This window comes from Panthera onca, chromosome A1, assembly GCF_046562875.1.
Source record: "Panthera onca isolate mPanOnc1 chromosome A1, mPanOnc1 haplotype 2, whole genome shotgun sequence".
NCBI classification, from domain to species: domain Eukaryota; kingdom Metazoa; phylum Chordata; class Mammalia; order Carnivora; family Felidae; genus Panthera; species Panthera onca.
In genome coordinates, this window is record NC_138339.1 from 7,569,046 (window position 1) to 7,641,134 (window position 72,089).

The window sequence follows — 72,089 nt, forward strand, 5'->3', positions numbered from 1 at the left end:
TCCCCAGGCATCTTCAAGGGCCATGCACAGAACAAGACAGAAATGCTTATCTAATGGCAATAAGTTCTCCAGCGTTCTCAGCTTCATCCACGGACTTTCTCTCAAGCTTCAAGAAGGTGGAGATTGTCATATCCCTCTTCACAGCTTTCTGCGGTGCCTGCAGGGATGTCCTGCCAGAAGCAGATCTTTAATTAGGGTTTGCTTTGTATAACTCTAATTGAATGATTTGTTAATGAATAGAAAGCGGGAGTCCTTCCATCAACGGGAATCCATGGTAACTTCATGGGTAACTTGGGGCTGCACGTGCCAAGGTCCAATCCAAGAAGAGGCACCATGGGAAGATCCCTGGAGTCACTGACTTAATAGAATGGACTCTTGCATAGAGGAGAAAAGTACCGAAGACTGTAAGGTGGCAAATTAGGTATTCTATGCCTAGGAGATTTCAGTACCAGAAACCTTGGAATAAAGATGGAAGTTTTGATTCTATGGCAAGATAACTATGTTAAGTGAAAGTGATAATAATTAGCAATCAGTAGAAATCTAGGAACCCTTTAAACCACTGATGGGGTGACCTTTATGGAGCCTCAAAATTCCTGCCGTGGGCACAGAGTTGACTGGTCCCTTCGGCAGGCTAAATGAAGACCTCTGTGGTTATAGGAAAATATTTTTTTTTTCAGAAACAGGAATTCTTGAAGTCTACTGAATATAAGAGTCACTTGTTGGGCTTGTTGATATAAATAGAGATTCTCAATTATCCCTCAGAGATTCTGATTAAATAGATCTGGAACAAGGTTGGGATTTGCATTTTTGACAAGTACCATCGGTGGGTTAGATTCAGGTATTTCCAATGTATGTTGAGGAAGGCAGACAGAGGAAAGACTGATGGACACTGGTCTCAAATAGATGTCCACCTCCCCACACTCCTGTGAGCAACAGTGAGTCCCCAGGTTCTGGATGGCTTCGTGTCCGCATCGTTATGATGGGGAAAACATGAACCGCCGTGGAGTTTGGGAACGTAAGGATCCTTGCCTAGTGGATGCTGCGTGGGTCCTCCTTCCATCCAGTTCCCAAAGCCCATTTGCATCATCCCCCTTGTAAAGACCGTGGTTGTAGCAAAGCAAATCGGGGCAAGCACGAAGTTGGCGGCCTCTCCCATGTCAGTGGCTTCATGTCTGGGGACTGGCTGCTTTGGTATTGGACACAAATGGTTTGAACTGGGCACTGGGAAAAAGTGCTCAGCAAAGATGGCCCTGACCATCAGCGAATCAGCACCACCTGCTTCTGCTAACACAGGACCCTTGAAAGCTTGATCTAACAAAGGAGCCCCGAGCAGTGGTTCCGGGACTTCTCTGAATAGACGACTTTGATTCTTGCCCATTAATTGACTTTTATCACCTCTATGGCTCTGCTCTGGCCTGGCTATTCTCTCTCTCTGTCTGTCTCTTGTCTACCATCTATCCGCTTATCCTGTGACCTTTAATGCTCTTTTCCATGTACCCAGCTAATCACTCCTATAAAGATATCCAGTGGGCTCCAAATGCCTGAGCAGTCCTTCCCCAAGCGAGATCCCCAGACCAGCAGCATCAGAATTACCCAGACAGGATGGAAATGCAAATTTGCCGGTTCCACCCAGACCTGCTGAATTCAAAACTCTTTCAGAGTTCCATAAGCCATCCATATGATGCGGATGTGGTTTCAAGATTGAAAACTATTGCCACAGGGAGTTAACATATATAAATGTATATAAGCTTTTTTTTTCCACAGCTGGAACATTTATTTCATTCTTTTTGCTTCTTGGGCTTTCCTCTCACAGTTTTTGTTTTTATCATAATGTAATTCATTTTTTTGGCTTGAGAATCTTTTATTGGTTACGAGAGAGAGAGAGAGAGAGAGAGAGAAAGGGAGAAAGAGAGAGAGGGAGAGACAGAGAGAGAGACTCCCAGCTATCCCTCAGAGTTTTAAATAGATCTGGGAGGTCAAGGTTGAGATTTGCATTTTCAACAAGTACGATGAGTGACTTAGATGTAAGTATTTCCAATGTACACTGAAAAATGTGTGTATATATGTATATAATTATAATACATAATATTATATATAATATATTATATATATAGTATTGTTTGAAAATTTCTTCTAAGTTTCTAAATATTACACATTTCTTCTAGCAAAGTTATTACAACTTCATTGTCACAATAAATAGCTGATAAAAGCAACATGATACAAATTTTGCTGTTTTTCAACAAAACCAAAATATTATTACTAATTTATTAATGAGCTGAATGAGCCTTTTTATTTTCACATGTCCTTTAATGAAGTAATCGTCAAGCTTACAAGAATGAGCTAGGAGTCGTGTTAAATGTTGAAAACTATCTTTGTACAAATAAATAAATAGGAATAGGAGTTTTGTTAAAACGCTTTCACTCAATTCATCAAAATTTGTCTAAATCATGTGATCAAAGTTATATAGTAATATAACATCGAAATTATTTTTAGTAACTTAAAAACATGATTAGACTTTCTTTAACTTTGCAAAAGGCAAAAAAATAGAATCCATCTAACTGGTAAAAGAATGTGTTACCATTATTAAAAACATTTTTGTAATTTCTGGAATATATACTCTAAAAATTTTTTACTAAGAATTATAATATGACTTCCCCGTGGAAGCACTTTGTTTTATTTGATATACTAAGAAACATTTGGGAAAATAAGAGTTTGTGAGTTATATTGTAGTTTAATAGTTTTAAAATAAAATGTCTAGATCTAGGTATATGATTGCACAGGTTGTGCACTGTGCAATTTAAGGGGGTGACATTAGCAGAAACTCTAATATAAATGGCAGCCCTTGGATATACACAATGTGGTGGACCTCAAATGCTTAGGTCTTCTCAGATGCTATAAATATATTCTTATTAAAATTAAAGACGTAACTCAGTTTGTGGAAATAGTCTTTGTATTATCTAGTCATCGAAATGATTTCTCGTCAATCCAAGGAAGACAGCCTTCATTTCTGTCAGGGGAAAAAATGTCTGTCTTCATCTTCAGTCACAAGTGTTGCCATGCATCCCTTGACCAGCCCTCTACTTTTGAATTGTGAATTGGAGACAGAGAGATAAATCAGGCAGAGACATCTGCTGAGGTTGTCAACCGCATGGAATAAGCTACAATTTACTTCGCTTCCAATGCCTTTGCCCCCGTCATTCCGGGTTCATCCCCTGGAGCAAGCCATCCTTTTCCAACAAACAAGGGTTGGAAGGGAAGTCACGAAAAACAAATGACTCTTCTCACCACCCACTCTAGCACGCGTCTGAATCCATATCATCCAAACCCAGGCCAAAGCCCCTCCCTCTAGCACCGCGGCTCGCTGTTTACAGAAGGATGTGCGACCCAGGCAGATAACCCAGTCCTGTGGGGGTTGGTGCACAGCAGAGAGTTGAGTGATGGCTCCCCCCAGAAAGACACAGCCACGTCCTAGTCTCTGGGGCCTGGGAGTGTGACCTCGTTTGGAAAACGGGGTCTTCGCAGATGTAATGAAGCTAAGGATCTCAAGAAGAGATCATCCTGGAATATGCTGGTGGCCCCCAGATCCCATCACAGCGTCTGTATAAGACACAAAGGGAGACGGATACGCAAGAGGCCGAGGAGAAAGGCCACGCGAAGGATCGCCTGGGGCTACCAAAGCTGGAAGAGGCCAGGAAGGATTCTCCACTAGAGACTTTGGAGGGAGTGTGGCCATACTGACACTTTGCATCAGACTTCTGGTCTCCAGAGCCGTGAGAGAATACATTTCTGTCGCTGTAAGCCACCCCGGTGTGGTTCCAACAGCCACTGGAAACGGATGCATGCTCCTAGACTTGAGCGAGGCTTGCCTGGGCCACTCACCCTAACTGTAGAGTGCTTGCTACCTCCGAGCATCTTGGAAGATTCCCGAGGGGTGAACGTGTGCCTTCGGTTTATAGTAGGACAGGGGTAATTATGGCAGGAGAATCGGGATTGTGACACTGGCATGGCTCCTGAGGAGGTAGAGTGGGAGCCAGTGCTGGAGATGACTGGGCTGGGCCAACGATCCGGGGGACGAACAGCTAGGACAGGTGACATGTTGAAATGTTTGTCACGTGGTGAAATGGGATGGGGTATGTGGTGCTTTATCTGAGTCTTAGTTTCTGATCCAGTGAGTAAGAACTGACCCAATTTAAACTTAAATGTCTGTAGAGTCTCCATCCCTTAAATAAGGAAGCTGAGAACCAGGTCGAGGCAGATCAGATGATGCTTTCCAGGGGGACAGACAGGGGCGAGGTGCAGCCTCCCCCCAACCCCACCCTGGATTCCAATGACCCCGCAGCCCCTCTTTTCTTTGTGGTTTCGTTCAGGGGATCCATTCTCAGCAAGTCTGGGCTCTGTTCTCGGTTATTTTCATGAAGGGGAACCGTGGCCTTGGCTCTGGGCTGGTCTGTGTGGCCCCTTAGTTTACATGTCCCACTAAGCCTCGCTCTGGTGATAAACAAAGCTTGTGTTCCTTCCTCTGCTGCTGCCATGGAGCATGTGTGTCTAGTGCCTGTCAGAGCCCCCCTGGAAACTACTACCGGCCACGGGTGAACAACAGGTCAACTCAGAGGGAAAGTACGTACATAGGACTGCCTGGGAGCAGCACACCGCCCTTCCTCCAGATTGATGGTTCTTCAAAACTGGGGTCACATACTGAGCTCAATGAAGTTATGGATCTTCGATGATGCATTACACAGGCACATTTTGGCATACAACTTTATAGAGTTCACAGACAATTCCCCCCAATGGAAGTCCATTCTTGTAAAACCCAGTGGTTCGAGATATTTTTATCCTATTAAAAATTTTTTAACGTTTGTTTATTTTTAAGAATGAGAGAGACAGAGCGTGAGCAGGGGAGGGGCAGAGAGAGAGGGAGACACAGAATCCGAAGCAGGCTCCAGGCTCCGAGCGGGTACCCCAGGTCCCAACGCGGGGCTCGAGCTCAGGAACTGCGAGATCATGACCGGAGCTGAAGTCAGCGCTTAACTGACTGAGCCCCCCAGGCGCTCCTAAATATTTTTATTCTTAAATTAAGCCAGACCATCAAAGATCCTGGTCACATACCTTAGTGGCCTATTAAGATGCTCACACCGAACCTCTCTGAGGTGTTATGCCATGTGCTTCCAGTAACGAATCCGGAACAAAAGTGCTCTGTAATTTCTGGCTGAATTTGTGGTCGAACTGTCGTGGATTCTGTGCACGACACCGCAAGGCTCGGTCCTCACGAGACAATGAGAAGACTTTCTCTCAGGTCCGCGTCCTGGAACGAGCTATGCCTCCCTGGACCAAGTGTTTATGCTGTATGGACACCAAGAATTACATGACAAAACGTGTCCTCCTCCCCGAGTGTCACGGAACAGGCTTGCTTTGCAGCTCACCCCCTGTGGAGAAGCCTCATCCTGGCCCCTTCTTATATTTTCCTTCTTCCTGATTTTCTCCCTTGTTTGTTAAAAACCTTATTTATCAAGAAAGATGTTCACGGAGGACCTGTGAACATAGTGAAGGAAGATTCATTTCTCCCGCCTGTAGGGACTCCTCTTGATGAATTCAGAAGCCCTTTCTCTCCCCTTGTTTCTACGCACCCTGTTCTCCACTCGCTCACCACACCCGCCCCAACCACTTCCACGGGACAAGCGTTCAAGGACTGTCCCCCATGGGTGCAGGCCCGTCTGGAAATGAGCAAAGCACTCACAGAAGGTTTACAGAGAAGCAGAGGTGGCTGTCTGCCCTCAGCCTACCAAATGAAAAATAAACATGCCTCAATATCAGATCCATACATCGTGGATGACTGTTTAAGGCATTTGGCTTTTTACAGGCACTTTTAAATCTTCCTCAAAACTTTTTTTTTTTAATATAGAACCACAATAAAGAGGCAAGTACATTTCTTATATTTCTTCTTTAACTACTTTTCTTACCCAATTATGGCACGACCTCTGGTAGGATGCTTTCTGTTCCCAAACTGAGTTTGCTAGCTACACCGCCTTTTAAAAAAAAGGTTTCATTACACAGTCAGCAGTTAGCCAACGCTTGGCTCCATTTGGAGACCGGTTCGTGTAGAGCGTTCGCTCTTAACACAGCAGTTTAAATAACATGGCCAGTTGTTAACGCTCGGCAACAATTTGGAATGTAATACATTTCACTAGAATTAAAGTCACTATTATAACTCAATAACCCTCACCTCCAAGAATCAGCCATAGTTTATCTTCAGATAAATTACCGGCTTTTTAATTTTTTCCCCTGAGAGGCATCCAATTTTAACAGAGCTGTTCCGGGTCTAGTGGGACTACCCAAGGGAAACCGCTGCTCAGTAATTCATGAGGGAAGAGTTCTAACTAATTAGGTTCCTTTGCCAAAATTAAGACACAAACGAATCACAAAATTGACCCTTTTGAGTGTAGCATCTAAGATGTCTGCAGCTGTTGACAAGAAGAAAGCCGGTGATAAATTATAGCAATTGGAGCAAACAAAATCAAACAAGGTTTTAATTCATAAAAATATGGAAGAGATTAAGATCAGATCAAAGGGAATTTCAGTAGTCGCGAATCAAACGAGAGAAGAACCACAAAGCGACTTCTTCTCGTTAGCTTCAGGGCAGCCAAACCAGGGTCTTGGAAACAACATTTGTTTTCCCCAAATAAAGGTAAAAGAATTTTTAAAAAATGATTCTGTTACTCTACTTGAAAAACAAAGGTTTTCTTCATTTTGGCTGCCAACATTTTAATAGGTGTCATCCTGTGTTTGAAGTATATTGCCTCCTCCTGACACCCGTGAATCGGTAAAAAGAAAATGTTAAAGGCCAATTTCTTTGTAATAGGTTTCTCTTGTTTGATGTCCATTTGCAATCTCTCTTATTCTCTCATTTTCAATCCAGTTTTGCAGGGGTGCCTGGGTGGTGCAGCCGGCTAAACATCTGGCTCTTGGTTTCGTCTCAGTTCATGACCTCACTGTTCCTGAGTTCGAGCCTCAGGTCAGGCTCTGCGCTGACAGCGCGGAGCCTGCTTGGGGTTCTGTCTCTGCCCCCCCCATGAATAAATAAACTTAAAACATTAATAAAATAAAATAAATAAATCCAGTTTTGTAGGTCATCATGTTTGGTGAGAATGTCCCATCAGTTATAACATAAGTGTTCAAGAGGACAGTGTAAGAAAACGGACTTGAAAATCTGTAAAACAATTATTCCTTAACTCGTTCACATATATCGATTACTGAGGTTTATGTCAACCACTAATATCCCAAGGAGGTCATTCCAGGAGTTTTCCCTCTTTTTCCTCACTTTTCTCTAGAATTCACTGTATTGTCGATGTTCCATCATTTTATTTCACCTGTTCACCATTAAAGATCTTTTCTCAAGTCCATGATGTTGTTCAGAGTGTTAATTCTGGAATTCTAGAAGGAGACTAAGTACTTTGTAAAATACTCTCTAGCTCCAGTACATGACTAACAGTGTTGATTCTGGAGTTAAACTGGCTGGGGGATTCGCAGCACCCCGGTGCACCTGCTGTATGACTTAGGGAGGCCACTTCATATTTCCTTAGACACTTTCCTCATCTGGAAAGAGGAGGGAATCATATTATCCATCACACCGAGTGCATTCAAGAAAGCAATTCAGTAATTCATGCCTAGTGCTTAAAACTCGAAAGCTCTTAACAAAATCGCTGCTTTGGGTGCCATTAAAACTATAACCAGTGGTAACGTTATGATTGTTTCTTCGGTTGCCATCTTGCCATAGCCCGGAGAATGCCTCAAACCTTTCTCAGTAAAACAACTTTGATGGTACAGGGGAGCATGAAATCCCATAAACTAGGTCCAGGTCTGACCGAGCTGCACTTCTGTTTCTGGCATTGGGAAGACATTTGCACCAACCTCAAGGCAGGTAGAACTGGATTGAGATCCATTCAGGCCTAAGGAAAAAGTGGATAAACTTTCATATTCTCTGCAGAATTAACAAAGGAGGGTTGGGGCAAGATTGGCCTAGACGCTGGGTATTGAAACTCTGAAGGCCCAAAAATCTGGAGCACCCAAGGGGATGGCGGGTAAGGCCGTGTGGTATACAGAGACTCAAGCTGAGGGAATGGCAGGTCTCCGTGACCATTGGAAGCAAAGACCCTCATGTGCAGCAGGACCTGGGAGAAAGCCCTCAGGGAGAGCAGGGGGAACACCATCTGGAAGACACAGGAGGGGACATACCTCAGTCAAATATTTACCACAACCATTAAAGCATAATTCAGGAAATGGAGTGGGAGGCAGGTAAAATAGGTAGGAAGCTAGAGAAGGTCATCTCTGAGGAACGACAAAGAAAGAAGTGTGAAGAGAAAGTCTTCAGGGAAAGGGACAGTGGATGAAATGAAGACACGTTACATGAAAACAATTTTAAGTGAGGTAAGTTAAAGCACACACTAGAGAAAGTAATAACTCACACTAACAGGTGGAAAGTAAAGTCATTTTATGGTGGATGAACCTAAGGGGGCTACTGGCAGTGCAGAAGAAAATATATGCAAGATTGAAAATAATAATTTAATGACAATAATGTGTTTTGAAAGTCTTGGAAGGTATTACTAAAGGCAGAGAGAGAGAGAGAGAGAGAGAGAGTAAAACATTTGCATTTTTTCCCTATTACCTAGTGCAGTCAAGGTAAAGAAGAAATTTTATTATTACTTTTGAAAATAAAACAACTTTTCCAAACACTTCAAAATTATAAAATATTCTATATAATCATTGGTTAAAAATAGAGTCAAAAGCTTCAGCTACAAATACAATAACAAAATGAGAATAAAACATATAAAACACCAAAGCACAGAGCCAAGTATATAATCAGAGGAAAATTCACCACTTTAAATGTTTTCGTTATGAACAAGATAAAACAAAGGTAAGTGAACTGAGCCGTCAACCAAAGAAGCGCAAAAAGAGAAACAACCTGAAAAAGAAGAAAACAAAGAAGGGAAAGATGACAGGAAAGAGGAGGGAAGAAAATACAGCTGCAATGGAAATACTTGAAATCGAATTAAATCTAAAAGCTGTCTGTAAGAAAACAAGACAATCTCTTGGAAGACAAACAAATAGGAAAGTGAAAAGAGGAAATTGTCCCCCAAGACAAGGAAGATTTTCTTCAAGTTAAAATAATACTAGACTTGGGGGCACTTAGGTGGCTCAGTCATACATCCAACTCTTCCTTTTGGCTCGGGTCATGATCTCACAGGTTGTGGGATCAAGCTCCATGTTGGGCTCTGTGCTGACAATATGGAGCCTGCTTGGGATTCGCTCTCTCCCTCTCTCTCTGCTCCTTCCCTGCTCACTCTCTCTTTATCTCTATCTCTAAAAATAAATAAAATAAACATTAAAAAAATAATACTAGACATTGATGGAAAAATTGAAGAAGAAACCAACAAATGGAAAAATATCTCATGTTTACTTACTGGAAGAATTAACATTGTGAGAACATCTGTATCACCCAAATGCAATTCCTATCAAAATTCCAATGGCATTTTTCACAGAAATGGAAAAAAAACTCCTAAAATTCATATGGAACCACAAAAGATCCCATATAGTGAAGGCAATCTTTAGAAAGAAGAACAAAGCAGGAAGTATCTCACTTCGTGATTACACACTGTACTTCGAAACTATAATGGGACATCTGGGTGGCTCAGTCGGTTGAGCGTCCAACTCGTGATTTTAGCTCAGGTCATGATCCCAGGGTCATGGGATCAAGCCCTGAGTTGGGCTCTGTGCTGAGCATGGAGCTTGCTTAAGATTCTCTCTCTCTCATAAAATAAGGTTGATCCCTCTAGTGCAAAGCAGGCCTAGTACTAGAAAATCTGTTAATATAATTTTGTACGTTAGGAAAAGCAATATGAAAAACTAAGGATCCTACTATTTGCCAAAAACATTCATTGAATTTTATTAAACATAAACTCAGTAAACTACAAATTGAATACTTTCTTAGTATGATTTTTTTTACCATTTAATTTAATTTATTTTTTTTAATTTACATCCAAGTTAGTTAGCATATAGTTAGTTAGCAACAATGATTTCAGTAGATTTCTTAATGTCCCTTACCCATTTAGCCCATCCCCTCTCTCACAACCCCTCCCGTAACCCTCTGTTTCTTCTCCATATTTAAGAGTCTCTTATGTTTCATCCGCCTCCCTGTTTTTATATTATTTTTGCTTCCCTTCCCTTATGTTCATCTGTTTTGTATCTTAAAGTCCTCTTGTAAGTGAAGTCATATGATATTTGTCTTTCCCTGACTGACTAATTTCGCTTAGCATAATACCCTTCAGTTCCATCCACATAGTTGCAAATGGCAAGATTTCTTTCTTTTTGATGGCCGAGTAATACTCCATTGTGTGTGTGTATATGTATATATACATACCACATCTTCTTTATCCATCCATCCATCGATGGACATTTGGGCTCTTTCCATACTTTGGCTATTGTTGATAGTGCTGCTGCAAACGTTGGGGTGCATATGTCCCTTCGAAACAGCATACCTGTATCCCTTGGATAAATACCTAGTATTGCAATTGCTGGGTCGTAAGGTAGTTCTATTTTTAATTTTTTGAGGAACCTCCATACTGTTTTCCAGAGTGCCTGCACCAGTTTGCATTCCCACCAGCAGTGCAAAAGAGATCTTCTCTCTCCCCATCTTTGCCAACATCTGTTGTTGCCTGAGTTGAAATGTTAGCCATTCTGACAGGTGTGAGGTGGTATCTCATTGAGGTTTTGATTTGTATTTCCCTGATGATGAGTGATGTGGAGCATTTTTTCACATGTCGGTTGGCCATCTGGATGTCTTCTTTGGAGAAATGTCTATTCATGTCTTTTGTCCATTTCTTCACTGGATTATTTGATTTTGGGGTGTTGAGTTTGATAAGTTCTTTATAGATTTTGGATACTAACCCTTTATCTGATATGTTGTCTGCAAATATCTTCTCCCATTCTGTCAGTTGACTTTTAGTTTTGCTGATTGTTTCCTTCACTGTGCACAAGCTTTTTATTTTGATGAGGTCCCAATAGTTCATTTTTGCTTTTGTTTCCCTTGCCTCCGGACATGTGCTGAGTAAAAAGTTGCTGCGTCCAAGGTCAAAGAGGTTTTTCCCTGCTTTCTCCTCGAGGATTTTGGTGACTTCTTGTCTTCCATTGAGGTCTTTCATCCATTTTGAGTTTCTTTTTGTGTATGGTTTAAGAAAGTGGTCCAGGTTTATTTTTTAGCATGTCGCCTACCATTTTCCCAGCACCATTTGCTGAAGAGACTGTCTTTATTCCATTGGATATTCTTTCCTACTTTGTCAAAGATTAGCTGGTCATACATTTGTGGGTCCATTTCTGGGTTCTCTATTCTGTTCCATTGATGTGTCTGTTTTTGCGCCAGTATCATACTGTCTTGATGATTATAGTTTTGTAATACAGCTTGAAGTCCGGGATTGTGATGCCTCCTGCTTTGGTATTCTTTTTCAAGATTGCTTTGGCTATTCGGGGTCTTTTCTGTTTCCATACAAATTTTAAGATTGCTCTAGCTCTGTGAAGAATGCTGGTGTTATTTTGATAGGGATTGCATTGAATATGTAGATTGCTTTGGGTAGTATCGACATTTTAACAATATTTGTTCTTCCTATCCAGGAGCATGGAATCTTTTTCCATTTTTTTTGTGTCTCCTTCAATTGCTTTCATAAGCTTTCTATAATTTTCAGTGTATAGATTTTTCACCTCTTTGGTTGTATTTATTCTTAAGTATTTTATGATTTTTGGTGCTATTGTAAATGGGATCGATTCCTTGACTTCTCTTTCTGTTGCTTCATTGTTGGTGTGTAGGAATGCAATCGATTTCTGTACATTGATTTTATATCCTGCAACCTTGCAATTCATGGATCAGTTCTAGTATGATTTTTAAAAAGTTTCAAACCAATAGCTACCACATTTAATTTAATTTATTTTTTAAATTTTTTTTTTTTTGAGAGAGAGAGAGAACACACAAGCAGGAGAGGGTAGAGAAAGAGAGAGAGAAAGAATCTCAAGCAAGCTCCCCACTGTCAGCAAAGAGCCCGATGCAGGGCTCAATTTCATGAGCCATGAAATCATGACCTCAGCCAAAATCAAGAGTTGGATGTTAATGATTTTAAAATGCTACACATGTTCTGGTTAAAATCAGGAACATGATAATCATCACTGTTGTTATTTTATATAATTCTTAAAGTTCTGATTTATGCAATAAAATGTGGAACAAAAATAAAAATATAACCATTAAGAAGGATAAGGCAAAAGTTATTAAAAATTGCAAAAAAAAAGATTTAAAAATCCCCCCCAAAAAATCAATGAGTAAAAAATCGCAGAGAATAAGAAAATTCAGTAAAGTTGAACACTTAATTCTAACTCATGCCCCAGAAACATAAAAATCTAAATAGGTAGATATCTTGTTCTCAGCACATTCATAACACTAAGCATCAAGGAATAACCTCATTAGGGAAAGATAATTTTATTGTGAAAAACAAAATATTTTTAAAAAACTAAAGGAGCACCATGCTATATTCATAGATAAGAACATGATGAATATTTTAATATATGCATTTTCTTCAGTGAATATGTAGTTCTAATGGAATTCTAATCAAAACCTGAATAGATTTTTTTCTTGGGACTTGAAAATATGATTCAAAACCTCCTGAAAATAAGCTCGTACAAATATCTTAGGTATATTCTATGTTAATAGTTTTCAAATGAATTATTTACCTTTGATTGCTCTAGCAATATTATAAAATAATATGCATACCATCCCCAAAGGTTTTCAATATTATATAAAAATTGGAATCCCAAAATTCCGGGTTAATCTTTTAAATGTTTGTATAAAAAAGCACCTTTCTGTAAAAGTGCAGTATTCAATTTTGTTATTAGTAAATTTGAGACAGATTTGTTCATTGACAGTTTAAAAATGTGCTGTCACGGGAAAACATAAAAAGGGGGAAGTAGGTACCTTTACGATATATATAAACACACCTGACAAGTCAGCAAATTTTGTTTTAACAGTCACAACAACACATTTTTTAGTAATAACACCCTATGAAGGCAGAGAATATTCTGGAAATGCCGTGTGCTTGCAGATATGGCCAGACTTCACAGACTTCATGGAAAAATACGATTTAAAATTTTTTTTCAAATAAAAATTAAAAGAAAAAGTTTGCATTTGTTCTTTGTCTTTGTGTTCCAAATTTATTTATCCTATCCCACGATATTTTAGTACATATAGTGAAAATGAAGTGACATCTGACTCTTTTTGCAGGCAAGGAGTTTTACAATACAAAAGACTTGACCACTTAAGAACTCAACTGAAAGAAGGTTCTGGCTTACTTCAGTGTGCATAGCACTAAACTATAAGAATGTCAAGAAAAATTTCAGATGGTACAGTACAAAAAAGTAGATCAAAGTCAGGATCTTGAAGAGATATCTGCACTCCCATGTTAGTGCAGTATTATTCACAATAGGCAAGGTACAGAAACAATCCAAGTGTTCCTCATGAAGGAATGGATAAAGAAAATATACTTACAATGGAATACTACTCAACATTAAAAAAAGGAAATTGTGCCATATGAAACAACATGGATGGACCTGGAGAACATCGTGCTAAGTGAAATAAGACAGACACAGAAAGAAAAATACTGCATGATTCCACTTATATGAGGGAACTAAAATAAACTCTTAGAAGCAAAGAGTAGATTGGTAGTTGCCAGAGGATCGGGGACGGGGAGAATAGGGAATTGTTCAATGGGTATAAACTTTCGGCTACACAAATGAGTAAGTTCTAGAGATCCGCTGTATAAAATAGTTCCTGTAGGGGGTGCGAGATGGCTCAGCCAGTTAAGCATCCAATTCTTGACTTCTGCTCAGGTCATGATCTCACGGTTCATGAGTTTGAACCCCACATTGGGCTCTGCACTGGCGGCGAGGAGACTGCTTCAGATTCTCTCTCTCTCTCTCTCTCTCTCTCTCTCTCTGCCCCTCATCCATTCACGTGCACTCGGTCTCTCTCTCTCTCTCTGTCTCTCAAAATAAATAAATAGAAACATAAAAAAAATAGTGCCCGTAGTTAACGATGCTGTATTACATGCTTAAAATATTTGTATAAAGGGTAGGTCTCATGAGAAGTGTTCCTACCACCAAAAAAAGAGGGAGTGGTCATCAAGAAACTTTTGGAGGTGACAGATATGTTTATTACCTTGACTGTGCTGAGGCTTTCATGGGTGTGTGCATATGTCCAAGCTCATCCAATTGTATACATTAAATATGTGAAATTTTTGTATATCGATTATAGTTCAACAAAGCTCTTTTTTAAAAAAATAACACAGGCAAACTGTAAAGTCAAGGCATATGAAAAAAGACCAAGACATATGAAAAAAAATTTTTGTTCTCACGGTTACCCACAAACTATAGAATAAACACAATGATTAGAAGCACCAAGTTCATGTAAATATCCTAAATGACCTAACGTATCCGTCCAATCAGAGGTGCGATTAACTCTATGGACCCAAATCAAAGTGATGAGGCTGAGAACCCATGGAGTGAGCCAGTTCCCTTCAATGCTTTCATGCTCCCTTTAATATGCAGCTGATATAGCTTCCTGACTTTTAAGGATGGTTTACTTCTCTGGTGAAGATTTATATGAGTTGAATTGATACAATTCTGTTTTATTACTTGTGCCTAATGAATGCCCTTGAACCACTACTCAAAAACAGAGGCTCATACCAAATGCCAAAGTCAGATTCTATTACCAAAACTCACATGGTCTCAAGGATTCTGTTATTTTTTTTCCCCTGGCATCTAAAACTCTATATCCACTCCCCCTGTGGACCTCAATTACTTGTGGGAAAAACAAGTGCTGGGATGTTCAGCCATATTTGTGGGCAGTTGTGATAGGAAATTTGATGTAAGCTGACTGCCCATTGGCCACCTTGCCTTTCTTCTCTCTACAAGCCTGTATTCTTTTTTTTTTTTTAATTTTTTAACATTTATTTATTTTTGACACAGAGAGAGACAGAGCATGAATGGGGGAGGGTCAGAGAGAGGGAGACACAGAATCCGAAACAGGCTCCAGGCTCTGAGCCATCAGCACAGAGCCCAACACGGGGCTTGAACTCACAGACCGTGAGATCATGACCTGAGCCGAAGTCGGCCGCTTAACCGACTGAGCCACCCAGGCGCCCCAAGCCTGTATTCTTTTAATTGCAGCATGCTGCTTCTGGTTCTTGACAGTGCCCTCTACAAAGACATTGTTAGCTAAAGGCCGGTAGCATCTTTGAAGTAATAATTCACTTTTTTCTTATATCGACAAAAGTTTATAAGGGTCTCTGGGGCATCATCAGCCCAAAGAGGAAACACAACTCTGCACCCTTGACAGAAAAGAATCAGATAATTGTTTCAAAGTTCTTCAGAGAAAGAGGTCCCATTATTTCTCAGGTAACCTATTGCCGTGTCTTCTAAACTCTGAAAAAATTCTGGTGTTTAACCTAATCCCAATGTGTGAAAAACAGAGCTTCACTCTGCCTTAAACAAAAAAACGAATCCATAAAGTTCTAAGCACAATGAGATTTCCTCCCAACTTTTTTTTCTTCTTCTTCTCCTTCCCCTCCTCCCCCTCCTCCTCCTCCTCCTTCTTCTTTGAGAGAGAGAGAGAGAGTGCAGGGGAAGGGAAGAGAGAGAGAATCTCAAGGAAGCTCCATAATGTCAGCACAAATCCCAACATGGGTCTTGATCTCACGAACTCTGAGATCATGACCTGAGCCAAAATCAAGAGTCTAATGGTCAACCGACTGAGTCACCCAGGTGCCCCTGCATCATTGTCTTTTTCTTGAGATTCTAGGGATGGTGACATAGTTTGTTCCTGACTGTGTTTCCCCTCACACACACACACACACACAAACAACTAACAACTCTTTAAGAGTATGACACTACTGAGAGAATCCTAGAACACAGGGGTGAGGCCAAAGTAACCACTGCCTGCACCACAGAGACTGAGCCAGACTATTAGAAGGTAGGAGAAATGCCTACATACTGATCACCTTGCCCCTCCCCCCAGTCAGCACACCACCGGGCAGAGAGGTCTCCCCTGAGCCTTCAGTTCTTCTAGGGGGACAAAAGGAACCCCGGCGTGGGGACAACCTGTTTCCCTTACCTGCATTGTGGATCTCTTTCCAGAAGCCCCTACTCTGATCTCCCACCACTGGGGTTGCAGGGGAAGCTGTAGGACTCAGCCACTGGGAACCTGAGTGTGACAGGGAGAGGGAGAGGAGCTCACAACAACCAGCACAATGGCACACAATCACAATTGAGCCAATGGTTCTTTCTCTGTCTCTGTCTCCGTTTGTCTCTCTCTCTTTCACTGCAAGATGGTGGATGATCGTCTCCCATTGGTGTTTGACACAAATCAGTGATTTTTCAGAACTTGGAAGGTGCCCACCACTGGCACTGGTATATGTTTTGTCACTTCAGAACACCTATGGACAGTCCTTTGCTTTTCCATCCAAGAGTAAGCTTAGGAATGCGTTGCTTCGTTCTAGGTCAGTGGATAGGTTCCTCGTTAAAGTTCGCGAAAAGAAAAAGATTCCATTGAGCCAATGGACAGCAGTGATTCCGTTAGTGATGATGAAAGTCATCCTACACAATAACCCGCCTCTCTCTTGTCTCCCTCAGGCCAGCCACGAAGGTTTTCAAAGGTAAGTGCAAGTTGATTTGTTTATTTTTCTTTATATTTTGTATTTCCTTTATTATTTTGTGTTATATTACAGTATTGTAATCACTTTTAGATGAATATTCTTGGGTTGTGGAGTGAATCATCCAAGTTTCCATTATTTCTTATGGGGAAATTCACTTTGATATACAAGTGCTTTGGATTGGAAGCATGTTTCTGGACCGAATTATGCTCACAAACCAAGTTTTTACTGTATATCCAATGGATTTTATCCAGTCATTTAAAAAAAAAAAAAAAGAAAATTCAACCATTTGAAACAACATGGATGGAACTTGAAGGGATTATGTTAAGTGAAATAAGTCAGACAGAGAAAGACAAATACTGTGTGTTCTCACTTACGTGTGGAATCCGAAGAAATAAATAAGCAAACCAAAGAAAAAGAGATCAGACTGTATGTAGTTACCAAAGGTAAAGGGTGTGCGGAGGGAGAGTTGGAGGAAGGGAGTCAAAGGTAAAAATTCAGGTAAAGGATAAATAAGTAGTAGGGATGGACTAAGGATGTACAAAATCATACAACACGATGACTGCAGTTAACAGTGCTATGTGGCTTATCAAAAAGTGGTTAAGCAAGTAAATCCTAAGAGTTCTAATCACAAGAAGAAAATTTGTTCTCTTCTTTTCATTGTATCTATAGGAGACGGTATGTTAGCTGAATTTATTGTGTGATTCTTTCGTAATATCTATAAAACAATTATCCTGTATGCCTTAAACTTATATATGTAAATGTGTGTGTGTGTGTGTGTGTGTGTGTATAGCTTTAAATATATAGATAGATAGATAGATAGATAGATATAGATATATAGTCATATGTCATTATTCTCAATAAAACTGAGGGGGGAGGGCCCAAATTTCAGTCATCTTGTTCTTAAACAAGCAAGTAGTATGAGAATGTTCTAGACTCACTTCAACTCTTCCTGGGTTGTCTCTTGTGGATTTCTCGAAGAGCATTGCGTGAAATTATACAAATGTCTAAAAAGGCACTGAGGAATTTTTTTTCTCTTCCAAATTTTAAATTTTAGACAGATACTTGGAAGAAGAAATAAATCTTGGTATCTTTCATTTCCTGTCTCTGCCTATTTTTCTCTGAAAAAAAAAAAAAAAGGTGGTTTGACCACCATTCTTATTCTACAATTTATTTCTATTTATAGAAAATTGAGGCTTTTAACATCACCAGCCACACTGTCTGCTTCTGAAGAACCGTCGTGGCACCTCCCGCATTACAGATGAAGTGAGCCATGGTGGTGGAACATCTTTTTAAAAAATTCTTGCAATGATTTGAGCTTTTCCCACAAATTGGGTAATAAAGTTAAAAAAAAAAAAACAAGATTCTAAGTGAGTTCATTTTAAAAATGACCCTGATTCAGTATCTAGCTTATGTTTTCTACCATTGAAATGGAATCATTCGTCGCGTTCACAATTTTGAAATAATGAGGTTTCTGGACCAAAAACTATGTGTCCATTCCAGTACCCTTGTAGGCCCAATTTAACAAATGAAAATTGTGATCTCAGGCAAATGTAGAATCCAGCTACAGACCAGCCATAGCTATAAGGATATAGCTATATATGCCTCCTTGGTGATGTCCTTCATTATCTTTGTTCTTATTTTCAATTTGTGTACTTGGCCAGGAAGCAGTAGAAAAGACTGGGAGGGACATTCTAAGAAATTCAAATCTATATCACACAACTGCACAACAGACTTGGAATATAGCTTAGGAGTGGGCCTGAGCTGCCATCATAAAGTACCACAGACTCAATGGTTTCAACAACAGAAATTCATATTCTCACAATTCCAGGGGTGAGAAGTCCAAGAGCAAGGAAGTGGCTTCATGGTCTCTTCCGAGGCCTCCCCTTTTCTTGCAGATGGCCATCTCCTCCCTGTATCTTCTCGTGCCCTTCCCTCTGTACATGTCTGTGTATCGAATCTCCTCTTCTTATAAGGACATCAGTCACACTGGATTAGGACCCACCCAAATGATCTCATTTTTAACCTAGTTTTCTCTGCAAAGATCTTATTTCCAAATACTGTCACATTCTGGGGTGCTGGGGTTAGGGCTTCCACATATGAATTTGGGGCACATGCATAATTCAGTCCATAGAATATAGGAAGCATCAGCATTACAACATTTTTCAGAGGAATGATGAGGCTGCTCAATACTTTTGATATAGGTGAACATTACTGACCGATTAGTCTCTAAAAAGTAGAAATGAGAAAAACGAATTGCATTTCCTCACATGCATGGGTGGCGAGCAATTCTTGCTGAAAGGGGTTACTATTTCATTGGCAATATGGCGGACATATCACATAGGGAGTCCCGTAATGGTATTCATCTGTTTGTTCCCTGAACTTTTCTTTGACTGAAATCCTTCTCTTTATATGTCTGGCAACAAGACGAATGGCAGATTTTCTGGGACTAGGTTGAATAACTTTGAGTTACTGCATGGAATAAACTACTTTTCTGGCAAGAAAAATGAAATGTGACGGAGTGACACTGGGTGTTCCAAAAGTCCTCCTCAATGCCTTATTCATGTTGCATATGAGCACAACGTGGTACAACGACAAGGAAAAAAAGATGCCTGTTTCTCCGAGGAGCAAGAAAACAATGATGATTGGCCACACACGAATGAAAGGAAATTGAAATGCTAGAAATTAGAATCAATGGTGCTTTGACAAATACTAATTTTGAAGCCTATTCGTATGTATATCAACTCCTAATACTTTTGTAAAGTTATGTCTTCCTATATTGGAAAAAATTCTTCCCCAATTTATATTATAATGCGTTTGATCGGTTCCATGTGTTTTGAAAGAGCGGGAGACCTTTCCCAAATAAAACTTACACATCATAGTTGTATTTCCTCTTCTTTCCTGCCATCATATTGCTGCTCTTCATGATAAAACATTTCAGAAAACTTAAAGCTTTTTATAGAACGGACTGTTTCCTTATTATAATTAAAGTCTCTTTTAGAGAGAGATGAATGTGACTTGCAGAGGGCAAAAGTGGCCAAAGGGTTACTTTATGTAGACAACAAAATGAAACGTAGATATCCCGTCTCAAGAAAAACACAGAAGCACAGAATTTACTGTTTGAGCTGTATGTTTTTGGGTGGTCTCATTTCTCCTTGCTAGACATGTGCAAGGCTATTTCCTTCCTCTTTCCTTTAAACCTTGAAATACTCGCCTGATAAGAACCTACTTACTAAAGGTCCAAGAAGTGTCAAAAGCTTCTAAAAGTTTTGCATCTATAAGAGTAATAAAATGCATTCGTTCATTAAATATACATTTGGCTCTCGCTCTTCTGGGTATTGTGCTAGATTAGTGCTTCTCAACCAGGGGCAGTGCTCTCACCCCCATGCCAAGGGACATTTTGCCATGTCTGGAGACAGTTTGGGCTGTCACACTGAGGAGGAGGGTTTTCTACCAGCACCTAACAGGTACAGGTCGGAGATGTTGCGAAACATCCTACAATACACAGGACAGCCCTTCCCACAAAGAGTTATCTGGTCTAAACCTCCCATAGTGTCACAGGTGAACAACCTTGGAAATAAAAGGAAACTCATGATGAGTAGAAATTTATAAGTGCACATAAACTCACCCAGCTCAGTCCAGCCTAAATGGCCAATCAGAAGAACAATGAGTTACATAGTTATTATTTCAAGCCACTAAATTTGGGGGTGATTTGTTATGCAGAAGTAGCTAACTGATACAAATTAGTCATTTAAAATCACCCAGAGGACAGCGCCCGGAATGACCTTGGGAAGCTACAAGAGAGGACGGTGGAAGAAAAGAGTGCCGGAGGAAGGCAGTTTTAAGAGGTAGTGGAAAGACAGACAGAGCAGGCAAAAGTGACGGATCCATCGGACAGAGGAAAAGAAATCAAGGGAGAACAAGCTGGGGGGAGGTCAACAGAGGAGAGAAAGAGAAGGGAAAGGGAAAGGAAAGTTTCAAGAAAGGAGGGAAAAAATAATCCAGTGCAAGAGGGAGGTCAGTAAGGAAGTGAAAGGGTCTACGGAGTACCTCCTTTAACGTTGTCACCTTAATGCAGAAACAAAGCTAGACTCTAGGACTTGGGCTTCAGCCGCATGGACCTGAAGACTTGGTTGGCCTCCTGAGAGAAGATGTCGGTAGAGACTTGGGCCTCTAGTCAATCAGTACCCATGATACCAGAATGAAGGGCACCCCTTCTGCCATCAGTTAGAGGGCAGTTCCTTTGGGACTGGGAGACATCGAAAGGAGGAAATGGTACTGGCATTCTATCAGGTGCTATGGCTTATCTGTGGCATGGAGCTTTGTGATATGATACTATTAGAGTCATCGACTCTGGGACTTCCCCAACCAACATCCTCCAAAGAGAAGGCTGGGAAAAAATGAATGAACAAGTCTACAACAGTGATGAGTGCTTTAGAAATGGAGCTCATCACCACACTGGTCAGATTGTGCCACCAATAGCACAGTCACTTTAGGGGGCCCTCATTTCATACAGCAAGCATTTGGGGGAAGCAACAAGGGCCCCATGGAGACAAGAAGGGAACAACCAGGCAGAAGGGGTCCAACCACGTATCACAAAGGGTCACCCGGCTCAGCCGAAGAAAGCAGACCAATCCTTGGACAGCGAGGATGGCCAGTCAGTGAGTAGAACTAACGTGGCCACCAAGAAACCTTCCTTGGAACATGAAAGAACAAGGTCTTTGGGGAAACTTGGCATTAGTGTCATTCTCCAGGTGAAGGCTCAGAACCTTGCTGACACTGCGTCTGTGCCCCTAACTGCCCTACTTCAGGTTTGAGTGGATGAGGGAGCACGGCTGACCATTAGATTTTGTTCATATTTTTCAAAGATGACGTGTCTTCGCCACTGGATTAAATCCTTGCTCTGAGAACAACTGATATCCCATAAGACCAAGAATTAAGGGCCGGGAGATTCAACTTCACATTAATGGAAATTGATTGCAAAGTGGTCAAAGTTACAAAGCTGATCTGTAGGAAAATCACACAAATACTCATTTTCCCTGAATTCCTAGCCTAGAAATTTTTTGACAGCACTATGCTCCATTTAGATTAAATACAAAATATTAATCGACACTGATGGGTGAGGAAATTAAGAGACAAAACAAATGCCATGATTCCCTAAACCTTCAAAAATCTGGGGGCTGAAAGTTGAATTCAGATCATAAGTGTTGAAGCCCTTGGGCTTAAGAGTGCTTTAGCTTTTTAGGTTATTCTTATACCAATTTTTGCTATTGCTGTTTCTTCCCTCAAAAACTTACCCCTCCCCAGAGTTATCTCCTTTTTTTTTTAAGAAGACCCTTGCTCTTTATCTACTTCCTGCAGCAACAGCTCCACTGGGGAAAAAAAAATTTAGATATTACAAATCTAATTTGGTAATGTGAAATAGATCCCATGAGCTGTAGGCTGGCTGTTCATGAACTGCACTGAGATTTAAATATTTAAATGTAAATAAACCTAAATAACCTAACCTAAATGTAAATAAACCTAAATAACCTAAATAAACGTATAGGTGCTCTTACCAGTGAAACTTCAAAACAGAGTTGCTGCAAAAAAAAAAGGGAAAATTTTAATGCACGCACACCTGTGCATGGAGAGACATCTGTATACGTTGAATACTTGTACACTAACACTGGGAAACCATTGAAAGTGGCTGTCCCTGGCTAGAAGATATAAAACAGGGAAGGTTGGGAACAGAGGCTGATTTCTAACTTTTACAGGTCCTGTTCTGACTTCCTGTGGGCATGCATACATCGCCTTCCTAATAACAAACTATTTAATGAAGAGAAGCCACACTGATTCAGAAATGTAAACTAAAAATGGCATTTGATTCCAACTGGTAGTATCTAAAAGCCCCCCACACCCTCCTAAACATCACTCTGGTCAACTTACTCTTGTGCCCGGGGCAGTCTAGGGGTCTAAGGTGACCAACTGCCCCCTCCCCCGTATGCTGAGACCAAGGGGTTTCCAGGGGACTGGGCTTCCCATGCTAGAAAAGGACAGTCTGGAGGCATGAAGTCCACCCCACTGGGCCCAGTGAGATGCAGGGATGTAGGTGAGTTTCCTTTGGTGAGCTCTGAGGCCACATCCGAGTTGGAGGGAAGGAGCTGGTGAGCCCCTTGGCTCATTCTTAAGCCACGTTCTTCCCAAGTCGACTCTGTTAGAAACACGTGTAGCGTTTTGATCTGTATCAGCACTCAGGCCTAGAAGGGGCGCCTGGGTGCCTCAGTCACTTGAGTGTCTGATGCTTCATTTCGGCTCAGGTCACGACCTCACTGTTCGTGGGTGCGAGCCCCTCTGTGCTGATGGCACACAGCCTGCTTGGGATTCTCTCTCTTTCTCTCTCTCTGCCCCTCCTCCATTCATGCTTGCTCTCTCTCTCTCCCCACCTGTCTATTAAATAAATACCAAAAAAACCCACCCCAACTTAGGCCCCGAAGATGAATGTTTGTCTTTACGTCTTCCCTGAACCACCGGTGTCCCCCCCACCCCCACCCCCCCGCCAGCCAAATAATTCTGGTCCTTTCTGCTACAAACCTCACCTTTTTCCACGTTAACAGTTCGAATGTGGTTACCCCAGCCTGACAGGATACCAAGATGACCCAGGGCCAGAGGGGATAAGGAAGCTGAGCTGTGCTCATACTGGACAACAGGAGAATTGGTGTGGCCTTCAAGACAAGCAACCGGAGCCAGTCAGGCTCCACTGGGCCAAGTCATGCCCAAGAAGGAACCGTCAGGTAGATCTATGGGGGTGCTAAGAAACTCGTGGAGTCACAGATGGCTGGTTCATGGCTCCAAGGGCCATGGTTCTCATTGGCTTTGTTATATTCTGAGCAAAAGCCCAAGCACTGGTGGGGACCAGGCCAGTGACCCTTAGATGTGACGGCCATGTTCCATGCAACCAGGCAAGGCTTCAGGGAGAACCCCTTTTCTCATCAGAGACACGCCTTTGGAAGCAAAGTGTTAGTTGAGCCGGACAGCCGTGCATATCCAGTGCATCTGAGGTCAGAACAGGGCAGCAGGGAGAAGGCAGGTGGGAAAGCAGAGCTTGGGGCCATGTGGGTGCTCTGGACTCACCGTGCACCCAGAGGAGAACGGGAAGGCCAGTCCCAAGCCCTGGCTGTGGTGGGGAGGGGGCTGCAGTCTTGGCAAGACCCGGCTAAAGGACAGCTGGCCCTTCCATTAGGGGCAGATTTTGAGATATTAAACAATGTTGTGTTTCTTGCCTGTGGGTATTTTCTTCACTCAGTTCCCCTCTTTGCCAAGGGTCTCCCCAGGCAAGCGGGTATTTATGAATCACTCTGCCTCGGGGGTGGGACGTGAGAGAGCGAAGGGCAGAACGACCCTAAGACCGTAAAGTTTCTTACCCTTAACAGGAATAGCTGCTCCAAAGCCATGAGAAGAATCCAGAGACAAAATATCCAAGACCTCGAGAGGAGGTCAAAATATCCTAGACCTCAAGCCTAGGGAAGGATTCCTTCCGGCTGGTGGTGGAGTTGGGGGCAGGAGTGAGGACACAGGAGCACAAGGAGAACAGAGGGACTTCCTCCCACCCAAGTGCACCCCAAATCCCAAGCTGAGCTTCCAGACACTGAGAAGAAACCATGATGGGGCATGTCTGGTCCCGTCATGCAGGATCCTAGACAGCCTCAAACATGCCCGTGCCCCAGGCAGGCTAAGGAGACCAGAGAGCCTGCTCACCCGGAGGAACCATGTAGGGCTGAGCGGTGCCGCACAGCCCCTGTGGAGCTCTTGGCCCAGCCCCCCGCCCCCTGAGCTTTTGCACTGTATAACGTTCTGGAACCAGGGCTGACTGTGGAGGGAAGCAATTGCAAACCGACTCAGATTAGCAGCAAAGACCCTGTCTAGACCCCATGGAACTTGCCGGTGCCAACCTCACTATTTGCTCCCAGCCAAACACCGCAGGACGCCGCTGTCTGCCTGGGGCTGCTGGAGGAGCTCCCTCATGGCGTCTCCATCTGAAACCCTATTTCTGGTGTCTGCTGACAATGAGGGACACAAAAGGCTCAACCATAAATATTCCGTCTTTGTGGTGTGGGCCTCTGCTAGGGCGTATTATCATTTGAAGGCAGCCCAGAAGACGGAAATAAACTTCAAAGTCCAAAGGGGAAGAAAGGACCCACGGGGGGACTCTTCAAATGAAAATAACTGGCCGACAGGCACTCCGAGGTTTGCGGGCCACTTGGCTTCAAAGAGCGAGCAGGCAGTATGGACGGCAGGTGCTGCACGGCTACAGATGGGCCCTTTCCTGTGGTTCTCAAGTGAGAATCCTTAACATCCCGTGCCATGTGGCAGGTTCTGTTTTGCTCCCTTGATTTTCTTCTCTCCGACGTCGTCTTCCTCGGCAAAAATGTAGACAGCGGTGTCTTCAAAAGCGATGCACCATACAAAGTAATGTGTACATGGAGGGGAAATGCCCTCATAAAGTGGCGTATGTCTCCCTTTCTGTATCGTTGAACTTCTTTTTTCCAGTCTAGCTTCTAAGTACGTTGATTACATGCTTTACCAGGGTCTGCGACACGCGGTCTACATTGTGGCTCTATCCCCCTACACAGACAACTGGTCTTTTATTCTTAGACCCGTGACGGCTGCCTCTGTGCAGGCCTCATCGTTCCCCCCACCAATCACTTGTTTACTTCCTCGGCACACATTTGTTCGTGGCCTAACGTGTGCTAAGCGTGATGCCAGCGATTTTGGCCTCCTGCCCACAGCCTTGTGAGTAAGGTTGGGTCCTCCCGCCCCAGTCAAGCCCTTGGCTAACACCTTAACCCACACCAATAAGAAATCCCGAGCCAGAACCGTCCACCTAAGCTGCTCCCCAATTTCCCGATCCATAGACACTGGTAATAAATGTGTGTTGTTTTGAGCCACAAGATTTGGGGAATCATTTGCGATGCAGTGACGGATACCGAATTCACTTTGCATGAAAGGGTGCCATCTACAACCTCTAAATGGTCCCCACCACTTGGAGCAGAAGAGCTGGCATGGCAAGCAGATGAGTTTTGGCTACAGAGTCCTTGCAGGTATTTCGAACTGACGTTCCAAAATTGGGAGACGTCACATAAACATCAGAACATCTGGCCACACTAGTTCCACGTGTCTGTAGAGCACCATGAGCTGGGCCGGTGGCTTGGCTGCCCCCTTTACAAAACAGGCACCTTCCTGGGGAGCCTGGGTGGCCCAGGTGGCTAAATGTTTGACTTTGGCTCAGGTCATGATCTCATGGTTCGTGAGTTCTAGCCCTGCGTTGGGCTCTCCACTTTCAGTGCAGACCCTGCTTCAGATCTTCTGTCCACCTCTCTCTCTGCCCCTACCCTGCTTGTGTGTACACTCTCTCTCCCTCTCTCGAAAATAAATATGGTACTCTCCAACGTATCAGGTTTCCTCCTCAACAGTAATAAGGGCATGCGATGGTTGCCGTTTTTATCCTTGCCCGCACCATTATTTGGTTATAACAGAGATATATTCTTGTGTATTCATGTCCCTACCAAAAGTGGGGGGGAAATAGACCAAAAGGGCTCTATTAAAAAAGAAATCGGGAAAACATCTTTCTTTATAAAAAAAAAAAACAACATTCTCATGTGTTTGATATGTGTACAAAGTGTATAAGAAACATAAGCAGGTCTCAGTTCACTCATTTGTCTCACCTGCCTGGCCCCTTCAGACATGTGTGCTTATGACTCCAGACCTATAGGGCAGTGGTGGTTCATTGGCACAGTCTGGCTTTTCTGGAATCCAGCCCCAGACCATTAATTTCTCATGCTCACCCCTCCTTGACTCATCCCACTCAACACACCAGGATGGTTTCATGTGTCAACTTGGCTGGGCTTCGGTGTCCAATTGTTCAGTCAAACACTAATCTAGATGTTGCCGTGAAGGCATTTTTTAGATTTTTAGACTAACATTTAAATTGGTGGGCTTTGGGGGCGCCTGGGTGACCCAGTCAGTTAAGCATCCGACTTCGACTCAGGTCATGATCTCACAGTTCGTGGGTTCGAGCCTTCCATCAGGCTCTGTGCGACAGCTCAGAGCCTGGAGGCTGCTTCACATTCCGTGTCTCCCTCTCTCCGCCCCCCGCCCCCATTCGCACTCTGTCTTTCTCTCAAAAATAAATAAACTTCTTTTAAAATTTTAAATTGGTGGGCTTTGAGTAATACAGATTGTTCTCCGTAATGTGGATGGGCCTCATCCAATCAGTTGCAGGCCTAAAAAGCAAAGATTGAGGCTTTCTGAATAAGAAGGAATTTGGTCTTAAGACCCCAACCTGGAAACCTTGCCTGAGTTTCCAGCCCACCTGGGCAGTCATGTAGAATTCAGATGCAACACTGTAACCTCAGCCCATATCAGCATTTCCTGCCTGCTGGCTTGTCCAATCAATTCATTTTCCAACCCCTACTTTGTGTGAATCAATTCTTTCTCTGTCTCTTTCAATCTCTCTGTCTCTCTGTCTCTCTGTCTCTCTCTCTCTCTCTCTATTCTATTTCAACACTATTTCACACTACTGTCAACTGCATTTTGTCCTGCCAAATTCATATGCTAAAATCTCATGCCCCATTCTGATGGTATTTGGAGATGGACCCTCTGTGAGGTAACTGGGGTTAGGTTATGTCATGAAGATGGGGCCTTCATGATGGGATCAGTGTCCTTATTAAAAGAGGAAGAGAGAGAGTGTGGAGATCTCTCTCTCCCCATAGGAGCACAGAAGAAAGGCCACGTGAGGGCATAGTGAGAGGGTGGCCATCTGAAACCCAAGGAGAGGGGCCTCACCGGACACTGATCCTGCTGGCACCTTGATCTTGGACTTCCAGTCTGCAGGACTGTGAAAACACATATTTCCGTTGTGTAAGCCACCCAGGTTGTGGCATTTGGTCATGGTAGTCCAAGCCAACTAACATACCCACTGGCCACGTTCCTTATGCTTTCGATTCTGTCTTCCGTGTCCTTGGCCATGCCCTCAGTCCTTGGTCATGCCATTCCCTTACTCCCAGGACATCTTGTCCCATCTCACCCTCAACAATGCCGGCGCTTCCTCTAGGACTCGGCCGAGGCATCGCCTCGTCCGGGAGGCTTCTCATGACCATGCAGACTGGGATAGGTGGTCTTCCCCGACGATGCTTGCTCCGCAGCCCCTCTCGATCCACGTGTTAAACTGCAGTATAATGGCCTCCTTTTATGTGGCCCACCAGAGCAGGACTATCTCTTATTCCGTCCAGTGAATGAATGAATAAGCAGATGAATTCGAACATGTTATTACTGAGGAGGACAAACAGACAGAATAATTTTAGACCAAGTAGTTTTATGGAATTATCATGGAAATCACTGCAGAATAGAATAAATGCTTTGTAATTTAGGGGGAAACAGAAGGATTTTCTGGGCTTCTGGCAAAGCTTTTTCCTAACTCAATCACTTCATGCACGGCTTTTGCGAGCCCATCTTCTGCTGGTCATAATTATGCGTCTCCCCCCCCCCCCCCGTTTTGAATTACTTTGTGCTAACACCAAAATTGTTCCACAGAGAGTCGGATTTATTTGCTGAAATGTGATGAGAAGTGGGATAAGAGACATACTTCACATGCGGTGTCCGTCGCTAGCACAGCTGTATTTCTGAGAAATACATTTCAGTCCTTTTGCTCCACTTCTCTTGTAATTTAATAACTGAAGTACAAAGCTTGTGAAAGCTGGGAATGTGTTGGAAGGTCAGTGAGGAAAAATGTGCGTGGTACAGTTAGGAGAGACAAGGGAGTTAAAATAACAGGGGAAATTGATCATTTAGGATCTTTCTGGCCAATGGTTTATGGCTAAATGTCTGTTTCTGCTGAAGACCAGGCACTGGCTTATAGCCACCGAAGGGTGGAACAGATAACACATTCAGGATCTGAATTCCTTTTGTGCCTCTATGGGAAATATAATTACTTGTTTAAAAATTGTTTCATTTAAGACCAGTAGAGGGATGTCTGCTTGCCCACATATCAAAGCAATGATGGTGGCTGCTTCTGCTCCTTGAACGACGGGCCGCCACATTCAGTTTTCTCGCCGAGCACAGAGCCTTTTATGTAGCACATGCCTAATGCCTCTGACAATGTCTTCCTCGTGCGCACAAATAGCTCTGTGTCAAAAATCGACATTCACGGAGGCGCCAGAAACGCAAACAGGTCCCTGGTGGTGGATGGGCTGATTTCCCTCCCGGAGGAGCAGTACCCTGCAATCTTTACTTGGTATCGCGTCTATAAATGGGATGTAAATAGTAGCCCCACGGTTTCCAAGGAATCGACTGTTGTCCACACCAGCGTTCACGACAGCAAACACGACATCACAACTGAACTCTGTAATCCACACTTTCAGGAGAAGGAGGCCTGGTTTAGTTTAACAGATGCCCCTGATGCCTGCCTAATCATCTGATACTGGGATGCAGCACAGAACACGGGTTTCACAAGCAGACAGCGCTCCAGCCCTGTCGGGGTTTGGCCTCACCAGATGTGTGACCTTGGGCACGATGGTCTGCTTCTCTGAACCCCGGGACCCTGCTCTGTCAAAAGGAGCAGATAAAAAACACCCTTGGAGGAAGAGTATGCAATGAGTTCAAGCATTTAGAATAGGAATTGGCACATAAGACATGATCACAAATGGTAAAGAGTGTTTGTAACTGACTAGGGTTGACACCACGGCCCCTGATTCAGGATTCTGGCTAAGACTTCAAACATACAAGGAGAAGTCCCCTCCTGTTCCAGAATAAGGTTCGAAACAATTCCTTCAGGTCTTATTAAAAGACTGAAAAGCCAGGGGCCCCTGGGTGGCTCAGTCAGTGAAGCGCCCGACTTAGGCCCAGGTCATAATTTCACGGTTTGTGGGTTCAAGCCTCGCGTCGGGATCTGTGCCAACAGCTCAGAGCCTGGACCCCGCTTCGGATTCTGTGTCTCCCTCTCTCTCTGCCCGTCCCCCACTCACACTCTGTCTCTATCTCTCAAAAATAAATAAACATTAAAAAATTTAAAAAAAATAAAAACTGAAAAGCCAACCTAACGACCAAATTGTGTATCTAACACAATCTATGCAATTTGTGTGCAAATCCAACTTATATATCTCTATATATGTATATAATACAATATCACATGATTATTATAACAGAATACAATGTACACGTATAGTATAAAATATATAATATTTATATACACAGATGCAAGTGCATGAAGAAATGAGTTTATTGAAGGGAATGGGCCAAAAACAAGACTTGGCAGCCAGGGGCAGATTACTGTAGATTCTCCATCACAAGAAGGAAGTAGGGCGCTTGGCCACCCTCTCCAACTAAGGAAAAGCAGGCTTTGGCGGAGATAACAGAAAAAACTACACACACTTCAAGGGCAGGAGATTGGCGTCCTCCAGCCAAAGCACCTCATGCTGAGCAAACATGAAGGGGAGGCCTGGGAGAGCTAAATGTGTGTTTCTTGGGCTCTGAGGGTGTTGCCTGCTTCTCTCTTGAGACCTCTGAAAATGAGAGCTGGCTGGAGTGGTGCGCTTTTGGAGTGAGGGAGAAGCGACCCATTTGGGATCCCTGTGTGGGACCCCCTTGAGCCCCAAGCATGTAGAGAAGATGGCAAAGCCAGGCAGTTTGGAAGCACCCACCTGGTAGGGCAGCGTATGGGGGTGAGGGGTCCCGTCACCAGGAGGCGGTGGGTGGGTATGCCATCAGAACGAAAGCAATGAGATGATTGCAAACTCCTCTAGAGTCCAGAGGTACGTTTGCAGAGATCTCTGTGGGGCTGCCAGACCACCACGGAGGCACCTCCCAAGGGAGCGCCAGCTTTGGGAGACACGATGAGGCAGACAGGACAGGTGGATCACAACTCTGCCCAGGATGGAAGACGTGGGCTGTTGCCTCCGGTTTGCCCCTCCCCTGTCCTGGGGTCTCGAGGAGAGGCAACCAGCCCTGGGGCTGGGAGCAGCTTTGCACCAGATGGGAGACTGAAGCTTTCAGCCTCACCAGACTTTTATGGCCTTGCGGGAAACCTTCTCCCCCACATGAGCTGAGGCATTGAGAAATCTGTATGGATCTGCCTGAGGTGTCTTCAATGGGTAGGGAAGCGAAGCCCCACAGAGCGATGTTAAAAATAGAAGTAGGAGAAAAATAAAGCCGTTTTCTGCTTCTACACTTTGAGTTCAGAGGCCACGATAAACCGGCCTCCAAATATGCATTATTATCATGGCAGCTCCCAAGTAGGGACAGGCACACCCAATGTCAAAGCTCAGAGACTTCTTTTATTGCCAACAGCCAAGGCGTGGTGGGGGGTGGGGGTGAAGGTTCTCTCTGGTACTTCTGTACCACCTATTTGTAACTATCACATTAAGTTAGACAGAACCTAACTTAGGATGCCTGATTGTTACTAGATAGATTAGATATATATGTTATTTAGATATATACTATCTAAAAATATTAGAGTAAAACAAAACTCCAGGGACTGCAATCAAATTAAGTCAAATCCTGATTTCTACCCAGTCTATGTTTTATAGCTTTTGCTTACACTTCCTTCCTTCTTTTCCTCTTAATCACCGGAATGTGGGTTCCCTGATTTCTGCCCTCAAAATTTCTCCAGACAAACCTCTTTCTTTTAGGGGCACAGAACTTCTTCATCAGTTGAAATTGTACTCCTCTTTATTCCACAGTCTCTGAGCATACTCAGGTCTTTCTGTGACAGCCTCTGATGTGAGTTCTACCTCTAGATTTGCCTAGACAGCAAGCTTGTTAAAACACAACCTTCAGGGTTGGGCGAACAATGGCGGTCTGCTTGGGAACCTTGGCCTCCCTCCCAAAATAACCATGAAATCAATCAGGAAAACAAATGAAACTCAAAGGGACTCATGCCTTTAGCGCTACCAGGAGAGAGAGAAAACAGCAAGCTTTGGGTTACCTCGGGGGAGAGGGAAAAAGCACCAGATTCCCACACAGCTCCCATGCTTACTCGCTGCTACTAAGAGCCTCTGAATGCAGAAGAGCAGAGAGGGGAGGCTGGAAGGATTAGTAAAAAGAGCAGAGAGAACAGAGGGCTTAGGAGAACTACAGACAAAACCGCCCCCCAGGGAGGAAGAGAAACCATCAACACAAAATCACTGAACACCGGTCAGGAGCTGGAGATTCCTAGCTCTGCTGTGGAAAAGACACTTGCAAGTGGGTGGGACCAGAAACGGTGGCCTGGAAGAAGCCTTACTTGTGGGGGAGACACTGATATGTAGAAAAAACATGGTACCCCTTGGAGATGAGGCAGTGAAAGGAAAGAAGCAGATGAGCCTCCTGCAAAATAACTGAACAAACAGAACAACATCTCTTATTCATCGGTGAGAAGCCTCGATGTTATCCAGATGTCAGTTCTCCCCGAGTTAGTTTATAAATGTAATGCAATTCCAATAAAAATTCTAAGGAGCTTTTTGATGGAGCTGGGCAACTTAGAAAAATAAACACACAAGAATAGCCAGGAAAACACTGAGAAGGAAGAACTCAGTGGGTGGGGCAGGGAGGGAGGAGGAATAATTCCTACCACAGAGTAAAACATAATACAAATCCTATACAATTGAAACAGTGTGGTACTGGCACATGAACAGACAGAACAGTGGAGCAGAATACAAAGCAAAGAAAAAGATGCAAAACAGGCATCTCAAATCACTGACACAACCATAATCTCTTCGATAAATGATGTTGGGACAACTGGTTAGTCATTTGGAAGAAGATAAAATTAGATCCATTCCTCAAACCATACATACAAATAAACTCCAAATAGATCAGGGATCTAAATGTGTACACATCTCTGTGTGTGTGTGTGTGTGTGTGTGTATAAAACATATATATGTATATATATATATATATATATATATATATATATATATATTAGAAGCAAACAGGGGTAAATTCTCCCATAATGTGGGTATAGTAGAAAGGCTTGCTAATTATGACTTGAAATTAAATGCAACCAAAGACTGACCCAAATTATGACTTGAAATTAAATGCAAAGATTGACACATTTAACTACACAAAAATAAAATAAAATAAAAATTTGGGAAGGCACAAATACAACATAAGCAAAGTCAAAAAATGACAAACGGAAAGAAAATATTTACAACATACATAGAAGATAAAGGATTCGTGTAACTAGTTTATTAAAAAACATGTGAAGGTGTAAAGTCCTCTATAGATTCAATGCAATCTCTATCAAAATCCTAATGGGAATTGCTACAGAAATAGAAAAAACAATCCTAAAATTTACACGAAACAACAAAAGACCTTGAGTAGCCAAATCAGTTTTGAGGAAAAAGAACAAAGCTGGAGGTATCACACTTCCTGATTTCAAAATATATTACAAATCAACTCAAATAGATTTGGTTTAAACAAAAGACCTGAATTTATCAATTTTTTAGAAGAAAACACAAGGAAAAATTTTTTTGACATTGGCCTTGGCAATGATTTTTTGGATATGGCACCAAGGTGCCAACAACAAAAGCAAAAATAAACAAGTGGGACTACATAAAAAGTTTTTGTCCAGCAAAGGAAATAATCAACAAATGGAAAGGTAACCTACAGAATGGGAGAAAATGTAAAGCGTATGTCTAATAAAGCTTTAATATGCAAAATATATAAGGAACCCTACAACTCAATAGCAAAAAAAAAAAAAAACCCAAGTAACTAAATTTTAAAATTGGGAAAGAAACTAGACATTTCTCCAAAGGAGACATGTCAATGGCCAACACATATGTGCTCAACGTCACTAATAGGGAAATGCAAATCAAAACCACAAGGAGATATTACCTCACGCTTGTCAGAATGGCTAGTATGACAGAGACAAGAGGTCTAAGAAGTGTTGGCGGGGATGTGGAGGAAAGAGAATATACACTGTTGGTGGAGATGTAAATTCATGCAGTCATTACGGGAAATAGTATGGAGAGTCCTCAAAAAATGCAAACTAGAGCCACAGTATGATCTTGCAATCCCACTTCTAGCTATATATCCAGAGGAATTGACATCATAATCTTGAGGAGGTATCTGCTCCCCTATGATCATGGCAGTGTTGTCCACAATAGTCAAGACATGAAAGCAACATAAATGTCTTCAATGGAAGAATGAATTAAAAATGTATTATGGACGGGGCACCCGGGTGGCTCAGTCAGTTAAGCATCCAACTTGCTCAGGTCATGATCTCATGGTTCCTGAGTTTGAGCCCCGCGTAGGGCTTTCTGCTGTCAGGACCGAGTCTGCTTCAGATCTTCTGTCCTCCTCTCTCTCTGCTCCTCCCCACCTTGCACACACTTGCTGTCTCTCAAAAATAAATAAAATGTTCAAAATAAATTAATACAATGTATTATGGACATATAGTGGAATATTACTCAGGGTGTAAAAAGAAGAAAACCCTGTCATTTGTGACAACATCAATAAATGTGGAAGACATTATGCTAAGAGGGCCGGACACAAGAGGGCAGTAGGTTTATTACAGCAGTATAAAAAAAGCAATTCTGAAGTAGTTTAGATACATTATAAGACTGAGCAACTTAGGGGCGCCTGGGTCACTCAGTCGGTTAAGTGTCCCACTTCAGCTCCGGTCATGATCTCAAGGTTCATGAGTTCGAGCCCCGTGTCGGGCTCTGTGCTGACGGCTCAGAGCCTGGAGCCTGCTTCGGATTCTGTGTGTGTGTGTCTCTCTCTCTGCCCTTCCTCCACTCACACTCTGTCTCTCTCTTAAAAGTAAACAGACATTAAAAAAGAAAAAAAAATTTAAAAAGACTGAGCAAGTTAGTAAATATGTTACTATTTTGGGGAGCCAGAATCCTCATTATGGAAGAAGTGACAGGTATATGAAGGAAATGGAGAAGGCAAGAAAGAACCTTATGGGGATGGATTGGAATTGGCAGTATTAGAGTGGACTGGGAACTCATATTTCAAAACTGCGTGTGTGTATGTGTATATACGTGCTTATAGGTGCTTCAATATATGTATATGTATGTATGTGTGTGGGTGTATTTATATGTCTATGTAAGCACTGAAAGAGTCAAGCAGTAAGGACCCTCCACTACCAAAGAGCACATCGAGGGCCCAGAGGTTGGTCTCTAATACCATTTCCCACTAAAAGCCACCAGGACACCTTCGAGAAATGGCTAATTTCAGGTCTGTGGCAGGGTAGGTACAAGATAAGCCCAGAGCATTCTGTTTGTCCAGAAACTAAGGAAGTTAAAAAAAAAAAAAAAAAGATGGGACCTGTCACAAGGACAGAGGAGCCAATTGAAAGAGTTCCCACTGGCCTAATATGGAGTGTCTGAGCACTAAAATAATTAAGTATGGTAATGAATTATAAACCATTAAAAAGCCAGAAAATCATAGCATAATACATACATGAATAAATAATTGAATGAATAAATGAATGAATACGGGAGAACAGAGGTCTCTTGCCGATGTTAGGGTGCTATGGGCTGCCAGTAAAGGGCATGCTGGGCCAGGGAAATCTGCAACCAACATGGTAAATATCTGATTGGACAACAGTCACCGATGGCTGTCTAATCATCAATGGTACTTACTCTAGGAGAAATTTTGTTGAGGAACAAGATAGTTTGGATAGTCTTAAAGTGTCTCCCCACGGACTGGTTATTTGTCGCAAGGGAGAAAGGAGCAGTTTTACAGTGGAAAAATGAGGCAACACCTCGAGCAGGTGACCAACGTTGACATCACCTGTGTGGAACAGACGGGCATACCATGTGCTTTGAGGTGTGATGTCTTAGCAGGACATTTTACCTGCTAAGAAGGTGGCTGAGAAGGCACCTCAGCCTAACCCAAGGACACATCAGGCAAGCATAAAATACGGAACATTCTGTTTAAAAAGTGAAGGGGAGGCCTGTATTCTTAAAAAAATTCAATACCATAGAAGGCGAAGAACTGTGGGACTGTTCCAGAATGCAGAAGTCTAAAGAGCCATGACAACTAAATGCAACACCTGATCCTGAATTGGACCCTGTGCTGGAGAGGGAAAATGTTATCGAGGACGTTAGTATTAGGTCAACCAACAAAATTGGGATACAGGCATTAGATCAGTTAAAAGTATGACATCAGTGTAAATCAATACTATAGAATCAATAATGTCCTGTGGTTATATAAAAAAAATTCCCTATTCTTAGGAAATACACACTGAAGTATTTAGTAGCAAAGGACCACTATATATATATATATATATATATATATATATATATATATAGTGTATATATATACACATTCTTCAAATGGCTCAGAAAAAAATTATGTGTGTGTATGTGTATATATATGGTGAAAGATAGCGTAAATGGATAAAAAACAAGTGAATCTGGGTAAAGAGTATGATTTTTGTTTTTGTAACCTTTGTGAATGTGAAATTATTTGCAAAGAACGTCATGGAAACGATGCCGTTCACTCTTCACTGCCTCGGATTCCTCACCTCGGATCCACCCGGCAATTCACTGTCACTGACCCTTCGTCTTTACTTCACTGAAATCGATTCTGGTGAAAGGTCCCTGTGCATCCCTGAACAGAAAATCCAGCGGGAGTTCTTCAAATCTTTGTCTTGCTTGGGTGTCTGATAGAATTGGCCTCTTCTGGTCCCTTGCTTCTTAAAAATCAATACCTCCTTAACCTCCAACCGCTGTTCCTTCTCATCTTTATGACCACCTGCTTTAGCCTTCCTTTCTTTCCTTTTCCTCCTCTGCTCCTCCCGAGAATGTGTTTCCCAAGATTCTTTACTTGAGTCTCTCTCTCCTCAACATGTTCTCCCTGGGAATATTCTTCTATGTTCATGGCTCCAAATACTGCAAACTGGACAAACGGTTAAATGGCTGATCGTTAAACACCGGTGAACCTGAGTGTATCACTTAGCTCTTGCTGAAGAAAAAATAACTACACGATCTCCGTAGCATTCATCTTAAAGCCTTTCCGCACATAGGTCTGCGTGTTGGCAGAGTTTGGCTCATCTCCATGGAGATTTACCCGACTTGGCCCTAAGCTGTGGGTTAGTTACAGGTCAGCTCTGTGTGCGGCTCATCCTCCGTGGAACAGCGAGGTAGCTGGACACATTCCTACGGCAAAGACAGAGGACAAGAGAGCAAATGGAATTGTGTCATGTCTCCAGAGGCCCGGGCCCCAAACTGGCTCATTGGCATGTCTACTCACATCCCATTTGCCAAAGAAAATCACCAGGTCAAACTCCGAGTCCAGGGGCAGAGAAGGATGCTCTGTGTCCAGTGGGGAGAACTGCAAAGGCTCCCAGGAAAGAGTAGCTACAGGGAAGGGGTGACCCTGGAACCCTCTGGAGTTAAAATGTATGAACTCATTTGGAAAGTGTTTCAAACGGCTCTTGCCCCGGGTACATCACCCCTGAAATGATGCGGGCATGCTGGGCAGGAGCTGCTGGGGACCAGAGTTCCTCACGGCAGGGGTTGGGGGGAACCGGTGAGCACAGGTGTCAGGAAGGGAGCTGAGAGACGTTCCACCTGGAAGAGACATTAAGGGAGGCTTTTAGAAGAGGCTTTCCTGCTTCGGGACCAACAGCCAGAACCTCTGCATCTCTAAGGTTTTCAGATTTCTTCCCTCATCCAAATATTTCTGGGGAGCTTCCTGAGTGTCACATTACACATGGGGGGCTACTGTGCCCACCTCTCCCGACGCTGTCATTCCATGTTCCCTTGGGCAGGGGCAGTTACTGCTGTGATGCCCTGGGACCTGTCGTTGCTCAGCTGGGACCTCCGTGCACCCCTCTTGCCTGCCATAGTTGGTAGGTGGGAACCAGGGGTATGTGAGGTTTTTCTTACCAATGAATCATCTGCTTATTTATATAACGAATTAAGCCTTTTTTTTTTTTTTTTTTTTTTTTTTTTTTTTTTTTTTTTTTTTTTTTTTGGCAGGAATTCTCTGACAGGCTAGGAGCAGAGTCTATGCCAGCAAAGAGCAAAGGAGCTTTTCATAACGTGACTCTTTGGAGGTTCTCGTGGAAACAGCATGTCTGACACCAAGGCTCCATACGTTTTTAAATGCATTTGTTTTTTGAAATGGTCCAGAGGCAAACTGTAGATGAAATCGTACACAAAAGTGGGTTCCAAAACCAGAAGTGTGGAGGGGCTGTAAAGTACAGTGGCTCTGAAGTCAGGCTGGGCTACGATGCCTGTGACACTGCCTACCTTTGTCACCCTAATTCTCCTGAGACTGCATTCTTTCATCTAGAAAATAAGACCCTTCCCAAGTTTGCAGAGTTCTAGAAGGGTGAAACTGAAGACTGTTAAAAGCTCCTACTGTCCGGACTAACCAGTATGCACTGAATAAATAAAATCTTTCAAAAAGTCAAACAAAAGATACCATCATCGGGGCGCCTGGGTGGCTCAGTCGGTTAGGCGGCCGACTTCGGCTCAGGTCATGATTTCACGGTCCGTGAGTTCAAGCCCCGCATCGGGCTCTGTGCTGACTGCTCGGAGCCTGGAGCCTGTTTCAGATTCTGTGTCTCCCTCTCTCTGACCCTCCCCCGTTCATGCTCTGTCTCTCTCTGTCTCAAAAATAAACGTTAAAAAAAAAAAAATTAAAAAAAAAAGATACCATCATCATTATGTTTTGAGTGTTGCTGGATTTTTTCCCCCTTTCTTGCTTATTTTCTACAGATGTGTTACTCAACTTTGACAAATTTAGTTTTGAATATTTTCAGCTCACCCCTATAAAGGATAGTGAATGTTTCTAATTAATGGAGAATTTACACTCACTGGTTAAAGGCCTTCTCTTGCCCTGGGTAATTAGGGAATAGGGAATTGAAGGAGAAAGAACCAGGACATAATTGAAGATTTATCTAATAGGTCCCCAAAAAATGACTTCACAAAAGCTTTATGTATTTTTCAAGGAAAAAAAACCACAAACATTTCTACTGCTCTGCTATGCTGTCTTCAGCTTATACGAAATAGTACCTGGTAAGGAACTGTAATAATCACAGTCAAAGATTGACCAGCTTCTGTGCTAGGAAGCCTCTAAAATGGCTCCCAAGGTCCCCACCTCTCTGCACACTCTTCTCCCCTTGTGGGTGGGCTGGGCAATCACTGGCTTTAAAAAAAAATAATTTATTAATTTTGAGAGAGAGAGAGAAAGCAAGGGAGGGGCAGAGAGAGGGAGAAAGAGAGAATCCCGAGCAGGCTCCTCACTATCAGCACAGAACCCAACGCAGGGCTCAAACTCAGGAACCACGAGATATGACCTGAGCCAAGATCAAGAGTCAGATGCTTCATGGACTGAGCCATCTAGATTTCTTAGATCTTGGGAAGATTTCAACCGTTGGTTCTCCGTTGTTGCCACAAAGATTGTGCGGATTCTTTGTCAAACAACAGCTGAGCTATAGCTCCGAGGCTCTAAGATTTCACCGCTAATCATCATGGGCCTCTAGTCTTTTCCTAAGCGGAGGGTACACTGGTCATCGCAGGCCTTCAGGAGACAAAATCTTATTACCCATCTTCCCATCGTGTCACATAGGCCAAGAGTTCATTTTTATGAACATAGAGCAATCAAATTGAAGAGGTGAGACCAGCCTGAACCCCAGCCATTCTTGTCCCATATGGTCCAGCCACAGATGATTTCTCACACTAACATCACCACTACCATCAAGAGCAACAACAGAATGACCACCACAAAAACCACGAAAATCAACAAGAAAACCACCACCACTCTCACCACCACCACCACCACCACTAATTACTGCCACCAAAACTCAGCACAAAACCATCACCACAGTCTTCATCAGCAACAACAAAGCCACCATGGCCTCTATCAGCAACCCGCAGCCACAACAACAACACAATCACCACCATAACCACCCCAACAGAACGATCACCGTCCAACAACAACAAACCACCACTGACAATGAAACTGTCACATTTATTAGGTACCTTCTGAGTCAGGTGCTGTGCTAAGTGTGTAAGTGTTGTACATGGATTGTCGCCCTTACTCCCTACTTCCCGGGATCCTCTGAATGGCCCATCCTCTCAAGTTGTTAGGGGTTTGCACATTTCTGGCCTTTGCTACAATCCCGTAACTCTACCTTTCGCCAACCATGCTACTCACTTTGATTCTTGGGCAAACTCTACTCATCCTTTAAAACTTGACTCAAGCATTTTCTGAAATTCAACTTGGTGGCTGATTTCATTTGCATCTTTTGTTGGCCTCATGGTTAGAACCAAACTTGTGGTCTACCTCCCACCATGTGTAAGACTGCAGGGTACACCCGGTGACGCTCCCTCTGGCTCTATTTTCATTTCAGACCCTGACCCTTTATTTGGCTTTCTAAAAATGCCTCTTAGATATACCTAAATCTTTTATTATGCTGAAATATTACATTTTCTTTTTTAAAATTTTTTGATGTTTATTTATTTTTGAGAGAGAGAGAGAGAGAGAGAGAGCCCACGCATGCGCACACGCACGCGCACATGAGTGGGGGAGGGGCAGAGAGAGACACACACAGAATCTGAAGCAGCTCCAGGCTCTGAGCTGTCAGCACGACACGGGGCTCAAACCCACAAACGGAGAGATCATGACCTGAGCCGAAGTCAGACACCCAACTGACTGAGCCACCCAGGTGCCCCCAAATATTACATCTTGTTAAGGCTTCTTCCTTTGCAATGAGACAGACCATGAATAAATGACTCAATGTGCAAAAAGAGATTTTTTCCAAATCGTTATTTCCAAAGGAAAAAATCGATTTTAAACTCTGCCCCATCATGTATGAACTAAAAATGTAGCATCAGCAAGATCTAGCGCTTTCTAGCGAGCCACTGAGGCAAATTCTATCCTTGTGCCAAGTACAGGTAGTAACTGACAAGTCCCTGATACCACAGGGTCTGGATGAGTACAAGAATGACCTCATTTCTTCAACACAAATGACATTTCCTCGAGAGAGTTTTACAAGCAAGTATTTTCTGTTAGTATGGCTTCAGGGCCAAATCCTAAGGGCATACCATGTGCAGCCACCTGGCTAGATGTTGGGGAAAAAAATTGGAAAACAGTTACTGAGAAACTTCTCCCAAAGGACTTTCCACTGATTGCAATGTAATTCTTCCAGAAGCAGTGATAAAAATCAATACGTTCAGAATTACGGGATCCTGCGAAGGTATATATGAAGCCCTGGGATTAGAGGAAGCTTTCTGTTGGGCAGTCCATTTTGCACACGACATGGTGCTTATGTGATTTGCTAGCGGGCAAGATCACGGGCCACCTGAGTCACCGAGCTGTCTAAACACGTGGCTTCCACAGTGATGGGGGGGGGTACCCCTTAGCAAAGGGGTAAACTAAGTGATGGAACTCGAAAATCTACTGGGAGATTTTCAATTTTAAAACTAGGACTTCTAAACACAGAAGATCAACACTAAGGATTCATCAGGCAAGTTTTCTTTGATAAGAAAGTGTTAATCTGCACAACGCATTCAAGACCTGTTTTCAGGCTGGCGTGCCTACTTAAGGGCAAAGTTTTTCATGCAAACCGTGAGCAGCTGAGGGACACATTTGCAATGTTTAAAACGGGATCTGCAAATTGCGTTGTTCCATCGCTTCGGGAAGTATGACCCAATTGCCTCGCATCAGTGGTAAAAGCAGTAATTTCAAATTCTGGACACAGCGATTCCTGAGCACCAAACGATACTCAAGAAACAGTGCAGACGCTTGGATAGCACGCTGGTGGCCTCACCTGCCTACCAGAGTGCCTTGTTTACACCCTATTATCAAGCTTGTCTCACCCAGGAGGCTCTTTTTCTTTTTTTCATCTTGAATTGCTAGCCTTAAAGAGAGGAGATATTGTGTTATATTCACCTTTGTTTTCTAAGGCCTTAGCACATTTCCATCAGAAAGTGGACATCAATAAAGGGTCATTTAATAGAGCTGATAAAAGAGAGAAACTATCTGTCTCAGATAATACTATTCAGCACTGACATCATCCCTCAACGTTTGCTTGGACCCTTCGAGAACCACGGAGACCAGATTGTGTGAGCTCAGATAAGTAATGTTATGGCAGAAAGCAGTGAGGTGCTTTGGGGTTTTACAAGGTGAGGTTCCAAGTAAAAAAGCCTGTCTACCCTCGCCACCCAGGAAAGACCAGTTTCCTCAGGATCGAGGGAAAAGAGCAGTCAGTGAAAGCCACTGGAACTACAATGCAGGAAGACCTGAGCAAAGGCTGGCATCGTGCTCTCCACAGACTGAGCCTCAGGGGTGCCTACAAAAATCCCTGAATGGGTGGGGGTGGGGGGGTTGAAACTGGATCCAGGTAGGGGCTAAGGAAGCAGCAAGACCCAGGGTAGAAATCCTCGCGTCCTGCTGAAAGGCCTAAAGCACCTTGTTGAATTCCCGGGGTTCTGGTGCAGAAACAGGAGAAGGCTCTGTGCACCCAAGCAAGGCACAGAAGTCACCTCCCACAGCCCCAGGGGCATGCCGCTGCCTAGTGTGTTCAGGAAGAGGCAGAAGGCATCCTGGGCACTGACGTAGGGTAGTCATTAGATCTACAGATGAGTCATGCAAAAAGGGTGGACCGTGTACGGTGGGAGCGGCTGGAATGCAGGGACCAGAGACACAACAGGAGATCTTGAGAACCGGATAGGTTCTCCCCTGTCTTCTCTCGCGGTCCCCCTAGAGCTCAACTACAACTGCAGAAATGTTGGGGTAACGTCAAGCTGTTACACGTTTCTACCACCTCAAAGGAAGGGAGTCACAAAGTTAAATTATAAAGGATAAAAAACAAAGAAATATTATTTCTTGCACACTGAGACAGTGCCGAGTGAAATATACCCATATGGTGATAAGGACTGTGTTGTCTGAAATACACAAATGAAATATACAAATGACGTAAATACAAGTACACATCGAATCTGATCTGAGCGCAGCTTTCCTCGGTCTCCTAAGGGAGACGTTTAAAAACTAAGGGGGGAAATGAACAGAGTTCCAATATAGCATTCTGTTTACATAGTACTTTCACTACCTGAAAGCCAAGTACTTGTAGACAAAATAGTCCCACTTTGCCTAGACAGTCACTGCCAAGGAACGCCATCATGTGTGTTCAAATATTCAAGGGAGAAAAAAGATCGGAACTCTTTAAGAAGTCTGGTGGAAATCAAGTGCGCACACAACTAATTGACTCGGATTTACAGAAGCTTGTGCTGCCAGCCCAGCCCCGTAGTGAAGGTGGGGTGGGGGCTGCTGGGAGGCAGGGGGTGAGGAACAGAGAAGCCCCTTCCCAGGAAGTGGAATCAGCACAGAGGTGGCCCATCAGAAAACCCTCTTGTACCTTTCCCAGCCCTGAGTGGCGAGACCTGAGGGGCCTTGTGATCTTCTCCCCTCTATACTGAGGAGAGCTCCCCGAACGTGGGCAGGAGACAGACCAGTGCTGACCAACAAGACCAGACCAGGGCTCCCTGGTCAAGGAGGAGGAAACCAAGCATCCACCTGTATGCCACAGGTCTCACCACCTTGTTTTCCCTCTGACCCTCACCGTTTTATCCCGTCTTAACAAAAAGTCACACAAAGGAAGCCAGGATGGGCCCAGGTATGACCGACCCCCAGGCGAGGCTCGCCATGCACGTGTGCCTTTGTCCGGCAGGGACAGCCATCGGACACGGCAACAGGAGCGCCAAGAAAGAGGAACTCATCCCCTTGCCCGAGGGATAGCCTCACCCCGAGAGGCCCACAGTCTCCGACATCAGAGTGGTCACTCAACACTGAGGGTCTGTCCCAGGGGTGGTGCTGGCAGGCAGGGCAGCCTGGCCACTGACCTCTGACCACACACCAGCTTGGAGGAGGTAATGCCCACGGCCAGCTTTTTCTGCCTTTCTGACCATCTGTGACACCGCTTTGCCCTTAACGGGGCCCCCTATTTATACCTGGGCATGCCCCCTGGTGACACGCTACCACTGTCCTCCTTGCTGAGACCGTTTGAGAAGTTGTGAAGAAGTGTCTAGAAACCCAAACTCAGCAAAAGGCCCTTTCTTCCCTGGGAGGGAGACCAGTAGGTTAGTGTAAGTAAATCCAGGGACTGTTTGTGGCAAGTAGGTACACCGGCTGTCTCCAGTGTTGTTTTAAAGTCTAGCTTTACCAGTTCTTTTTAAAAGTTAGTGACGGCGACGCCTGGGTGGCTCAGTCGGTTGGGCATCCGACTTCGGCTCAGGTCATGATCTCGCGGTCCGTGAGTTCGAGCCCCACGTCGGGCTCTGTGCTGACAGCTCGGAGCCTGGAGCCTGCTTCCGATTCTGTGTCTCCCTCTCTCTCTGACCCTTCCCCGTTCATGCTCTGTCTCTTTCTGTCTCAGAAATGAATAAACGTTAAAAAAATTTTTTTTTAAATAAATAAATAAAAGTTAATGACAGTTGTCTGTTGTTTGAGAGCAAGACTGACCCTTCCATCCCGAACTGGACGGAAAGAGCAAGATTATCTGCCAACGTGGGGCTGACTCAGTGATCCCTCTGCCGAAAAGTGACAAGTGTGTCATGTTTTGAGTCACAGCTTATGGAGCGGAGTTAAGCTTCTGGGTTCACCCCTTTTCTCACTTTTCGTGGTGATACCCGGGGACACTGTCTTACAATTTTGTGTAATGAAATTGTGCCAAGTGTTCTCACGGTAGGCTGGTAGGTCAAGGAGGCAGGAATTCAGAAGAGGAAATTCTAGGACAGGGAATTTGGAGGGTAAACATGTAAATACCAACTCCTTATTTTTCTTTTCTGAAAAAGGCATACTGGCTAATACACCCCTAGCTTATAATACAAAACCATAGTTTATAGTGGTAATGATCGCAATTCTTCTACGTGTGTCTTTAGATAGTAATTTTGCAAAAGACGTAAGGATGATTTCAGCGCATACGAATTCCAAATGTCCTGGTAACATGAAGACGAGGCTCAGGCAGAACCCAGAGAAAAATGAGAACTTACGCTCTTTCATCCAAGGTTTCGTTGCTCTACTCTCTGACGCTCGTAGTGAGTTTGGCAAGTAGACCCAGGGAAGATATTTATATCTTGGCTTTGCATAAAGGGAAATTAAGACAAAAGGTCCATCTTCAGCAAGACGACCTTTTGAAAATAAAACACAAGCCTGGTGTCAAATGTGTTCTCCCCGTAGCTACAGAGCAGCAAAGGCAGGCAGGTGCACTGCACCTGTGCTGATAAACAGATGTGATACGGACCGCAGACGGGGCTGGGAATAGGGCGGGGCCAGCAGTGAGGTGAAGGTGGGAAGGAAAACGCAAAGACAGGAGGCTGGCGTACCTTCGAGGATGCTGGTTTCAATAACTTGTGCGCCGTTGTACCATTTACTGATGGAAAAGATTGTTAAAAGAATGGATGGGTGGCTGGACGAATAAATACATATGTAAAGATAATAACAGTAAAGGAGAATAAGTCTTCAGGGTAAGAAATAATTCATTAGGCATATTTCTTCTATATCAGGCGGCGTTCTCCAGAGAAACAAATCAATAAGAGATATATCTGAGAATTAGCTTACATGACTATGGAGGCTGACAAGTTTGACATCTCTAGGGCAGGCCAGCAGGCTAGAAACCCAAGCAGAGATTGCCATCTTGAGGCAAAATTCCTCTTCCAAGAGCGTCCTTGGGGTTTTTTGTTTTTCTTCTTAAAATCTTCAACTGATTGGATGAGGCTCACCTACATTATTGAAAGTAATCACCTTTTACTAACAACCAGCAGATCATAGATGTTAATCACATCAAACATACAAAATGGCCTTCGCAGCATAACTTAATTAGGGTTTAATTAAACAATGGTATGTTAGCCTAGACAAAGTGACCCATAAAAAAACCACCACAGCTGTTAAAGGAAAATCCAATAGGACATTGGTTCCTCATGTATTGTTATTATAAATTTTCTATCAAATGTAAAGTTAGACAATCTAAACCAATCACAGGTACCATGTTTCCTTGTCAATTGGACTTCATAGAAAAAGACGTATCATTTTCCAAGCTTCCTACCATTTCCATTATAGCACATTCCCCCAATGATGAGCCCCAGCAACAAGGAACCTGATGGCACCAGGGCAGACAAGCCAGTCACTCTGGCACCGAGGGACTTAACCAATGAGGTTGATCATCAATGCTTTCCTCAAAAGATTCTTGATCAAAAGAGGGAAATGATAAAGGAAATTTTCCACTTTTTGTATTTGTGGGCCCTGCTCCTGGGCTCCCAGGGAAGCTTCAACATTTACCAAGGTCAGAATCACTTACCTGAACTTCAAAGCATGGGCTCTATTTCTGCCCCGAGCATACATTGTACATCTGCTTCATTACCACATATCCTAAATGAAACATTTCAAACTAAAGATAAGAGTAAAAATCTCCCTAGGTTCTGTTCCCATACGTCTGGAAGCCAGCCACCTTGCACATACTAGAAGCATAAGGTAAAGTTTGTAATTTTCTGGCAAAGTCCTTCATCATGATGATTTGTAATTCTGGATGTAACAAAATACTTATATAACCTGGTATTAAGCATTCCTTGTCTGGATCACTCTTTTCTTTGTGAAGATTGTGTATCCCAGGTAGCTGTCCTCGTTGGACTCGAATAAAACTCTCTCTCTCTTTTTCTTTTTTTTTTAAGAAATTCAAAAAGTTTTGTTCATTTTGCATGGACATAGCTCCAAGGCATTGTTTGAAAAAAAACCATTACCCTTTACCGATGGTATAACTCAAGGGTCAGCAAACTACAGTCACTGGGCCAAATTCTGACCACAGCCTATTGCTGTAAGTGAGGTTTTCTGGAACACAGCCACACTCCTTCATTTGGGCATTGTCTAGGTGGCTTTTTTTTCAATCAATTTTTTTAATGTTTATTTATTTTTGAGAGAGAGAGACAGACAGAGTGTGAGCAGGAGAGGGGCAGAGAGGGAGGGAGACACAGAATCCAAAGCAGGTTCCAGGCTCTGAGCTGTCAGCCCAGAGTCCAACTCGGGGCTCAAACCCACTAGCTGTGACATCATGACCTGAGCCGAAGTCAGATGCTTAACCGACTGGGCCTCCCAGGTGCCCCATACGGTGACTTTTGTGTGGCAACTGCAGAATCAAGTACTTGGGAAAGAGACCAAATGAGGCTCAGAGAGCAAAAATATTTACTATCTGGCCCTTTTCAGAAAATGTTTGTGGACTTATTCAAGCAAGGCAACTGTGCGGCACAGTGGAAAAGATTCAGGATTCAAGACAGTTGGTTAGTGGGTCTGAACCCAGTGAAGATCTGGGAAGATTTTGAAAAGAATAGTCTAACAGGATGTTTGAAAGAAGCCCAGAACATCTGCATGTGGCTTCAAAGCAGCTTTACCTTTGGCAACTGCTAGCTTGCTGCTCAAAAACTGAAGCTTGGGGCCTCTGGCACAGAAAACTGACCCCTAATAAATCTCACAAGAAGGATGCTGAGATTTGCATGGGCAAGAAAATGGCATCTGGAAGGCAAACCATAGCCAAGTTGCTCAGTCTTGCGAATAGCGACCAGGCTCAGGTTTTCACCTCATTTTTTTTTTTAATTTTTTTTTTTAACGTTTATTTATTTTTGGGACAGAGAGAGACAGAGCATGAACGGGGGAGGGGCAGAGAGAGAGGGAGACACAAAATCGGAAGCAGGCTCCAGGCTCTGAGCCATCAGCCCATAGCCCAATGCGGGGCTCGAACTCACGAACCACGAGATCGTGACCTGAGCCGAAGTCGGATGCTCAACCGACTGAGCCACCCAGGCACCCCTCACCTCGTTTTTAAGCAGCTTATCATCACCTCCAAAAAGGGAAAAACATAACCTTGAAAAAATTGCATTGTTAAATAAAAATTTTTTTAAACAATTGCGTTGCTTTTTTTTCCTGTTAAGAACATATAAATGAAGATTTAAACTTTAACAAAGTAGTTTTCCCACATACCTATTCCTAAGTTTCATCTACCACTCGATAGCTTGAAATATTTTGTCATACCAATGGATACGCCCCCCCCCACATCTCTCTTTTTCGGGGATAAATTTCGCTGAAATGAACTGACGTAACATCTCAATCCATTACCTTGTATGTGAAACCCAAATAGGGTTTGAGAACCGCTGTTGAGTATCAACTGAAAGGAATATTTGTGAGATGTTTTTTATCACCGAGGTGTAGGAAAAACATGATAACGCGGACACGCGACACATTAGAATTAATTTTTATAAAAGATAAAACACTCCACAGTGCGTGGCCAAATAAAACTGACTTTGGTCATTTATCTATCACGCGTCATACCCTTAGTATCTACCAGGTGCTAAGCTGTGTATCCAGCGTGCAAAATTCCTGATGCTCCCTGCCAGATTCCCCAGAGGGGCCTGCGGTTTTATTTCTGGCCTGTTCACTGGGTTCAAAACCACTAACTAACCTAACAAGGCAACTGGGACCGAAAGCCTGGCCTGCCTACCCCACCCAGTACACAAAGCCCAGGACGGCACAGGGGAAGATCATGCCCAGTGCGGTCGTAACCCCTAACTTCCCACCAGATGGCTGACCCACGTCGCCCCAGCTGCCCTCATTCTTGTGAGTTAAAGAACATCGGGCATTCCACAACTCTGCCTTTTTCCTCCTTTCTATCTCCCTCTCCTCCTGCAAGACTTAAGTGTTTTTCTCTTCAGTGTCTGATTTGAGCAGTATAGTGTTTTGCTTCCCAGGAAGTGACTGCTTTTTCCAGAGTTACCACCATCCCATTTTCAGAGTTTGTAAGTCCAAGGGTGAGAAGCCCATCCACGCAGGGCCGGGCAGGAACTACAGCTGAGAACGAGAAACTGGTCTCTGTGTGCCCCTGGCTGGGGCAGGTAGATCTTCATCCCTGGTAGCTGCCTTATTTCCTGATAAATGAACCAGAGAAGCAGAGGGAGCAGATGGGAAAGAGGAGGTCAAATAAAAGGACGTCCCCCGTCGTTCAAGTCCCTGGCTCCAAGCTCCCCTGAGGCCAACGTATATTTCTTAATTTGGGTCCCCAAATGGAACCTATTATTATTTTAATAATATCACATTTGTTTAGTCTAAAAAGAGAACGACTTCTGTCACTAGCCCACCTAGCAAGGGTTATTATATTATTCAAACTTACCATCCGTTTCTATTTCTTCAAGGGCACCAGCAAGGGTACAATTCATGCCAAGGTAGCGATATGGAATCACAGTTACAGTACTACCCTTAAACTTTGCCTTAAACTCTGATGCCCTGATTCAAAGGAAAGACTGATAAACCAAGTGTTAGCTGCAGTAGGCCCTCAGAGAACTAGTTTCAATGCAGATGGGTCTCTAGACCCTCAAATATCGCATTAGGCATCGCACTCCCTCTGAGCACATATGCCAAGGCTTGAGTTTAACTTTCTTTTCCCCTCGTGACACAGACAGAAGTTCCACCAGTAATTTCCATGCCAAGCTTCTGGAGAAAGCCAGTCTAATGTCATCATATTTTTCTAGCTATTTTAACTCAGTTAAAAAAAAAACACCAATTTTTTAAACCCCTATTTCTAGAAAAAGCTAGAAATGAGAAACACAGGAGACTGCCTTTAGCTCCTTCAGTAATGAAGCTTGATCGCTTTGCTCCCATATTCTTCTTTTCCCAGAGATCAACTGATATTCCCTTATTTGTAGAACACATGCCCCCTCGTCCTTCAGAGTTCAAATCCAGTTGCCTTTCCTCTGGTGCTTTTTTTGTTTTAAATGTTTTATTTATTTTTGAAAGAGAGCATGAGCGGGGGAGGAGGGACAGCAAAAGAGAGAATCCCAGGCAGGCTCTGTACCACCAGCGTAGAGCCTGACACGGGGCTCAAACTCATCAACCGTGAGATCATGACCTGAACCGACTGAGCCAGCCAGGTGCCTCTCCTCTCATGCTTTTTCCCAGGAAAGTGGTAGCTCTTACAGAGAACAGTGAGTGGCCTCCTGGCTCATCTGATCCCAGGTGACTTCTTCTGCAGGTTGGGTGCTTAGCATTTCCCTGAAGGGCATTACCTAACCTGCCCCAGGAGGGACTATTTATTGGACAGTGGGGAACCCAAACTAGATTCCAGATTCCTCATAATGAACACAACTAAGGATTAATAAATATCAATATTTTTTAAGTAGATACAATTGTAACGAGCCACATAAACCCATACCAGCATCCAAAGAACCGCTGGAATTCATTCTGTCATCCTTGGTGATACATGACCTTGTTACCTCTTAGTGGCTTCATCCATAAAAGGCCAGAAAGATGCCCAGTGATTCCTTAGTTATGGCGAAATTGATTCATGCAAAAATTTTGTGTAGGTGATACGAGCATAAAGGTCTTTCGGTGCTTGAATCCCCTCCAGTGCCCCCCGCGTGCTCCTCCTTTCCAGGTCTGGTGGCAAAAGCTTTCCTGACTCCGAATCCACGAGCACTACTTGAATTCGGGGACTTTAGGATATCTCTAAATCAGGATGAGTCTCATAACCGAAGCCATGTCAGAGTTTAACTAGGAGCATTTTTTTTTCTTAGAAGTACATAAAATAATGGTGCCTTTTATAACCAGTGGCATTTTAGATTCTATGAAATACAGCAACTAAATGAGTCCTTCCAGAATTCAAGGTCTTTCTTAAAGCAGGTTAACTTTGCTATTGGCTTTAATTCCTATCTCAGTAGCTTTTCTCAAAATGTGCAGGAAATTGCACCTTGTGGACCTACCCATGGTGTTGAGAGGGACTGGAGAGGTCACCCAGCCTATGGTCCTCAGAGAGATCCCCTTGTTTACTAAGTTTGGGGAATGTTGTATCAAAGTTTTCTCAGTCACTTGATACGCTGAGATACAGTATGGGTTTGTCAATAAGGTGTTCTCATGTTTGGGATTTCCCTACCACCACGTCTTTTTCCTAGGACCAATCTGAAGGGGGATAGAAATACTGAGAAGATGAAGGCCAAGAGATGATGCAATTTGGCCCAAAGACCCAGATAACGAGTAACAAAGCCCACAGGTGCAGCTGGGGTCTACCAATCATAGTCCCAGTGTTCTTACCACACACACTATGTCATGCATCATTTTTCCATGAAACTAGTAAGGCACCATGGCATAGATACCTCTTTCCTAATGCACTTTAATAAGAATTTCAAAACTGACAACTTAATGGATCTTAAAGACACATTTACACCGGAGATCAGCAACCACTCAAGTTGTGGAAGTGTTTGGTGCACGCGATATCCGTGGAATGGGTCGCCCAATTGCTGTCCAAGACCCAAGAGCAACTTTTGGAGCATCCGTGCCTTTCGGAGTAGGGGGAGATTAAGGGGCAGAAGCTAAGACACAGTCAGAGACACCTCCCATTACTACAGATCCCTAGTGCCTTGAATCTGGCAAAACTTTTGAGGCATGCTACCCACCAGCGGGTTATTGCTGCCGGCTCTGCGACTCCTTCACTTCTGATTATGAAAATATCCTTATTACACTGCACTGCACCATAATCATTAGCATTTTTATTGTTTTCACTCAAAAGCTCCTAAGTTATTTAGATAAGCACCATTAAACAAAAATCTGAGTAATTAGTTCTTTTGATGCATCTTGTGGCAGCAGAGGAACTCAAAGACATTTATTAACAATACACTCAGTCCCAGGTGGGACTTATTATAAACAGAGCTTAGCCCCAAAGCAACCTGTCATTAAATCCGGAACGGGAATTAGGTACTTCTCTCTTCCCATGCCAGTCTTCATCAACCAGCCTCTGCCACTTGGGTAGGGTCATTATATCTTTCCCTCCACTGAAATACCACAAGTCACTGCTAATGCAGAGTCCCAGAGGGTGGCCAGAGACAACCACACACGCTCACAGAACTCACAGAACTTGAAAATAAGAAGGAAATCTCAGGGATCGCCTACCTTTATCTCCTCATTTTACTCGTTGGAGAGAGAAATCCAAGTAAATTAGGAAGTTCCCCAAAAGCCCACAGATGGTCCGCGCGACCCACATCTTCCCTCTCTTGTCCCAGTGAATTCTGCAGCCCACAACCCTTCGGAGTGTCTCACTGAAACCAGTGCCTGGAAGCTGTCCACGGATTCTGGCCACTCTAAGTTACTGATCTACAACAAAACACCCACTCTTCCCCCAGAATGACAAATGTTGTGAATGTCGTATGCTGGCACTAGCATGCATTAAAATGAGGATGTTTGGGGGCGCCTGGGTGGCTCAGTTGATAGAGTGTCCGACTTCAGCTCAGGTCATGATCTCATGGTTCCTGAGTTTGAGCCCCGCATCGGGCTCTGTGCTGACAGCTCAGAGCCTGGAGACTGCTTGGGATTGTGTGTCTCCCTCTGTCTCTGCTCCTCCCCTGCTCATGCGCGGCTCTCTCTCTCTCTCTCTCTCCCTCTCAAATAAACATTAAAAAAACAATGAAATGAGGATATTTGTGGGATCTTAGAAAATCACCAAAAGGAAGATTTACATGAAAAAAATAGCGATTTTTCGCTAAAAAAATAGCGTACACAGGAGAACACTGTGTACGTTGGAAAACAGAACTAGGAGTTGATTGGCATCTAGGGCCAACAGGAGACCTTTGCTGTCATCTGTCCTTGCCAGCTCTAGGATCCCCAGCGAATGCCACACCTGTCGGGGTCTCCGTCCCACATCTGTGAAACAGGCCGACCAGTTTCTGACTTGAATGCAGTGGGGGAGGGCAGAAGCCAGCCAACCCACCCCTAACAGCTCCTCTGGCTCCAGATGCTTCTTTTGTCTTCAGATGCCCTCCCTCCGGTAGGCGGGATTTCTCTACAGAGCAAATGTCATCGTTAATGAGGCTTTCTCCCCTGTGTCATGTAACATATGGAAGCACAAACAAGATTTCAAAGAAAAGATTTCCTGTTAATTTCTCAGTGTTTTGCTCACATATGATGTCTGATGACTAGGCGTGGAACGAGGGGGGTCGCCTGCCTCACTCACTGGCTGAGAATCACCCTCCCGCAATTCTAGCCAGGTGCCACAGAGATAAACTCCTACCAGCCTGCCTCCTCCTGAAGCATCATGCAAATCACAGGCCTTGAGTCCTTCGCAAAACAACTCTACTCCCCGGGAAATATCCCTTCACTTAATCTCAGTCGCCCTAATGGAACATTTGCCTGTTAGGCCAACCACATGCTAACACAGAAAAAACACCAAGTTCTGTGGGACAGGTATTTCAGAAGGGCCAAACACCTTTGAATTTGACCCTAAGTTCCTAGGTTTTTTTCCACTTCTATAGCTAGGAAACACAACGTAAGGTTTCATGTAGATTAACAACAACAATAAAACTACGTGGGTTGTTTTATTTTCCATAGATGGACTTTATATTCTAATTCAAATTCCTGCTCTGCCAAGACTTGAAAAGGAAACTTTCATCCTTCTGGGGAGGCTTGGCTGATTCTCACCGGATGCCATTCACAGAAGAGGCTAAAAATGCTTTATCTGCCTGAAGCCCCAAATGGCAGGGGAGGAGAAAGCCCAAAAGATACATGAAAGATACGTGTCTAGATGAGACCTGAAAAGGAGAAGTCAGTGAGGTAGAGTCAGAGGGACAGAGAGCAAAATGCACTTGTGAGCATTGCCTGGGCCACATGATTCGCAAAACCAGGATCCCGGCAGGGACCGCTCCGAAGCGAAAACCCACATTTGCTGATGCATGAAGGCAACAGGTAATACAGGAGAACACCCAAGCCCATTTCTTTTCCATTTTCTCCAACCAGACAATCCACACAAGAGACTGTACCTGCAAAAGGTTCCAGATTAACTTTTACCAACTGTGTTGTTCGTCTTGACTGTTAATTAGTGCCAGAGGCAATTCCCCCTTTTTCCTCTTCTCTCTCTCCCCGGATTTCCCCTCTGGATGCTAATGAAGTAAGAGATTTTAAGTTCCACAGTCTCCACTGAGACTTCTCTATTGGCAATAAGGAAAAAAACAAATTAACGTGAAGGATTTCTTGAGGGGAACAGTTTACAGTCAAACACCCACTGTTGACAAAACCATCACACCTGTCACTTCACGCCTCTCTGCCAACTGCATAATTATTGTCATTACCAGTAAGTCATGGAAAGATAAATGAGTGTGGATTATACAACACAAAATCGCATAAATATGAATATTTTACGAGACCTGAGCAGTGCCACAAATTAGACACGACATGGAATTGTCACTTGCTTCTAGAGGCTCTTAGGATCTCTCCCCCAGTTTAGGGGAAATCTAGAAAGATGTCCCGGGTGGATGTTACTAGAAGACAAGTGAGGACGAGAATATTCTCTTTGGAACTGATTTTAAAATACATTAAATTGCTTGTGTCTTTTTATGTTTAGGACATGCCGTTTCATTTTTACATTTTCCTAAGTGGAATGTAATTTCTAAAGAAAGCATTTTTGAGCCAACAGGGTTTAAAGCCAAACGCATCTAATTTGTTATCACCTACTATTCTGGATCATTCACATTTGAATACGTTGCCAAAAATGTTAGACCAGACCGCTCTGCCCCCCAATTGCCTGTAATTCCTCCACCCTTGGTGACCTTCTTTCTTCTTGTGCGCCCAAGGCCAGCTCAAGCCTCCACTGCTTTCCCACTTTTGGACTTCTTAAGCCAGGATCCTGGAAAATACACACTTCTGACACTTTTCAGATTCTATAAGATAGGACTATCAGACTCTTCCTGTCTGTATTAATTGTACATTTGCAATTTCCAAACTTCCACGGACGGTCTCCTTCTCAGTGTCCAAAACTGGGCTCAGAAGTCAGAGGCACTCCTTGAGTATGTGTAAGGAAAATTATTAAATTAAATCCCATGTTCCTTAGTTTCTATAGAAAATAAAATGGGAATAGAAGAATATTAGATAAAGCCCAGGTATTCCTTTCAGCAGGGTGGGATCACAACCCTGGAAACCAGACACATTCATACACACAAAAAAATAGTGTGTTCATTGAGACTTGCCAGCAGGGGCTGAGAATTACCTTCCTAATCAAGGGGATTATTGATTACAAGCTTGGGCGTATATTAAGAAGCAGCTGAATCTCACATGGTGTCACTCGATTATCAGTTCCATGAAGGAAGAAAGTTTTGTCTGATTGTTCATAGTTATGTAGGCAGAATAATGATGTCCAAAGATGTCCACGTTCTAATCCCTGGAGTCTGGGACTATGTTAGGTTACATGCCAGTGAAAAAGGAAGCCCGGACACAATTTTTACCCCTAATTTCAAAATTCTGTGCTTATCATGTTTAAATTCTCTATTTTTGACTCAGTTATCATTCCTTTTAAATACTTGTACAATGTCATGGTAAAGTTTCAGAGAAACTTCAAAATCTGTGAGTATATTAGATAAAGGATAAATCCACTTGTTTAAAGTTCAAAACTTTAAATTTCCATTCTTTCTAGGTTTCCATTCAAGAGATGAGACCAGAATGATAGAAGTTGCAAACATCGCCTTACAAGGAATGTTATCATACAAGGTTTGACGTGACACCAAATCATGGGCACGATAACATTTGTGTTAATGGAAACTCATTCCAGGTACAGACTAGAGAATGACTTGGTTGAAAAAGGCCGTGGGCAGACACTGTAGGAACTCTGGTGAGAGAGGCAGTGGCCTGGCGTTGGATAGTGCAGTGGGGTTGGAGAAAAGTGGATGAATCCTAGGAAAGAGTAGGTGTTATTGACAGGAATTGGTAACTAGAGCAGGGAGAGAAACAGTCAGTGGGGATCACAATGGCTTCGGACAACAGGATGGATGATAACCATTCAGTAAAGTGCAGAGTGTGAGATATTGTGGTTGAGCATGAGATATGTAATCTCATATAAAATGAGTCCTGATTTGGACATGTGTTTGCAATGGGGAGGGGATACTAAGTGACTGTTGGAGATAGAAATGATTAGATGTATCGGTCCGCATCTCAAGGGGGAGATTTTGTTAGCAACACAGATTTGGAAATCATCATCAATATATGAATGCAGATGGAGTTCGCTGAGTCTGACAACACCCACGGTAAGTGTATAGATTGAAAATTTAGGGACGAATTCCAAGAAAGATTATTTTTAAGGAGCCTGACAGCAGAAGAATATACACACGAGACTAAGTCCATAGCCAGAGAGAAAGAAGACCAGGAAAATTCAGTGTTATGAGAGCTAACAGAGAAGATTTCAAGATGGCGGGTATAATCCAAGGTGCCAAACGCTGCTGAGAGGTGGAGCAAGGTGGAAGTGTGAGTGTTGGATTTTGCAACAGGGACCTTAATGAGAGTATTTTTAGTGGACTGGTGGGGGCAGAGATCAGCCTAAAGTGTATTAAGGAAGGGTGAGGACAGGGTGAGGAAGTAGGGGAAACAAGTAAGTTGGACTAAAAAGAGAGAAGCAAGAAATGGAGTGGTAGAGAATTGTAAGAAAATTTGTTTTAAACAGAAGACAATGTTGATCCAAAGAGACCAGTGGAGAGGACAAAGCAGACGATTCAGATCATCAAGGAGGTAACTGGTGTCATGAGGTCCTTAAGGACTGGGATGAATCCAGAACAGGGTGGAGGGATGTGCTGTGGATGGTGGTATGAGACATGTCTTCCACTGTAATGGGAGGAAGGGAGGAAAGGAAGGATGCAGGCCGTTGCAGGTGAGTTTCTAGGTTGATGGAGGAAAATTGAGGCAGTTGCTCTTCTGCTGGCTTTTTATTCTTCTGTGAAGTAGAAGATGAAGTTATCTAAATGCTTAATTTTGAAAAGAGAGGTGTTCTAGCACATAAACCAAGTTTTTTAAAACAAGTCAATCCAAGGATCTCAGGTGATACCACCTCAGCATTGGTTTGAAGTTGCAAAACCATAATCCAGCGATCTGAAGTAGTTTCAAAGGGGTTTCCAAACATATGTGGCGCTCAACATTATGGAAGAACTCAGCCATAATACTCAGAAAAAACTCTCAAACCCCTCCACTCCTCCACACATCTCCCACATCCACAGCTTCTCCAGAGCTTCTCAAATATCAGATGCTAAAAATGCGCCCCCATCCCCAGCCTGGCCCCACTTTCCTTATACCCTCCTCCCATATCCTGTTCTTCAGTTTTGTTTGAAGGTAAACTGAAGCTCTTGAATGAAATCTTTTCTCTCTCTCCCTAGTTCCCAAGCTTTCTTCTCTCAATCCATTCTCCAGATTCAAAGATCTGCATCACAAAAGATGCAGGAACAGGTCTGACAGACATAGAATTTTTCTTGGAAGACTGGTGTAGGAATGTAAAAAGAATGAACCAGGAGAAAGAACTCACAAGCTATTAAGTTGCGGCCACCACCTCATCAATACAAGAGCTGCTTTTGAAAAACGTGATGTCAACGTTGGAGAACGACCCGGCACAGTAATCCCCACTGGAGTGTAGACCCCTGTGCTGAAGGCTACTTCCAAAGAAGGCCAGGGGTTAAGTGGATAAAAGGGTGATCAATAACTCTGAAAAATTCATCGTGGCACAGTGCTGTGGCTGACACTGGGCAAAGTTCGAATTATTGATCACGTACGGCATATGCACATTTTATGCATTAAATCCCCACGTACTGAAAGATTCCAAAAGGAATGAAGAAGATTATTGACCACACGACTCATTGGAGACTTGTGGTTACGTTGAGCCAGTAACAAAATCCCCTTGTGGGCTAATAAAGCTTAGCAAATCCACAGAGAAACAAGGAGATGCATTTCACTTCTCCATCCAGCCGTTGGAGGAATTATTGTCTCTGCACATTAACAGGAAGAACATCAAAAGGCCTCCCCAGCAAGTTCAGAGAGGTTGTCTTATCAGTCAAGTGCAAACAACAATAAAATCTCACTGGCTTAACACAACGGGAGCATTTCTTGTTCATGCAGAGTTATTAGTGGATCCAGCGACCCTTTGGGAGCCCTGTCCTCCACGTGGGGGCTCAGCCTTCCAACTGCTGTGAGCCTGAGTCTCCATAATGGCTGCTGCAGGGGAAGACCACACAAAGGGCTTCTGGGCTGGACATTGCCGTTTGCCCTTCCAGAGCCCTTCACCAGCATTCTCCAGTGTGTTCCCGAGCGGTGGAAGTCTGACCGATGTTATCTTGTCCTCGTTGCTCTTGACCAATGGAGAACACCCGCAGGAGATCTAAGGGCAGAACTGGAGTGGTTTCAGGTGTTACGCCCGCACTCAGTCTCCATGTTATTCCTGCTGTATCCCTCTTCTGAGGACCCAAGCTTGCTCTCTCTTTCCCTCTCTCTGTAGGTTCTGGTAACCGTCCTTCTCTTGTCTTTTATTTTATTATTTTTTAATGTTTATTTATTTATTTTGAGAGAAAGTGCACACATGAGGAGGAGAGGGGCAGAGAGAGAAAGAGGAAGAGAGACAATCTCAAGCAGGCTCCACACCATCAGCACAGAGCCTGACTCAGGGCTCAGTGCCATGAACTGTGAGATCATGACCTGAGCCAAAATCAAGAGTCAGACGCCTCACCGACTAAGCCACCCAGGCGCCCTTCTTCTCTTGCCTTTTAAAGCCTAGGTGTCCTAAGACCTCCCCAGTGTCACCAATCCTAGAGTGTACCACCATCCCCTGTTGATTTCTTAAAACCCAGCCCACCCTGTTATTAAACTCTTTTCCATTACCCAGATTTTAAATGCTTTTTTTTTTCATGTGTATTTATTTTTGAGAGAGACAGAGCATGAGTGGGGGAGGGGCAGAGAGAGGTGGCAGACACAGTATATCCCAAGCAGTCTCCAGGATTTAAGCTTCCAGCACAGAGCCTGAAGCGGGGCTCAAACTCACAAGCCATGAGATCAGGACCTGAGCCGAAGTGGGACGCTTAACCCACTGAGCCACCCAGGCGCCCCTCTATTACCCAGATTTTAAATGCTTGGGCCTGAAAATGGCCCTCATCGTGTCCACTTGAAATCATTGACCAGACAGGTCCCGCTTAACTCCTATGAGACTGGGAAGTTTAATCCACCCAATCACCCAAGAGAAAAAAGAACCCAATATTGGCGAAGACCAGAAGTCTCCATCACAAAGACCCAGCAATAGATGTAACACGATTTACGTGATAATTAGCGAGAAAATGGTCACTTTGCCACTTTCATCATTGGAAACAGCACATAACTCATCTCAATTCCTTTTCGGTGTGATTGCAGAGAGCTGGAGTACTTCCAAAAGCAGCGATCAAATGCAAAATTACCAAATTAACCCCCCCCAATTGGCAATCAGATTGAGATAGCCGTTTCCTCTAGGTTAGAGAAGATTGCCCATTAGCTCTTTAGAAGAATAAGCAGGGCAGGTCACAGCCTGACGCGATATTGATTGGATGTGTCCTCACATACAAAATGCCATAGAGTAGCTTTCAGTGAGCTGTTATACAACTGTCACAGAGGGGCAGGAATACAATGCTATCTTTAAAACACGTTGTCTGCTGATTGATTAAAGCAACCCGACAGAGGTGAGCGAAACACCCAACTCTGAACAGTCCGGAAACGCTGAGGGTGTGCAGGGTGACAAGACTTGAGCTGGACTCAGAATGGCAGTCCACGCTCTGCAGTAACTGTCTCAGTGCCCCAGGCCACGTCAAGTCTGGTTCCTTACATATAGGTTGAGGCAACTGAATTAAGGGCTTTTTAACCTGAGATAGATGGATTACCTCATGAGTTCTGGTAAAATTTGGTAAACTTTGAAATATGTTTGCATATGTATTTTTTTTTTTTTTTACAGAAAGCATTCACAGGTTTCATAAGACACCAAAGCATCCTTTACCTGGCTCTCCTCTCAAGAAAAAGTTCACAAAGTTGGCTAGATGAGGTCTAGTGATCCTTCCACATCCAGCATTTGGTGATCCTGTGGTTATTTCTGGTCAATCTATTGTTTTGATGAGAATATATATTTTCATAGCACAATGGAATTGTCTTAATATGGAGACTCAGCATACCATTGGTGCTCAATACAGGTGTGTAAATCTGAATTTACATCTTGTTTTTCCTAATGTTTAAATATGCCCTTTTTGAAGGATACAGAAACATCTGATACAAATGATCATTTCGGAGTCCCTCGCTCACTCTACATGCCACATTTCCATTTGACCCCCAGGGACTCTATACAGAATACGATATTAATAATAATCTCCTCCACAGGAAGGTAGAGAGCACATTTTAGTTAAGCAACTCAACTTTGAGCCAAGATCCTGAAATGCCTATTTTAATTTTCTTTTTTAGAGAGAGCAAGAGAGAGCATGGGTGGGGGAGAGGGGCTGAGGGAGAGAGAGAGAGAGAGAGAGAGAGAGAGAGAGAGACCTCTCGAGCAGGCTCTCCACTCAGTGCAGAGTCCAATGTGGGGCTCTATCCCACGAACCTGGGATCATGAGCTGAGCCAAAATCAAGGGTCAGACACTCAACTGACTGAGTCACCCAGGCGCCCCTAAGATGCCTATTTTAATAACTAGCAATTGTTCTGCACAAACTCTTGTCCAAAGAACAAACTTTAAAATGGTTATGAGCAACTCTTAATGGACCAAACTTTCTAACGTCAATGTCCTAAGGTACCTAAACTGCCCGCTCTCAGCGTCACTGTCCAGTTGTTTTAATTAACCGCAGGTTTAGTTTTACCTGCACACTAATTGGGTCCTTGACTAATTGTGCATTAAAGACGTGGCGGTACACTGCGGATGATCTTACAATGCCCTCACTTCTCCCAGCTTCAACCTGGGAAAGCTTAAGGTGTCAGAATATTACGGTTGGTAGTTTCCCATGGAAACAGAGGAAAGAGAATTCGGCTTAAAATGACTCCAACGCAGGATCAGGACCCACAGGCACACATTCGGGATTGGAAATCTCTTTTCAAACACTCTGTGGTGTTAGGTTAGGAACGCTTTCTATTCTGGCATTTTCAGAGTGTATTTGACATGAGGGTGAATACATCTTCAGTCTTGAGGGAGGGGTTGAATGTGCCGACTCTCACAACAGCAGGGGAGTCTGTGTTCCTGTCATTCGGTGTCCCGTCAGCCAAGGTTAGCTTTGGCAATGGCAGAAAATCAGTCCAGAGTGCACATAGCTCTACAGGCCACTTGCTTTTCTTTCACACCCTCTTCTCTCTGGCCTGGTTTTCTTCTCTGTTTTCCTACATCGGCCTTCGTGTTACAGCCTCAAGCCTTTCGCTTAACACAGATTTTTTTCTTTAAAGAAAAAAAAAGTTTATTTTGAGAGACAGCAAGTTGGGGAGGGGCAGAGAGAGAGAGAGAGAGAGAGAGAGAGAGAGAGAATCCCAAGCAGGCTCCACACTCAGCGTGGAGCCCAATATAGGGCTGGAGCTCACAACCGCATGATCATGACCTGATGACCTGAGCTGTTACCAAGGGTCGGACGCTTAGCCCATTGAGCCACCTGGGAGCCCCCATTTTTTTCTCTTGAACACAGAACTCCCACTGGAGAATTTTTAGCTAAGATGTGTATAAAATCTTGTTCAGTATTATCTTCCTGTAATTTCTGCCTTGGGTTGTTTTGATGAGCAAAGGGATTGGTCAGGTGGGTTAATTTCAAAGTTTATGATTCCTTACCCCGATCCTGAATGCCTCAAAAGCAGAATTATTGAAAAGGTGCTCCAGGCATGGACTAACTAGCAAATTCAGTGAGCTGCTCGGCATTGAATGAGTGATACGAACCAGACAGAATCACCGGATTATGATTTAGGACACCAGAGTGCTCCGGTCTGGCCGCTTATTCCCTGTATGACCAGCCCATTACCCTGAAGCCCTTGTTTCCTTACAAAGGGTTAAAGGGTGATATTCCAAATGGATCACTTTCAAATTCACAAATCATGACTGCTGTACAAATATTAAATGCACGTATTTAACTGAATCAAAGAAGAACGTGAAAAACAGATCTCTCTAAAACATCAAAAATACCGAAATGAATTTCTAATAGATGCAAAACTAGGCACAATATGTAATCTTTGTAACGAGGCTTGGATCTTTTCGTTTTGCAGCGTAGAAATCAATTGTATCGCCACCGGACAAAATTAGTTTGCATTTCTCCTAGTTTTCCACAATTTACAGAGCTGCAGTGTAGTCTAGTCAAAGACAATCAAAGGCACAACCCCTGTGGAACGAGCTAAACCTGAAGGATCCGCTAGACAATTTCCAAAATTCTGTTAAAACGACAATCTGTAATCTGCTGCCCATTTTCTTTCAAAAGTTTTTCCCAAGGAGCTTGCCCTGGAGATCATAAACACCATCCCCTAGAATTACGCTTGATCACAAAAATGCTGGTCTCTCTGGGTTTGGCCTGCTTATTTCTGCGAGTGTTGCAGGAATGCTAATTAACCATATATTTGCTTTGTAAATTGAGAACCACACCATTCCGAGTTACTACCGAGGCCACGGAATTAAATTCTGTATGGACGTTTTCATAAGGAGATGGAATTTTATCTTTTAAAGCCTCTGTCATTTGCTATCCTCAAGCTAGGAAACCAGTTCCAAGAAACTGTCCACCAGATGTCACAGCACCTGCAAACACCGGTGAATTCCACCCTTCAAGGGCTTTCGAACTTCCTAGGGTTCATGGTCTGCCAGGAAATGACCTCCTCACCATCTGCAAGGCCTGGACCCTAAGCCAAGTTAACCCCAAAAGATAACCTTTTTTCTTTAAAATTGGTTGTTATTCCTGATTAAACAGGAATTCTTTCCTTTCTTTTTTCTTTTTATTAATGTTTATTTATTTATTTTGAGAGAGAGAGAGAAAGCAGGGGAGGGGCAGAGAGAGAGGGAGAGAGAGAATCCCAAGCAGGCTCCACTCGGACAGTGCAGAGCTCAACGTGGGGCTTGATCTCACTCGCGAACCATGAGATCATGACCTGAGACCAAATCAAGAGTCAGATGCTTAACTTGCTGAGCTACCCAGGTGCCCCTAAACAAGAATTTTCAAACATGACAATCCTTCAACGGCCTTGGTTACACAGTTCAATTATATTCTGGTCAAAAGGTGGCTAGATTTATATTAAACCTAGGTAAATAACTATTTTGCATGAGAAGTAAAGGGACTTGTTAAGAGTTGGTAAATTTGGGGGGGGAATCAGTGAGAATCAGATATAATTTAAAAATGTTTCACTTCCTTTTACAAAAGCAGAGTCTACTTAACTAAATGTTCTTAGGAATGATTCAGAAAGAAAGACAAAGTGCTTCTTAACATATACATAAAAAAATAGAGCATTAACAAAACATCAAGAAAATTCCAAACAGCTAATCACAAAAAAATTTCTGTCCTGGTTCCTTCGGTCTCTTGTTCTGCTGGATCATAGGTTACCAGCCTGCTTTTGGAAGCCATCTGCTTCCAGCCACGAAGAAACCAGGAGACCCTGTCTCAAATTGGTGGCACAGTTAGATAGTATCTACAGTATCTCCTCAGACACCTGTCCCCAAGTGTCTATACTTAGAAGCGTCTGCTATAGTCCTTTCCATGAGGATCTAAGACTAAAGGCAAAACTGTTGGCCTGTACCTTATGAGAAGGCCTCGGGCAAGCACTGGAACAAAACAAAAATTATCTGCAGATGACGAACACTTAATGATTGTGGTTAATTTACTGCTGTCATCAATAATATCAGAATGCAGCAGGATAAACTCCTTTTTGGAGTATAATGCATAATTATTTCATAAGGGTTTGATCAATGTGGCCCCTGAGAGTGAAACCAACCCCCAGAGTCTTCTCATAGGGCATAGACTTTCTGAAATATTTATATTAATAACTCTGCACCTCAACAAATGCAAGCGAAGGCTAAACATCTCTTCTAATTTGATGACTTTCCCCCTGTAGCTCTTGCAATAGTGTTGAACTAATTTAAGAGATACCTAACACATTAAACAAACTTAATTATTTTGTATTTCTCTTTTTATATGGTAAAACGTAAATCTTTGTGATTGCTCTGGGCCTTTGGGAAATTTCCAAGACAGTTTTAGGTGTAAAAGATATCCCGAAATTTTTCTTCTATTTTTTTCTAAATATAGGATCCAGTCTTGGTAAGGCAAAGTCAAAAGAGTTGTCAGAGGAGAGCTGGGACACTTGATTTTGGTTGGATCACAGGTGCTTGAGAACCAACTGCACGGTGACCTATTTAATCAAAGTGACAACAAAATATTTTGAAATACACATAAAAGGTAATACACTCATAAAGAACCTTAGCTCTTTCACAAGTAAGAGAGCTTTGTTCTTTGGATTTTTCTTTTAAACAATCAAGGACATAATAAAGTCAACATAAAGCACAGAAAATTGTTCTGGTGGGCCCAGGTTCTCTGCTATGTAGACAGATTTTACAGAAAGTACACATTTTCATCTTGTAAATAATGATATTAATCTGAAAAGCAGTGAAATAAACCCAACAAAAATGAGCAAACTTAGCTAAAATTTTAACTTATTTTAAGCCTTCTTTCCAGATTCAACTGTTATAAATCAAGGCAAATAAAATTTATTTTCCAGGTCTTGTCTTTTATGAAGCTCTTTTGCATTCTAGAACAAATGGACACTTATATTAGAACAAAATTATTCTTTTTCCTTATAAAACAAAGCCACATATTCATTTGCATTTCTCTATCATTATTGTTTGTAGTATGGTCTCAACCACGTGTAGTTTTTTCTTTTTTTCTTTTAATTTTTTGTTTTAGAGAGTGAGAGAGCATGTGAGTGGGGGAGAGGGGCAGAGGGAGAAAGAGAGAGACAGAGAGAGAGAGAATCTCAAGAACGCTCCGCATTCAGCACTGGGCCCAATGTGAGGCTCGATTGCGACCCTGGGATTATGACCTGAGCCAAAATCAAGAGTCAGACACTCAACCGACTGAGCCACCCAGGTGCCCTTCAACCATGTATATTAATTATAACATGGACCAATATGAAAATCTCCTACTTCACAGAGAAAACTAGAGGGTATGTGATTGAGAACTGTCCATCATTTTGCAATGTTTAGGCAGAATAACATAAATTATGTGGCACCTGGGTGGGTAAGTCAGTTAAGTGAGAGACTCTTGATTTTGGCTCAGGTCATGATCTCACGACCATGAGATCGAGCACTGTGTTAGGATCCACACTGAGTGTGGAGCCTGCTTGGGACTCTCTCTCTTCCTCTCTCTCTCTCTCTCTGTCTCTCTCTCTGTCTCTCCCCACTTGTGTCTTCTCTTTATTTCAAAATAAATAAATAAAATTTAAAAAGGAAAGAATAACGTAGCTTGTGAGTATGTTTTACACATATTCTACAGCCACACCCATCCCTTTCATACTTTTCTAAAGTGGCAAAAGTAAACCCATTCATTAACATGACCCAAAGATATAGACTCCTACAGCATATACAAACATGAACCTTAAAATTATGCTTACATACTAATATTTCAGGGTTCCATATCACACAGAAAATATCAAGGTATCCAAGAATTATTGTTAATTAGCTCAATTTAATATTAGTTTAAGTCTTTAAGTTACCTGAAGACCTTGCAAATTATGTTTGAGCTGACACACTACAAAACATAATTACTATTGATATTAAAAGTTTGTTAGAATAATGACTCAATTTAGTTGAGCACAAATTACTTTTTGTAATCTTTAACAATGTGTAGAAGTATTGTTAACTTATTTGATCATAAAACCTTCATAATTTTAGGAAGATCAGACTGACTATTCTCATGAATAAGAAAAAATCAACCAAGTAAAATAACGTGTGTACTGACAAACCAGAAAAAACACAGATTAATTGACAAAAAAATATATTTGTTTATTTATTTATATTTTTTATTTTTTTAAATTTACAGCCAAATTAGTTAGCATCTAGTGCAACAATGATTCCAGGAGTAGATTCCTTAGTGCCCCATACCCACTTAGCCCATCCCCCCTCCCGCAACCCTTCCAGTAACCCTCAGTTTGGTCTCCATATTTATGAGTCTCTTCTGTTTTGTGCCCCTCCCTATTTTTATATGATTTTTGTTTCCCTTCCCTTATGTTCATCTGTTTTGTCTCTTAAAGTCCTCATAGGAGTGAAGTCATATGATTTTTGTCTTTCTCTGACTAATTTCACTTAGCATAATACCCTCCAGTTCCATCCACATAGTTGCAAATGGCAAGATTTCATTCTTTTTGATTGCCGAGGAATACTCCATTCTATATATATATATATATATATATATATATATATATATATATATATGCCACATCTTCTTTATCCATTCATCCCTTGATGGATATCTGGGCTCTTTCCATACTTTGGCTATTGTTGATAGTGCTGCTATAAACATGGGGGTGCATATATCCCTTTGAAATAGCACACCTGTATCCCGTGGATAAATGCCTGGTAGTGCAATTGCTGGGTCATAGGGTAGTTGTATTTTTAGTTTCTTGAGGAACCTCCATACTGTTTTCCAGAGCGCCTGCCCACCAACAATGCAAAAGAGATCCTCTTTCTCCACATCCTTGCAACATCTGTTGTTGCCTGAGTTGTTAATGTTAGCCATTGTGACAGGTGTAAGGTGGTATCTCATTGTGATTTTGATTTGTATTTCCCTGATGATGAGTGATGTTGAGCATTTTTTCATGTGTCGATTGGCCATGTGGATGTCTTCTTTGGAGAAGTGTCTATTCATGTCTTTTGCCCATTTCTTCACTGGATTATTTGTTTTTTGGGTGTTGAAATTGATAAGTTCTTTATAGATTTTGGATACTAACCCTTTATCTGATATGTCGTTTGCAAATATTTTCTCCCATTCTATCAGTTGCCTTTTAGTTTTGCTGATTGTTTCCTTCACTGTGCAGAAACTTTTTATTTTGATGAGGTCCTAGTAGTTCATTTCTGCTTTTGTTTCCCTTGCCTCCGGAGACGTGTTGAGTAAGAAGTTGCTGCGGGCAAGATCAAAGAGGTTTTGCCTGCTTTCTCCTCGAGGATTTTGATGGCTTCCTGTCTTACATTGAGGTCTTTCATCCATTTTGAGTTTCTCTTTGTGTATGGTGTAAGAAAGTAGTCCAGGTTCATTCTTTTGCATGTCGCTGTCCAGTTTTCCCAGCACCACTTGCTGAAGGAACTGTCTTTATTCCTTTGGATATTCTTTCCTGCTTTGTCAAAGATTAGTTGGCCATATGTTTGTGGGTCCATTTCTGGGTTCTCTATTCTGTTCCATTGATCTGAGTGTCTGTTCTTGTGCCAATACCATATTGTCTTGATGATTACAACTTTGCAGTATAGCTTGAAGTCTGGGATTGTGATGCCTCCTGCTTTGGTTTTCTTTTTCAAGATCGCTTTGGCTATTCGGGGTCTTTTCTGGTTCCATACAAATTTTAGGATTGTTTGTTCTAGCTCTGTGAAGAATGCTGGTGTTATTTTGATAGGGATTGCATTGAATATGTAGATTGCTTTGGGTAGCATTGACATTTTAACAATATTTGTTCTTCCTATCCAGGAGCATGGAATCTTTTTCCATTTTTTTGTGTCTTCAATTTCTTTCATAAGCTTTCTATAGTTTTCAGTGTATAGATTTTTCACCTCTTTGGTTAGATTTATTCCTAGGTATTTTATCATTTTTTGTGCAACTGTAAATGGGATCGATTCCTTGATTTCTCTTTCTGTCATATCATTGTTGGTGTATAGGAATGCAACCGATTTCTGTGCATTGATTTTATATCCTGCAACTTTGCTGAATTCATGAATCAATTCTAGAAGTTTTTTGGTGGGATATTTTGGGTTTTCCATATAGAGTATCATGTCATCTGTGCAGAGTGAAAGTTTGACCTCCTCCTGGATGATTTGGATGCCTTTTATTTCTTTGTGTTGTCTGATTGCTGAGGCTAAGACTTCCAATACCATGTTGAATGACAGTGGTGAGAATGGACATCCCTGTCTTGTTCCTGACCTGAGGCGGAAAGCTCTCAATTTTTTCCCGTTGAGGATGATGTTAGCGTTGGGTCGTTCATATATATGGCTTCTATGATCTCAAGGTATGCTCCTTCTATCCCTATTTTCTTCAGGGTTTTTATCAAGAAAGGATGCTGTATTTTGTCAAATGATTTCTCTGCATCTATTGGGAGGATCATATGGTTCTTGTCCTTTCTTTTATTGATGTGATGAATCACGTTAATTGTTTTTGCAGATATTGAACCAGCCTTGCATCCCAGGTATAAATCCCACTTGGTCATGGTGAATAATGTTTTTAATGTATTGTTGGAGCCGGTTGGCTAATATCTTGTTGAGGATTTTTGCATCCATGTTCATCAGGGAAATTGGTTTATAGTTCTCCTTTTTTAGTGGGGTCTCTGTCTGGTTTTGGAATCAAGGTAGTGCTGGCTTCATAGAAAGAGTTTGGAAGTTTTCCTTCCATTTCTATTTTTTGGAACACCTTCAAGAGAATAGACTTATTTTTGAAAATCATAATGATTAAACCAGTCCTATTCAACAAAGCTTTATCTTAATTGTGTGAACTTGGGTTCTTAAAATGTTTCTGACCCAGCAGAATAATCACTTTAGCTGTAACTCTCTTAAATTATTAGAAATTCAATTTCATTACAAATCAAAACCACAATGAGATACCACCTCACACCTGTCAGAATGCCTAACATTAACAACTCAGGCGACAACAGATGTTGGCGAGGATACAGAGAAAGAGGATCTCTTTTGCACTGCTGGTGGGAATGCAAACTGGTGCAGGCACTCTGGAAAACAGTATGGAGGTTCCTCAAAAAATAAAAAATAGAACTACCCTATGACCCAGTAAATGCACTACTAGGTATTTATCCAAGGGACACAGGTATGCTGTTTCAAAGGGGCACAGGCACCCCAAAGTTTATAGCAGCACTATCAACAATAGCCAAAGTGTGGAAAGAGCCCAAATGTCCATCGATGGGTGAATGGATAAAGAACATGTGGTATGTGTGTGTGTGTATATATATGTGTATATACACACACACACACACACACACACACACACACACACACGATGGAGTATTACTCGGCCATCAAAAAGAAAGAAATCTTGCCATTTGCAACTACGTGGATGGAACTGAAGGGTATTATGCCAAGTGAAATTAGTCAGGGAAAGACAAATATCATATGACTTCACTTATATGAGGACTTTAAGATACAAAACAGATGAACATAAGGGAAGGGAACCAAAAATAATATAAAAACAGGGAGGGGGACGAAACATAAGAGACTCTTAAATATGGAGAACAATCTGAGGGTTACTAGAGGGGTTGTGGGAGAGGGGGATGAGCTAAATGGATAAGGGACATTAAGGAATCTACTCCTGAAATCATTGTTGTACTATATGCTAACTGACTTGGATGTAAATTAAAAAAAGAAAAGAAAAGAAAAGAAAAGAAAAGAAAAGAAAAGAAAAGAAAAGAAATTCAATTTCATTACTTTGGGCGAAGATTCAGAAATATTTTATTTATGTAAATTTATAATTATCTCAGTAAATGGTTAGAAGAGAACTCTTTTACTATAAGACACATGATAACCTAATTTGTTAATATCCTCTGGAGATAGGGGGGGAAATCCTACTAATACCAGAGGAAAAAGCCTTTCTCAATTACATACACAGACACATGGACATGAAGACACATAGAGAATGTATAGCTTCAGTTCTACAATATCAGCCTCAGTTCTAAAGTAAATAGAGACACACAAACCTCTGTGGCCTTGGTCTCAAAGAGTTGTTCTCCTTCCCAGAAGTTTTTCCTTGATTCGAGCTTAGAATAGACAAACACAAAGGGTGAAAAAAAAATTTCCTGTTGTCTGTCACCCAACAGACAATAGTTCACTATACTCCACCTGTAAAAATCAACAAACCATAGATGGTAGAACCAAATTTCCAATCATTGCTGTCTCCAGTGGAGAGTAAATTAGCACCCACATGAACCATCTGTGTGAACCAGAAACAAAAAACACACAATCAGGGGAAAAGAATAAAATAAGTGAAACAATAAATAAAGAAACAATAAACAATAAATAAATAAATATATAAACAATAAAATAAAAGTTAAAAATGTGAAAGTTTAAGTCACTTTGAACTCAGATGGGAAACTATGGTAAGACCCATACAGGCTTGAACAGTCCATGATGTGTAACTCTCTGGCAACAGTTTGTTAGGTAAATCTTCATATCTAACTGGCACCTCCAAACTAGTAAAGAATAATCCAAATGGGAAAATCATGACCCACATACAAATATAAACAGGTGTGAAAGATTTTGTTTTTCTCATCAGCTAATGAGGGAACTCTGATAATTAAGTCCCTATGCCTAGAATGTTCAGCTAGATTGGTGAACCATCAAATTCTGCACAGCTTTGTCTCATTATAGCTATTGGAATGAAGATGTCAAAGCAGACAGTGGTGACCTCATTCTTTTATTCTACTTGTGAAACATCATATCTATCACATACTCTTTGCAAATTCAAAAGTAATTAAACACATTCATTGTATAAAATTTGATTTTTTTAAATTTTTTTTAACGTTTATTTACTTTTGAGACAGAGAGAGACAGAGCATGAACGGGGGAGGGTCAGAGAGAAAGGGAGACACAGAATCTGAAATAGGCTCCAGGCTCTGAGCTGTCAGCACAGAGCCCGACGCGGGGCTCGAACTCACGGACCGCGAGATCATGACCTGAGCCGAAGTCAGACGCTCAACCGACTGAGCCACCCAGGCGCCCCTAAAATTTGATTTTTATAATTGTCAAAATATATTCAACATTTAATTGACTAAATAAATTGGATGATCAAGCCGAACACTCATCACCAATGTTCTGTAGTAATGCATCACTCTACTGGGAGGCTGAAATTGTGGACTCAGTTCCCAGCACCAACACTGACCAACTATTCACAGCCTATTCTAGGGGTCCAGTATCTCATTCATAAAATGAATGGTCAGGATGGATGACCTCTGAGGGCCTTTCTGGCTCCAAGGTCAATGGCAACAGTAAATCTTCATATCTACACGGCTTTTTGCCAACAAAAGGTCATCAGGCAACTGTATTATATTTGCCTGTGTGTTTATAAAATTAATAAATTTCTGGCCCCCTCGACAGATACACCAAACAGAATTTGGGTGCGATCCAGGAATCTACATTTTAAATAAGCTCCACATTATTGTTATACAAACTGAAATTTGAAAATCTTTACTGTATGGATTTTTTTCCTGGAAAGAAAACAGTTATGACCAAAAAACAGTTATTGAATTGTTCTGGTAAATGGTACACTACTCAGTGCCTTCAAAGCAAAGGTCATCTAGAGGTGCCTTGGTGGCTCAGTCAGTTAAACATCCAGCTTCTGCTCAGGTCATGATCTCATGGCTGGTGGGTTTGAACCCTGCATTGGGCTCTGTGCTGACAGCTTAGAGCCTGGAGCCTGCTTCGGGTTCTGTATCTCCATCTCTCTCTCTCTGCCCCTTCCCCACTCGTGCTCTGTCTCTCTTTCTCTCAAAAAATAAGAATAAACATTTAAAAAAAAGACAGTTGTGAATAAATGTGCATTTTCCTTTACTCATCTGCATTGCCTTTTACTTCCTTCTTTCTTATAAATGGTTTGAAGAAAATCAACAAAAACAAATTCTGTTTCTTTGAAAAGACCAATAAATATGATAAGCCCTCACCAACACAAAAAAAGAGAAGACACAGATTTTCTATATCAAAAATGAAAGAGATCATCACTACTGATCTCATGGACATTAAAAGGCTAGTAAAATAATACTATGAATAATTAAATGCCCACAAATTTTGTAACTTAAATGAAATGGAGCAGTTCCTTGAAAAACACAAACTACCAAGACTTATATGAGAAGTAGTTCGGATAAACATATATTTGTTCTTAAAAGCTAAAGTAATAATTCATAACCTTGCAAAACAGAAATCACCAGACTTTGATAGGTTCAGTGGTGAATTATACCAAGAACTTAAGAAAGAAATAATACTAATTCTTTAAAAAGTCTACCAGAAGAGAGAAGTAGAGTGAATACTTCCTAACTCATGCTATGAGGCCAGCATTACCATAATAGCAAAGCCAGACAAAGACATTACAAGAAAAAAATACTGCAGATCAATATCTCTCATAAACCCAGACTTAAAAATCTTCAGCAAAATAATAGCAAATAAAATCGAAAATCATATAAAAAGAATTTTACTCTGCAACCAAGTGGAAAACAGTTCAGGTATGCAAGGCTGTTTCAAAATTAAATAAATCAATCATTGTATGAGTACCTGGGTGGCTCAGTCGGTTGAGCATCCAATCTTGATTTTGGCTCAGGTCATGATCCCAGGGTCATGGGATCAAGCCCTGTGTCAGTCTCCATGCTGAGTGTGGAGTCTGCTTGAGATTCCATCTCTCTCCCTCTCTCTCTGTCTCTCTCTCTTCCTCTTTCTCTCT